This window comes from Gossypium hirsutum, chromosome D10, assembly GCF_007990345.1.
Source record: "Gossypium hirsutum isolate 1008001.06 chromosome D10, Gossypium_hirsutum_v2.1, whole genome shotgun sequence".
NCBI lineage: Eukaryota > Viridiplantae > Streptophyta > Magnoliopsida > Malvales > Malvaceae > Gossypium > Gossypium hirsutum.
Genome location: NC_053446.1, coordinates 57324269 through 57396357, shown reverse-complemented (window position 1 = coordinate 57396357; position 72089 = coordinate 57324269). Strand labels below are relative to the sequence as shown.

The 72089-nt window shown below is 34.9% G+C and overlaps 4 protein-coding genes and 1 pseudogene across 5 annotated transcripts; 2 read left to right on the top strand and 3 right to left on the bottom strand.

The window, feature by feature from the left end:
• Positions 1-13455: 13455 nt before the first annotated feature.
• On the top strand, positions 13456-23228 carry LOC107915171 (MDIS1-interacting receptor like kinase 2-like; annotated as a pseudogene).
• An 18284-nt stretch (positions 23229-41512) lies between these two features.
• LOC107915170 (MDIS1-interacting receptor like kinase 2) lies at positions 41513-44730 on the top strand. Of its 2 annotated transcripts, XM_016844330.2 has the most exons (3): positions 41513-43902; positions 44042-44417; positions 44525-44730. In XM_016844330.2, the coding sequence occupies exons 1-2, from the start codon at positions 41652-41654 to the stop codon at positions 44383-44385; spliced, it is 2595 nt and encodes an 864-aa protein (XP_016699819.1). In that variant the 5' UTR covers positions 41513-41651; the 3' UTR covers positions 44386-44417; positions 44525-44730. The 2 variants fall into 2 exon arrangements, with proteins under 2 accessions (XP_016699819.1, XP_016699818.1); XM_016844329.2 differs by having other exon boundaries at positions 44042-44709.
• A 10305-nt stretch (positions 44731-55035) lies between these two features.
• On the bottom strand, positions 55036-56052 carry LOC107915549 (protein IWS1 homolog 1). The gene has a single exon (XM_016844692.1). The coding sequence runs from the start codon at positions 56050-56052 to the stop codon at positions 55036-55038; it is 1017 nt and encodes a 338-aa protein (XP_016700181.1).
• A 10732-nt stretch (positions 56053-66784) lies between these two features.
• Positions 66785-69241, bottom strand: LOC107915169 (NADH dehydrogenase [ubiquinone] 1 alpha subcomplex subunit 6). Its single transcript, XM_016844328.2, has 2 exons — positions 68769-69241; positions 66785-67132 (listed from the first exon to the last, which is right to left on the bottom strand). Exons 1-2 carry the CDS (start codon positions 68979-68981, stop codon positions 66947-66949), a joined length of 399 nt encoding a protein of 132 aa, XP_016699817.1. The 5' UTR covers positions 68982-69241; the 3' UTR covers positions 66785-66946.
• A 560-nt stretch (positions 69242-69801) lies between these two features.
• LOC107915167 (peptidyl-prolyl cis-trans isomerase CYP22) lies at positions 69802-72035 on the bottom strand. The gene is made up of 7 exons (XM_016844327.2): positions 71635-72035; positions 71521-71544; positions 71348-71435; positions 70805-70897; positions 70447-70479; positions 70108-70164; positions 69802-69990 (listed from the first exon to the last, which is right to left on the bottom strand). Exons 1-7 carry the CDS (start codon positions 71802-71804, stop codon positions 69880-69882), a joined length of 576 nt encoding a protein of 191 aa, XP_016699816.1. The 5' UTR covers positions 71805-72035; the 3' UTR covers positions 69802-69879.
• Positions 72036-72089: the final 54 nt, after the last annotated feature.

The window sequence follows — 72089 nt, the reverse complement described above, 5'->3', positions numbered from 1 at the left end:
TTCTTCATGTGAGTTTAATTCTTACCCGTTTCTTGTAATTTTTATATTTTTTAGATTGTTACAATTAGGTCCAACAAAACCTTACCTTAGTTTTTTTTATTTTATTAAAAATTTTGAATGTTGCCATTGATGAATGTATATGATTTTAGTTGTAAAATTATGAATTTGAGATATTAATTGTTATTTAAAAGTATTTTGTTAAGTAATTTTGATGTATTTTTTGATTAGGGACTAATTTGTTAAAGTAATAAAAGTACAATGATTTAATGTGAAGTTATTGCATAAATGGGATTTTTTGAATATCATGAACATTTTTATAGCTTGGTTTTGTATTTAAATGGTTATTTGCATGTTTTTGGCTCAGGGACTAAATTGAATAAAAGTAAAACTTTAGGGGAAATTTTTGTAAAAATTTACAAAATTGCATTAAATGAATTTTTTTATTGTTTAAATTAATAAATATAATGAAATTATTAATTTAGATTAAGATCGAGTAGAAAATCGAGGAAAATTGAAAATTACCAAAATGCCCCTAAATCTTGGTATTTCTGCAATTTAGCCAAATAAGTTAGTATGAACTGTATCCTGTATAATTTTTATTAAAGTGAATGTTAATTTGTGATGGATATTATATATGTTCTATTGTGGAATTGAATTATTATTGGAAATATATTATCGAATTTAATACTCAGTTTGGATTAAACACGAGATTTGAGTACATTCGTAAATTACGGTATTGTGGTATTGGAGGGAGATATGCATATTACCCAAGTAAACTGGGGTTCAACATTTTTTGTGAACTCTCGTGTTTTACTTTTTATTTGGAGTGATTGGGTGGATTAGCTCTTACGAGCTTCTGTTAAGCTCTTACAAGCTTCAGTTGGCATGTTCTAGTGGACTAGCTCTATGACTTCTGTTGATGATGTAATCTTATTCGTAAGTCGTTCTTCGTGTGAAAAATCTCGATACGGTAAATTATTTAATGAATTTGAAAGATTTGTTAATTATTGAAATTGACCCGAACATAAATGAAAATGAGATATGTTGTGATTAAATGAGATACATGAGTTATGTACTCATGAACCGAGTTTTGAATGGCTAATGCCAATGTATAAACAATTGTGGTTTGATATGTGAATAGCTATTTATATAACAATTGTGTGAGTTGGGACATTGTTAATCAAATAAAAGATGTTAGCATGTGCAATTTGAGTATAGTACGAAATGAGGTTGAAATGATGTGCTAATATGTATGAATTAAAAAGGTTGGCATTTGATAGTTAGTTGAAATAGTTTGAATTGATATATAAATTATGAATGTGTTGATCATTTGAATTGAAAGGAATATATATATGTGTAAATGTGATAATGTGCAAATATGATAATAGGATATTGGTTGTATTTGGAAGTGAATTAAACCCTATTAATTGTATCGGGCTGAGTCGAATATAGATGGCATGCCATAGGATTGGAAGAGTTTAGGGATTTCTTCGACTTCGAGTCGATGAGGCACTGGGTGCTAATTTACTTCGGTTTAACCGATGAGACACTGGGTGTCAAATTTATATAGAGCTGGGCACAGTTATGACTTCGGATTTATCCAATGAAGCACTGGGTGCCAAACTAGTGTGTTGGTTGGATTCGTGTATCCGTCCAAGTCTGAGTCGTGTTAATAGGGGTAATTAAATAAAACGGTACTATGATTGATATTGGATGACATTGTATGAGAATTGAAAATAGGATAGTGATTTGAAACATGAAAATGAGTTATATACATAAATGCACTAACTCTTGTATTGATAATGGTGATTAGGTTTATGTCAAGCTTGAGATTATGATTGATGTATATGCTTATGTCTGATATTATACAAATGAAACGGTAAGTTCATAATTGAAATGTGATATGATTAAAAAGGGATTGATGAGTTGAATAATGTACTTATTTATGAGAAATTACGTATATTATGGTTAAACTTACCTATGTTATGAATAAATATATTAATTAGTTAATTGATGTTATTATTTAAGTTTATGTTTAGTAAATAGATTGGAAAATAAGTAAAGGAAGTTATTCGTAGTTTTTTGAAAATGTTATTGATGGTGTAAAACATTTTATAAAATCTTATTATGTTAGGAATGAATAGATATATGATGTTGATAGACTTACTCATTTATGAGTTAGTGGTTATGTTGTTGATAAATCTTGAGGCATTGGTATAGCTTTGTATCTATCATATAAAGTTTATTATTGAATTGAAATATTATGTTTAAAGTTTGTACGAGCTTACTAAGCATGCATTGCTTACGTAGTTGTTTATCCCTTACTTTACAGATTATCGAAAGCTCAAACGGGTTGGAAGCTCGTCGGAGATCTATCACACTATCCAACGATTATATCGATAGATTTTAATATCTTGGTTAAGGTTATAATGGCATATGATAATTTTATACATTCTTAAATAATTGCATATAAAAAGTGGCGTGCAATGAATTATGTGACATCACATGTATAAATTTATAAATTACTATTCATTAGATATAAAAGTTAATAATCACTATCTTTCTACTGATTTTTTTTGTGACATCTTATTTTGGTTTTTCTCTTTTTGTTGGTTTTTTAAACTTAGTTCTGTAATTATTTTTTTGCAAATAAGTTCTACTAGGTGTTATTGGCAATGTTAAGTATGAGTCCTATTTCAGTCAATTTTGAGAAGTAATCTTCTAGTTAAACTCTGTTTATTTTTTTCAATCAAATACTAATTAGTTTAGATTATTTTATTATTATTTGACCTATGAATTTAGTCTATAAATAGGCTCTTTTACAACCTTAGAAAATACACCCATTAGAGATTAGAACTTATAACACATTTAGAGAATTTTGTGTTTACTTTGAGGGTTCTTTATTTTCAAGTTTTCGGGGTTTAATTTTTATCTCCATCTTTTGCACTCTTCGTTCTTTTGCCATTATAGTAAAGTTATCTTTGCCCGTGGTTTTTTATCCTCTTTGGGGGGTTTTTCCACATTAAATTTGCATGTTAAATTTCTCAATTTATTCTGCTATTTTTTAGTTGTTGCTTAATGGGGTTGATCCCAACAAGTGGTATCAGAGCTAGTTCAATGTTCATAGATCAGCCCATTCAGATATGGCAGCAACAAGTTCTTAAATTGAGAAGTTCGATGGTGAGACAAATTTCAATTTGTGGCAAGTTCGGATGATGGCAATTTTAGTTCAAACCGACTTGAAAAAGGTTGTTGCCGGGAAAAAACCTAATAATCTTAATCAAACAGAATGGGAAGAGCTTGATGAAAAGGCCTTGTCTGCAATCCAGTTGTGCCTCGTGAATACAACATTGTAGGAGTTATTGATGAAGAAAACGTCATCCGCCTTGTGGAAAAGGTTAGAAACTCTTTATGCGACTAAGTCTCTAGCTAACCGTTTAGTGTTGAAACAACGTCTATTTACGTTTCGCATGAACAAATGTGAGCTTCTTAGAGATTACATCAGTCAATTTGTTACTCTTTTAAATGATTTAAAGAATGTTAAGGTTCATATTGACAATGAAGATTAGGCTATGCTATTATGGTGCTCTTTACCTCCTTCATACATGTCTTTCAAGGAGACCCTGATTTATGGCAGAGACAAACTCTCATTCGAAGATGTGAATGGTCATTTTTTGAGTAGAGACAAACTCAACAATGACTTTGGTTTGGATAGCAAGGCAGATAAGCAAGTTTCTATTTTGGTAGCATCAAAGAAATGAGACAAAATGTGTTGCTATTGTAAAAAGTTAGGTCACGTCAAAGAAGATTGTTATAAGCTGCGAAATAAAAGAGCTATTGAGAGTAACGAGAAAGATGTAGCTGGTTCTAATTTGACTGATGAAATCAATGATGATTTCTTGTTAGTGTAACAAGCGATAACTCCAAGCTCACGTCTGAATGGATCCTAGATTCGGGATGTTCTTTCCACATGTGTCCCAATAGAGAATGGTTCTCCACATACAGTTCAGTTGAAGGTAGAGTTGTGCGTATGGAAAACAATTCATTTAGTAAGGTAATTGGTATTGGTACTGTAAAAATTGAGATACACGATGAGACGATTAGGACACTCTCAAATGTCAGGTATGTACTTGATTTACGAAAAATCTCATCTCTTTAAGTATTTTTGACTTGAAAGGATGCAAAATCAACATTGAGTCGAGTGACATTAAAGTATCTCGTGGAGCTCTCGTTTTGTTAAAAGGTAAAAGAACTGGTAGTCTTTATATTCTAGAAGGTTCTACATTAACCTATGAAATCAGACGTCCCTCGTCCGTTACGGAGTTGAAGTCAACTCGTTTGGAGCAGAGGCAACTTGGTCATAAGAGGGAAAAATGTATGACCATTTCATTGAAGAGATATTCTCTTTTGGATGCAGGTTTTAAAAAGTTAGGGCATTGTGTTCGTGAAAATTAGACTTGAGTTAATTTTAATTTGGCAGTGTACAAGTTGAAGGCTAAAAGTCTTCCAGTTTCTAAGAATAGATTCGACTTAATTAATTCTCTGCATATTTCAAGATAGGCCCGTGGCAGGCTTTGGCAAAGATGACATTGTGGAAATATGAGTCAAAGTGAAAATTTGTTAAGTATGACTCCTATTTCAGTCAAATTTGATAAATAATCTTCTAGTTAAACTCTGCTTATTTGTTTGAATCAAACACTGATTAGTTTAGATTATTTTATTATTATTTGACCTATGAATTTAGTCTATAAATAGGCTTTTTTATAACCTTAGAAAATACACCCATTAGAGATTAGAACTTATAACACATTTAGAGAATTTTGTATTTACGTTTTGAGGGTTCTTTGTTTTAAGGGTTTAGTTTTTATTTCCTTCTTTTTTACTCTTCGTTCTTTTGCCACTATAGTAAAATTATCTTTACCCATGGTTTTTTATCATCTTTGGAGGGGTTTTTTCACGTTAAATTTGTGTGTTCAATTTCTCAATTTATTTCGTTATTTTTTTGCTTGTTTCTTAATCAGGTAGATCCTAATAGGCGAAAATATGTCTATAAATAAATTCTATTTGGAGTTCTCCAATAGTGGTGGCAGTGACAATAGTTCACTCTATTTTACCTGAAAGGATCGGTAGTATTAGTAATTTTAGTTTTGAGTGTTTTTTTGGTTGTTTCTTTTGGTGGTTGATTACTATGGTGCATCTTTAATGATTTTTTGGTACTACTAATTTAGTGGTCTTGATATATCTCTCCTCCACTAGATTTTTATTATGAAAATAGAATTACTATTTCTTAAAAAAACAAATAGAACTTAATAATTAATTCATATAGTCAATTGGAAAATGATGGTAAAAGTATCATAAAGGCCCCTATACTAAGAGTTAGATTACATTTTACTTCTTTTACTCGAACAATAGGCAAATTAGTCCCTATAAATTAGATCAAAGAGCAAACTAGTGTTTTTGTTGAAGATTTCGTCCATTTTTCTATTAAAAATTGGTCCATGTACGCCAACATGATATACATATGGCACGTCACACGCCATTATCTGGTTATTTTGTCAATCACGTCAACTTTTAATAGTACAAGTGGATGGAATTTGGAATAGAAAGGACCAATTTGCTTTTTAATCTAATATACTAGATTTAATTTACTCAGTTTTTGAGTAGAAAAAATAAAATACAATTTGCCTCCTAACAAGGGACCTCCATAGTATTTTTACCAAAAACTTAAGTAATAAAAATTGGTAGTACAATGAAAGGCGTGATTGTTGGGGAAAGGAGACATAAGGTATTGGACCATGTTAGGAATGGGAAAGTTGTTAAATAAGGAAGTTAGTTGTTAGGCAGTTAATATTCAGTTAATAACTGACTCTCATGTACTACTTATTAAATACCCTATGTATGTTTCTTCATGATGAATGGAAATGAGTCTTTACTCAACATGGTATCAAGAGCCATAACATTTCTGGTATAATTTTTTTTCCTCTTAGTAAGCTGTGTGCATGGCTACGGATGGTATTCCTGCAGATGATACACCTCGTCACTCCAGCAACTCTGGTGCAGCAATTCATTCACCAGATTCTGGAGGTTCCAGTTTGACAACTGTTCAATACTTTGCCAGGCATGACACCATTAAACTCAGCAATCATAACTTCTTGCTCTGGAAACATCAGTTGTTATTGATTCTCGAAGGGTATGGCCTGGAAGAGTTTGTGCTAGGTACCACACTTTCCCCACCTGCACTGATTTCAGATTCTGATGGTCAGCTTGTGGCAAATCCAGCATTTCTCATTCATCACAAACAAGATAAGTTCTTGGCATCATGGCTTTTATCCACAGTTTCTGATGATATTTTGATACATTTAACTGCAGCTAAAACCAGTTTGATATTTGCACTACCATTGAAAGACGCTTTGGTGCTAAGTCTAACATCAAGCTATCGAGTATGAGGCATGCTCTATATTCGATCAAGAAAGCTGGTCTTTCAGTTAAAGACTATCTTTCCAAGGTCAAAACTCTAAGTGATAATCTGACTACTGATGGGAGTCCAGTTTCTCAACAAGAACAGATCAGTGTTATACTGCCCGGTCTTCCTGTTGAATTTGAATATATTCGAGTTCTTGCTGCAGCTACATCCTTGAGTCTTGATCTTATCATTGAAATGCTCCTCGACTGCGAAGAACGTCAGTTAAGTCAGTTATCTAATGCACCTTTGCAAGCCAATCAGGTATCTAGTACACAACAAGGTACTTCTGAAAACTTGAAATCAAACTCAGATTCTAGTCGTGACTTCACTCGTGGACAAAGGGGTTCAGGCCATGGATGGTCTTGTGGTCGTGCTCGTGACTCGGGTCAAGGGTGGTCTCGGTCTAGACCACAATGCCAATTGTGTGGTAAAATTGGACATTTGGTGCAAGCATGTTATCATCGTTTTGATAAAAAATTTTCTGGTCCTGATTCAAGTTCATCAGTGGCTGTTAACTATCATCAACTCCATGATGCTCCTACAAACTGCTGTCTCTCCCAAAGTGGTTGTCATGCATGTCCATCTTCTTCATCGAATTTACATTCTGCGGTGCCTAGTCAAATGTGGTACCCCGATTCTGGTGCAACCAATCATATCACCCCGAATGTAACTGGTCTACAGAATACCTCCACTTACACAGGTACCAACAAGGTCTCCATGGGTAATGGTGAGTTAGTATCCATTGCTAATATTGGTTCTTCAAGCTTTGTAACTGGTTCTTAGTTGTTGCATCTAAAGAATGTACTGCATGTTCCCTCAGTCTATAAAAATTTAATTTCTGTAGGATAATTTGCAAGAGATAATGCAGTCTATTTTGAATTTCATCCTTTTCTATGCTTTGTGAAGGACATACAGATAGGGATGATATTACTGGAGGGCCACATGCATAATGGATTATACATGTTTGATGTTTCTTCTTCTCATTCACAAAGGCTCCCCTCTGTCAAAAGATTCGAGTCTCCTAGCGTGAGCAACGTTCCGACGACCTCTTCTATTGAAGTTTGGCATGACAGGCTTGGACATCCATGTCCCAATGTTCTTACACGAGTCTTGAAGTCCTGCGAAGTTTCATTCAAACATAAAAACTTACACTCTGTATGTACACCTTGTCAAATAGGCAAGGCTCACAAACTACCGTTTAGTGCCTCTTGAACAGTATATTCTGACCCATTTGAGTTAGTTGTTTTTTATGTTTGGGGACCTTCTCATGTGACTTCTAATAGCTTTACTTACTACATGTCATTTGTAGATATGTACAGTCGGTTTACTTGGTTATATTTTCTAAAATCGAAGAATGAAGTGTTTCAATGTTTTCTTCTTTTTCACAAGATGGTTCAAGTACAGTTTGGCAAATCCATCAGAATATTACAGACAGATGGAGGGGGTGAATATAGGTCCTTGTCTAACACTCTTGCTAGTCTGGGAATTCAACATCGAGTAACATGCCTGCACACGTCAAAGAAAAACGGGGTCGCTGAACGCAGGCATCGTCATATAGTTGATATGGGATTAGCATTACTAGCTCGTGCTTTAATGCCACTGGAATACTGGATGTCTGCTTTCTCTCAAGAAGTTCATCTTCTCAACAGGTTACCAACTTCTGTTTTGGAGCACAAAACCCCCTATGAAAAGTTATTTAAAGCTAGACCAGATTACTCTCAGCTGAAGGTGTTTGGAAGCGCTTGTTTTCCATACCTACGCCCTTTCCAGCAACATAAGCTTTAATTTCGGTCTCAACAATGTGTTTTTCTTGGATTGAGTTCTAACCAGAATGGGTACAGGTGTCTGGCTCCAGATGGCTGAGTTTTTGTCCCAAGACATGTTGTGTTCAACGAGACACTGTTTCCTTTTCAAAATGGGTTCCCCTCATCAAAGACCGACACTAGTGCCAGATTTTGTCACCAACAGTCTGCTGTTCCAGTTGTTGGCCCGAATGGTCAGTTGGTTTCACAACCATCGTGTACTCCTGCAACTCCTCCAGACTCCATGAACATACACTCTTCAAGGTCTCATCAATCCTCTAGTTCCAGTTCGGTACCAAGAAGTTTGGACAATGAGGTCAGTTCGCCTACACACCGTAGTCCAGACCAGTCCTCATGAGTGTCTCTACCTATTACACAGGTAGCTCCTACTATTAATAGACACCCCATGTGCACTTGATCAAAGAGTGGAATGTTTAAGCCAAGAGTGTTTTCTATTGTTCTAGAGGAGAAGGAACCAGTCACTATTGGTGAAGCTTTCAAAAGCACTGCCTGGACTGCAGCTGCACAAGCTGAGTATCAAGCCTTGCTAGCAAACAAAACATGAGATCTCGTAATATTACCTGAAGGGCGTCGAGCAGTGGGATGCAAATGGATTTTTAGGATTAAACGACATGCTGATGGGACAGTCGCTCGTTATAAGGGCCGATTGGTTGTCAAAGGTTACTTACAGGAAGCGGGTGTTGATTTTTTTGAAACCTTCAGTCCAGTGATCAAGCCAACAACGATTAGGGTGATCTTGTCTCTTGCAGTGTCTCGCGAGTGGCCTCTTAGACAAGTAGATGTTAACAATGCGTTTTTGAATGAGGACCTGAGTGAAGAGATTTACATGGCTCAACCGCTAGGTTTTGAGTAATACTCAGCTGATGGTTGACCACTCGTTTGCAAACTGCGAAAGGCCCTCTATAGTTTGAAACGAGCCCCTCGTGAGTGGTTTCATAAGCTCCGAGAGTTTTTGGTGGCTGTTAATTTTGTTACATCTAAGGCCGACAGTTCACTCTTCATTGAACGAGAAGGGTCTCAAGTTCTATATGTCCTCATCTATGTTGATGATATAATAATCACTGGAACCAACTCTCATGCTATTGATGAGTTTGTAAAAAGTCTTGATGATCAGTTTTCCTTGAAAGATTTAGGTCACTTGAACTACTTTCTTGGGATCGAAGTAACATACACTTCGAATGGTTTTCTTCTCAGCCAAAAGAACTACATTCTAGAGCTACTTCGACGGACATCCATGGAAATGTCCAAAACCTCCCCTACCCCTGTGGTGACTACATGTCAGCTATCTATTTATGAAAGAACTCCAATAGAATATGAAAGTCTGTTCAGGAGTATTGTGGGAGCTCTATAATATGTGGTCATAACAAGACCAGACATTGCTTTCGCAGTCAACAAGGTATGTCAGTACATGCACAAACCTCTAGATACACACTTCAAAGCTGTAAAAAGGATTCTGTGATACCTACAAGGAACACTAGAGTTTGGATTACAGTTCACTCACAACTCTAAACTTCTTCTCAAAGGCTATTCTGATGCTAGTTGGGGATCTGACATTGATGACGGACGATCAACATCTGGTTTTTGTGTTTTCTTTGGTGGGAATCCAGTTTCTTGGAGCTCAAAAAAGCAACAGGTCGTATCGAGATCTATAGCAGAAGCCGAATATCACAGTCTAGCTCATGTCACTACAGAAATAAAGTGGATTCGATCGTTGCTGACAAAACTTGGTGTTAAAGTTCACAGTAAGATGTTGGTTTGGTGTGATAGTTCTGCAGCTATTGTTGTAGCCAACAATCCAGTCATGCATTCTAAATTCAAACACGTAGAGTTAAACCTATTTTTGTAAGGGAAAATATGGTGAATGGCTCACTGCAAGTAGGTCACGTCTCTGGACAAGCGCAAGTAGCTGATATTTTGACCAAACCGTTATCAGCAGGGTTGTTTGACAAATTCAGAAGAAAACTTAGGGTGATTTCCATGGAAAGAGATGTTGTACAAAAGTAAGACAAAGTCTCATACAGGAACGAAGAGAGTCAAGATGCATGGGCCATGTTAGGAATAAGAAAGTTGTTAAATAAGGAAGTTAGTTGTTAGGCAGTTAATATTCAGTTAATAACTGACTCTCATGTACTGCTTAATAAATACCCTATGTATGTTTCTTCATGATGAATGGAAATGAGTCTTTACTCAACAAACCACACTACCCTTTACTCTCTAACAACCATTATGCCATGAAGAATGGTGGATTCATAATGGCATGGAGCCAAAATGCAATTTACGTCTTTATAAAGGGTATCTATAATACTTTTACCAAAACATATAAGTAATAAAAATTGGTAGTAGAATGGAAGGCGTGTTTGTTAGGGAAAGGAGACATAAGTTGTTGGGCCAGACTACCCTTTACTCTCTAATAACCCTTATGCCGTGAAGAATGATGGATTAGTAATGGCACGAATTGCATTTTATTCCACATGACATGGAAGCTTCAGAATAACTTAATTCATAAAAAAGTTTTTTGAACATATAAATTTTAATTAAATTTATCAATATTCCTATAAGTTATTAATCTAGATTTACATAAGTCCAAAGAGGGGTGATGGGGTTTTGTTGTATGTTTAAGGAGCTTGTTGTGTTTGCAGTTATAGTAACACTTATAACGAATTTCTATAACTTATCAATTGTTTGATAGCTAGATTAACTTAAACGTGTTTGAAAAGAAAAAGAATCACTTAAGACTATATGAAATGCGAGGCTGAAATTCTAATCCGTGATATTAAGCTTTACTCTCTTACAAGTCTAATGTTGAGCAATCATTTGTAATATTTAAACATTGATGCATTTAGCATCTATTAAAGGAAGACAGCAGTCATATTCTCTTTAAGATATGAATGTTTATTATTTTTAAGGTAAGTTATTTGGTCATTTTAAAAAAAAAATTTAACTAAATTAATCACTTTATTGTTAAACTAAATGGAATGCGCTCATTTCCTTTTATATTTCTTATTTCTTTGCTTTTTCTTTTTTTTTCTTTTCTTCCTTATTTTTTTCATCTTCTCATTTCTAACTTACTAACCTTAGCTCTCGCTTCCTCTATCAAACCACCACTATTGAGCATTGTCATGTCAATGAACAACATTGAAGGACACTTATTTTATTTCCCTTTTTTTCTTTTTTTCTTCTCCTTACCCACAATCAGCGCTTCTCACTGTTGTCATTCGATGTCTTCTCTGGCTTTAAATTGTCGATTCAAAACCACCAAAGTGAAGCCCAAAGCCTCCTCTTTAGATCTATAGGTTTAGATTTCTAAAAGAAAGCTCAAAAGTTGTGAGATCACTTTCAAAATTTTAGAATTTTCATGCTTGGCAGGAGCAACAATGACATCATTAAGGGAGGCAACGGTTAGGATTTTTAGGTTAGAAAAGGGAAAAGATGAAGAAAAGGAGAGGAGATAGCAAAAATAAGGAAAAAGATAAAAGAATAAGGATAGTGTGGAGTGTATTTCGCATCTTGGACGAAACAAAGTCGATGCCATGATGAGGAAGAGCCGAAGTCCCGATGATGTGACATGTGAAGTCTCAACGAGCTGATAAATGACGTCATGACGTAACAACATATTCCTTACTAAATTGGGTTTCTTCTCCTAATTAAACTCTTCTATCTTTTCCAAGTTAAACTTTAATAACTCTAGCAATATTGTTGCGCGGAAGCATGTAAAAGAGTAAAATTATTGTACTAAAAAATCACACTAAGTTCAATTCCCAAGAAAGAGAGGTGGATCACGAGGATCACTTAAGTACCAAGTCTTTCCTAGCCAGAATATCCCTCTATCGTAATTTAATAGCACAATAAATCACTACAATCACACTCGCAAAATATGCAAATAAACAATAAAGAACACTAGAATTTTAATGAGGTTCAGCAAATTTTGCCTACGTCCTCGGGCACTACCAAATATATTTCACTCTAAAATACATGTGAAAGTTTACAAATAAGGAGAGAGAACAATGCCTTAAGTAGAGAATGACATATGTGGGATATAGAAAATGAGAAATAGTTAGGCCTATTTATAGTTGAAGTTTAAGGATCAACTTGCAAAGTCCCTATACAATTAAGGACCAAAATTGCAATTATCCCATGCCAAATTTCAACCCAATTTTCGGTGCCTTAAATGCTCAGATTTTTGCCAATTTTCTAACACCAATATCTTTGACTTTTCAAAGATGGATAGTTGCCAATAAATATTTTAATCATATTAGCCCATGAATTTCAACCTATAAATAGAGCTTTTAGCAACTCTGAACAGATTGATTCAACAACTCAACAAAAGAAAGTAAGAAGAATTTTGTTTTTTAGCCCATGAGCTTTGTATTTTTTAGGATTTAAGTGCTTGTTTTGTTTTTCCTCCATCTTTTACTCTTCTTCAGTTATTTGCCATTTTAGTAAAGTTTTCTTTACTTGTGGTTTTTTATCCTCTCTAGATGAGTTTTTCCACGTAAATATTTACATCCAATTTTCTCCATTCATTCTTATTTGTTGCTTAATTCGAGTTTAAGCCCAATAGAAAGAAAGGAAAAAAATAAAGATGGGCTTAATGTTTGAGTGATCAGTTTGATTGATTTCTTTAACAGTGACCAAATTAACAAAAAAAAATTTTGGATGATCAAAATAGGAATGACCTAATTTTAAAGTGGCTATAAGGATAATTTACTCCATTTTTAATAGATAATAAAAAATTTAAAAATAAAATTTATTTTTTGATTAAACAAATAAATGTAAGCTTAAAATCAATAAAAAAACATTTTCCCTTTAAAAAACATATTAAATTAAAATTTAAAATATAATTAAATTGAAAATAAACATAAAAAAATCAATTTTATTTTTATTAGGTAATCAAGTAATTGTATTATTGGAACTCCAGTAAATTGACTTTATTGCGTATCCCCATCGTTAAAATTTGTAAGGGACAGGCTTGACTTAAGTCTCTATCCAAACAGCGGGTCTTGAACGATATAATTAATACAGATTGTGAAAGATCCCTTCATGTCATATCTACAACTTGCAATTTTTTTCCACTTGATGTCGAAGATTCATAGTGATTGAAACAGCACCAATCTTCTGTTATAAATAACCAATGCCTTTTATTACAATTAACAACACAAAATCCTTAATTTCAACTATCAATACCATGGCTTCTTTCTTAGTACCATTCAAACTCATCTTCTTTCTCATCTTTGTATTTTTCCATGCTTGCTCTTCGTCATCCTCCATAACTTCCATGGAAGCTGAAACTCTTTTAAAATGGAAAGCTAGCCTCGATAACACCACACAAACTTTGCTCTCTTCTTTGTGGGTCGGAAGTAGCCATTGCAATTGGGTTGGAATCACTTGCAACAATGCCGGAAGCGTCACCAATCTAAGCCTTGCAGAGTGTGATTTGAGATTGAGAGGTACACTTCACCATCTCAACTTCCTTTCCTTGCCTAACTTGATTAGGCTTCACCTTCGAAACAACTCATTGTATGGGCCCATTCCTTCGCACATTGGAAATCTTTCCAAACTCATTTTCCTTGACTTGTCATACAATTACTTCTCAGGACATATCCCTTCTGAAATTTGCTTGTTGAGAAGTCTTCAATTGATCTCCTTAATAGTAAATAAGATTAGTGGTCCCATTCCACAAGAAATAGGAAATCTGAGTACAGTTTCTAATATCTATTTCTATGGTAACTATCTAAGTGGTCCAATCTCTGCCTCTATAGGAAGATTGCATAATTTATACAGGCTTGACCTTAATAGCAACCGACTCAATGGTTTTATACCTAAACAAGTTGGAACGTTGAGGTCACTTTATATGTTGGACTTGTCAGGAAACAGCTTAACTGGTCCTATACCGGCATCTATAGGAAACTTAAGTAACTTGGTGTATCTTTTCTTGTATAATAATCATCTTTCTGGTTCTATTCCCAATGAAATTGGAGGGCTCAAATCACTTTTCACGATCCAGTTCTCGAAAAATAATCTCAGTGGCGTCATCCCTAAGTCCATAGGAAACTTGACTAAGTTATTTAGTGTCATGCTTGATACAAATGCCATTTCTGGTTCAATACCTCGAGAGATAGAAATGCTTAAATCTCTCAACTTTTTGCTTTTGGCTGCTAACTCAATCTCTGGTCCAATCCCTACTTCCATGGGAAACTTGACCAACTTAACTACTCTGAGCCTTTCTCACAATATGTTTTTTGGATTGATACCTAAAGAGGTAGGGATGCTTAAATCTCTCAGTGAATTGGATCTGTCTAGTAACACATTCTCTGGACAAATCCCTACTTCCATAGGAAACTTGAGCAGCTTATCAGGACTTTTCCTAGGTGAAAATAGTTTGTCAGGCCCCATTCCTCCAATATACAATAATTTTACTGATCTCCAATTATCAGACAACCATCTCACTGGTCCATTACCAGAAAATTTATGCCTCGGTGGAGTACTCACTCGACTTGCAGTGATCAACAACAATTTGTCAGGTCCTATCCCATCAAGTTTGAGAAACTGCAAAAGCTTAATCAGAGTTAGGGTGGATGGAAACCATTTGACAGGAAATATATCAGAAGTTTTTGGTATATATCCACATTTGAATTATGCTTCATTAAGCAACAACAATTTTTATGGCGAACTTTCTCCAAATTGGGGGCAATGTCATAATCTAACAAGCCTACGGGTCTCCAACAATAACATTTCTGGAAAGATTCCATTCGAATTGGGACATGCAACCCAGTTACAAGAACTTGATCTTTCTTCGAATCATCTAGTCGATGAGATTCCCATGGAACTGGGAGCATTGAAAATGATGACCCGCCTTTTGCTAAGTGGTAACGAAATTTCAGGCAGAATTCCTTCAGAGATTGGACTTCTTTCAAATCTAGAACAACTTAACGTGGCTTCAAACAATTTAAGAGGGCCTATTCCTGATGATCTTGGAAATTGCTCGAAGTTATTCATTATTTGAGAAAGAACAATCTCGGAGAGAGCATTCCATCTTCAATAAGCTACATCGATGCTCTTCAAAGTCTAGATTTGAGTCAGAATTCATTTTGTGGAAATATCCCACAACAGTTCGGAAAGTTACAGTCCTTGGAAATGTTGAACCTTTCTCACAATATGCTCAATGGTTCCATCCCAAAAGCTTTCAATGATTTACATGGGTTAAGATTTGTGAATATATCTCACAATCAATTAGAAGGCCCTATTCCAGACCTTAAGGCATTTCACGAGGCATCATTCAATGCCTTAAGGAACAATAAAGGCCTATGTGGTAACGCCACTGGACTAATGCCTTGCGTTCTTCCCTCTCGAGACAACCTGTTGGGAAGAAACCGAACAACTGAAACAAAGCGAAAGCACAACCGGTGTTCTTTCTCTCCTTATAACTCCTGTAAAAATTATGGCAAGCACAATAGCACAAGATATGTTCTCTAGCAACCTTAATCAACCACAAATCAACTAATGCAACCACAACAAAAATAAATAGAGACACCAATATTTTTACGTGGAAAACCCCTCTAAATTAAGGGTAAAAACCACGGGACTTTAGAGTCCGATAAAGAGCTCCACTATCATCAAATGTTCAACTACAAGATCACAATATCAAGCCTACAACAAGCATTCAACTCCGACAAGGCTAACAACATGTAATCTTTAGCAAAAGAGAGAAAAATGAGAGAACATCACCAAAAACGTAGCTGCTGAAAAATGGGTATTTCCGACGCTACAAGACTCGGATGAAAAATCCGACCGTACAAAGTCAAGAACACCTTATCACCTAGCTGCTGTCCAAAAATCAGCTCAATCGAACCACGGATGGACCTTCGATCGAAGAGTTGATCACTGCTGCACCAAGCTTGAAAATCTGATTTTTCTTCTATTCTCTTTCTCTCTATTTTTTCTTTAGCTCTCTGCAGAAAAATTTCTGCCCACTCCCGTTAATAAGCCAAAAAATTGGCTTTTGACAAAACCAAAAGAAAAGGAAGGCAAAACATTTGTGCCAGAAAATATGGGTTTCCCACATAGTGGGACCCATACCCAACAAATCTCCCCCTCCAACTATGTGGGTAATGCCTCCATGCCGGAGGTCAAACAACATGCTTCAAACTTTCCTCTTGGTAAGGCCTTCGTCAACATATCAGCACCATTATCATTAGTGTGTATCTTCTCAAGCTCTAACAGCTTAGCTTCAAGAACATCTCGTATCCAATGGTACCTCACATCAATATGCTTAGATCTAGCATGAAAAGTTGAGTTCTTACCAAGATGAATAGCACTCTGGCTATCACAGTACAGGACATACTTCTCCTGAGTAAAACCAAGCTCATGCACAAACTTCTTCATCCAAAGCATCTCCTTACACGCTTCGGTTGCTGCAATGAACTCTGATTCGGTGGTGGACAATGCAACACACTTTTGCAGTCTCGATTGCCATGCCACAGCTCCCCCTGCATAAGTGATTAAGTAACCTGAAGTAGATCTCCTCGAGTCAATGTCTCCGGCCATGTCTGAATCTGTATACCCAACAAGAACAGGTTTCTCATTGCCGAAACAAAGTTTCATGTTGGAAGTGCCACGAAGATATCTCATAATCCACTTCACTGCATTCCAATGCTCTCTGCCTGGATTAGAAAGAAACCGACTAACTGTACCAACGGCATAAGCCAAGTCTGGTCTCGTGCAAACCATTGCGTATATCAAACTACCCACGGCTGAAGAGTAAGGAATTTTCTGCATCTCTTCCTTCTCCTTTTCTGTGGAAGGACTATGCTTAACACTCAATCTAAAGTGCATAGCAAAGGGAGTATTCACCGCTTTAGCTTTGTCCATACTAAACCTTTGAAGTACTTTCTCAATGTACCTCTCTTGTGATAACCATAATTTCTTGGCCTTTCTATCACGTGTCAGTCTTATGCCAAGAATTTGCTTTGCTGGCCCCAAATCCTTCATTGCAAAGGATTTACTCAACTCTTGTTTCAACTTCTCAATTCTAGAAGCATTCTGACCAACAATAAGCATATCATCAACATAGAGCAGAAGAATAATAAAATCATCACCAGAGAATCTCTTAACAAACACACAATGATCAGAAGTAGTCTTCTTGTAGCCTTGCTCCCCCATAACAGACTCAAACTTCTTGTACCATTGCCTTGGAGCTTGCTTCAAACCATACAAGCTCTTCTTCAATCTGCACACATAGTCCTCTTTCCCTTGTGCAACAAAACCCTCTGGCTGCTCCATGTAAAGCTCTTCTTCCAAGTCACCATGAAGAAAAGCAGTTTTCACATCCATTTGTTCAACCTCTAGGTCATAACAAGCTGCCAAACTCAGTATAGTTCTGATAGAGGACATCTTCACAACCGGAGAAAATATTTCTTCAAAATCAACCCCCTTTTTCTGAGTATAACCCTTGACGACCAATCTAGCTTTGTATCGTGGAGATGAAGACTTCTCTTCTTGCTTCAACCTGTAAACCCACCGATTCTTCAAAGCTCTTTTGCCCTTAGGCAGTTTCACCAATTCAAAAGTATGGTTCTCATGCAAGGATTGAAGTTCGTCTTTCATCGCTTCAACCCACTGATCTTTGCATTCACTCTCCATAGCCTCTTCATAACATTCAGGTTCTCCCCCGTCAGTCAAAAGAACATATTCATCAGGAGAATACCAGACAGAAGATCGTCGATCTCTGGAAGACCTTCGAAGTGGAACTGCTGGTGGAGCTATAGGTGCTTGTTGTTGATCATTCACAACATCATCCATGGGAGTATCAAAGTCACCTATAGTCTGATGGTCACCACTAACATCACCATGCACAACATCCTGGATAGGATCTGGTGAAGAGTCTAGGGGAACCGGATTCACATCGATCAAGTCACCACTACCTTGTGAATCCACTTTCTCCGTCTTATCAATGTCATCAATGGTCTGATCCTCAATGAAGACAACATCTCTGCTTCTCACGAGTTTCTTCTGAACTGGATCATAGAGTCTATAACCAAACTCACCATCTAGACCATAACCAATAAAAATGCATTGTCGAGCCTTGGCATCCAACTTGGATCTTTCATCCTTTGGAACATGAACAAATGCTTTACAACCGAACACACGTAGGTGATCATATGACACGTCTTTACCAAACCAAACTCTATCTGGCACATCACCTTTCAAAGGAACACTAAGAGACAGATTTATCACATGTGTCACTGTATTCAAAGCTTCAGCCCAAAACGATCTTGGTAACTTTGCATCTGACAACAAACATCTGACTCTCTCAATCAATGTTCGGTTCATTCTTTCAGCTAACCCATTTAACTGTGGAGTCTTTGGTGGTGTTCTCTGATGTCTGATTCCCTGTCGCAGACAATACTCATGAAACGACCCTGTGTACTCGCCACCATTATCAGTACGAATGCACTTCAACTTCTTCCCAGTTTCCCTTTCAACTGATGCTTGAAACTGTTTAAACACCTCAAAGACTTGATTTTTAGACTTCAAAGTGTAAACCCATAGCTTTCTTGAACAATCATCAATGAAAGTCACAAAGTAAAGTGCACCACCATGTGATCTTACTTTTATCGGACCACAAACATCTGAATGGACCAACTCTAGCAACTCTGATTTCCTATGAGGAGGATGGCTTCTAAATGAAACTCTTTTCTGCTTTCCTGCTAGACAATGAGCACAATTCTTCAGTGTAGCATTCTTTAAACCTGAAAGTTGATTCTTCTTCGCTAAACAGTTAAGCCCCTTCTCACTCATGTGACTGAGTCGTTTATGCCACAACTCAGTTGAGTTGTCATTCAGTGTCACATTCACCGTCTCTCAAGAAGTCAAAGCTTGCATCAAGTACAAATTTGAGCTCTTCTTTCCTCGAGCCACAACCAAGGAGCCTTTAGTCAGCTTCCACTGCCCTTCACTGAAGGTGTTACAAAATCCCTCATCATCAAGCTTTCCTGCAGAAATCAAATTCAAACGGACATCCGGTGCATGTCTGACATCCTTGAGAGTTAACTTTGTTCCATTGTTACTTACCAAGCTAACATCTCCCATACCAATAACCGAAACCAAACCATCATTACCCATCTTCAATACCCCAAAATCACCAGGAGTATAAGATGTGAAGAATTCCTTCCTCGACGTGACATGAAGTGATGCACCAGTATCAATCACCCAACTAGTCTCGTCGCATGCTAGGTTGACCAAATTCTGATCACAAATAACTAACAAATCTTCACGAGTAACAGTAGCAACACGCTCGGATTTTTCATCGTCATTCCGGTCGTGTTTATCACCACCACTTTTGTTCTCTTTCTTCCACTTGAAGCAATATTTCTTGATATGACCTTTCTTACCACAATGATGACACTCAAGATTCTTGTATCTCGATCTTGACTTGCTTCGGCTTTTATCTCTACCCTTTCCATCTTTGTCTCTGTTTCTCCCCCTGTTCTCGATAACTAACACCTCGGACTGTGATGTAGAACCCTGAGATCTTCTTCTAACCTCTTCATTCAACACACCACTCTTAGCCAAATCCAAAGTAATAATACCCTGTGGGGCAGAATTAATGAGTGAGACTCGAAAGGTCTCCCAAGGGTCTGGTAGAGTAGCAAGCAACCAAAGTCCTAAAATCTCGTCATCAAATTTGACACCCATACCAAGCAACTGATTCATCATACTCTGAAATTCACTAACATGGTCAGCTATAGACATTCCTTCTTTATATTTCAGCGCCATCATTTTCTTCAGCAAAAATAACTTGTTATTGCCCGACCTCGAAGCATACAAGCTTTCAAGCTTCTCCCACAATGTTCGAGCATGTGTCTCCTGATCAATGTGATTGTAAACATTTTCTTCAACAAATTGCCGAATAAAGCCACACACTTGTTGATGCTCAAATTCCCATTCTTCATCACTTTTAGAATCGGGTTTTTGAGTAGTAAAGACCGGAAGATGCAAAGCCTTCACAAACAACAAGTCCTTCATTTTATTCCGCCAAAGTTGATAATTTGTGCCATTCAACATAATCATCTTGCTCGTATTAATTTCCATAATTATCTGACACAATAACCAAGCTCTGATACCAGTTTGTTGGGAAGAAATCGAACAACCGAAACAAAGCGAAAGCACAACCGGTGTTCTTTCTCTCCTTATAACTCCTGTAAAAATTATGGCAAGCACAATAGCACAAGATATGTTCTCTAGCAACCTTAATCAACCACAAATCAACTAATGCAACCACAACAAAAATAAATAGAGACACCAATATTTTTACGTGGAAAACCCCTCTAAATTAAGGGTAAAAACCACGGGACTTTAGAGTCCGATAAAGAGCTCCACTATCATCAAATGTTCAACTACAAGATCACAATATCAAGCCTACAACAAGCATTCAACTCCGACAAGGCTAACAACATGTAATCTTTAGCAAAAGAGAGAAAAATGAGAGAACATCACCAAAAACGTAGCTGCTGAAAAATGGGTATTTCCGACGCTACAAGACTCGGATGAAAAATCCGACCGTACAAAGTCAAGAACACCTTATCACCTAGCTGCTGTCCAAAAATCAGCTCAATCGAACCACGGATGGACCTTCGATCGAAGAGTTGATCACTGCTGCACCAAGCTTGAAAATCTGATTTTTCTTCTATTCTCTTTCTCTCTATTTTTTCTTTAGCTCTCTGCAGAAAAATTTCTGCCCACTCCCGTTAATAAGCCAAAAAATTGGCTTTTGACAAAACCAAAAGAAAAGAAAGGCAAAACATTTGTGCCAGAAAATATGGGTTTCCCACATAGTGGGACCCATACCCAACACAACCATGGTCACAAAAAAAGCACCAAACTGATCATTTTATTTGTGCTTCCACTGTTTGGTGGTCTATTGTTTTTGTTGTTTATATTGGTTACAAGTTTCCTTACTTTTTGCAAGAAAACACCAACAAAAAAATCCGAGCCAATGGAGGAACAAGATGGTGATATTTTCACTATATTGGGATTTAATGGAAGAATACTCCATGACAGCATCATTGAAGCCACTGAAGATTTCAGCTCTGACTATTGCATTGGTTCAGGAGGATACGGAAGTGTTTATAAAGCTGCATTACCAACTGGCCAAGTGGTTGCTGTGAAGAAACTTCACCAGTCTGAAGACAGCATACTCATTAACAACTTGAAAGCCTTTGAAAGCGAGATTATTGCTTTATTAGAATTAAGGCATCGTAACATTGTACAGATGTATGGTTTTTGTTCACACCCAAAGCATTCTTTTCTGATTTAAGGGGAAGCTTGAGAATGGTCTTAAGCAACAATGAACAAGCAAAGGAATTGGATTGGAAGAAGAGGCTAAATGTTGTTAAAGGATTGGCTAATGCTTTGTCTTATATGCACCATGAGCATTCACAACCTATAGTTCATCGAGACATTTCCAGCAACAATGTTCTCTTGGATTTGGACTATGAAGCTCGTGTCTCTGATTTCGGCACTGCTAGGATTTTAAAGCCTGACTCCTCCAATTGGACTTCACTTGCGGGCACCTACGGGTATATAGCTCCAGGTATAAATTAAAATCTTTTTTTTTTTTTGCTAGAAAAGCCTTTCATCATGTTATAGATACAGTTCTGATTAGTCTTTCATTTAATGTAGAGTTGGCTTATACAATGCGAGTAGATGAGAAATGTGATGTCTACAGTTTTGGGGTGCTAACGATAGAAGTTCTCATGGGGACGCATCCCGGCGATCTTCTTTCATATTTGTCATCATCTGCATCGGCATCGGCATTGCCATTTATGTCAAATGACCAACATGTTTTACTTAAAGATGTGATAGATCAACGTCTCTCACCACCAGAAATTGAAGCTGCAGAGGGCGTAGTCTCTACTATAAAGATAGCATTTGCATGCTTGAATGGCAATCCCCAATATCGGCCAACCATGAAACAAGTTGCTCAAGCCCTTTCTCGTCAATCCCTTCCATTGTCAAGTCCTTTCTCGACCGTAAAATTGGGAGAACTGTTGGGTCATGTAACTTGCAATGGCTGAGTAAGGTGCTACAATTTGGGTCATATTCCCAAGTAAGGTATGTATATATTCTTTATATCTACTCTTTTCTTCTTCTTCTTTCAGTTATCTTTTATTTCTCAGCTTCGATTTGAAAATCTTTGGCCTTCCAATAATATAAAGCCTTTGTTGTGAATGAGATGCTTAATCAGACAATCAAGATTTCCTCTGACTCGGGTCTGTAGCAGGATAGCAAGTATTTTCCTAGTTTCACTACTTGGAATAGAAGAAAGCATTGAAGTTGTTGAGTACTTTTCATGTATGTTAAGTTACTGCTAGAACTCAATTCCCGTTTTAGGTATAATACTTACTGTTTTGTTAAATTCTGTATCATATTTTATCGTGTTTGTTAAGTTACTGTTTGTATTCCATTTCAATTTCCTGTATAATATTTAATGTTTTAATCCTTTATTCAATAGAATTTCCTTTATTCCATTTGACCAGTGCTTTTGAGGCTGGCATGGCTGAGGCTATAGAATTGTTCGGGAGGCTTTATCCTGGCTTTATTCGGTTTAGTGATTGCTGATTGTCGGCAATTGCAAACTGATTTTCAGCACCTTTCGTTCTCTTGGATTCAAGGAGCACCAATTGGCACGAATAGCCCATATCTTTTTTCTTAGCTTGTTTACATATGTTACTGCTCCATCTTGTTTATGTTCTTTTCTTTTCCGCTGATGCTTATGGTGTAACCTCTGATGAAGGGCTTTAGGTAATGGGTGTATGGGGTTTAGCCTATTGGCTAGGGGTTAGTTAAGTCCTTTCTCATTGATGGTTTTTTGTTTTGTTGATGTTTGAATATGTGAGTTCAATTTCAAAAATGGTAATGAAAAATAAAATAAAATTGCTTTAGCCTTTCAAAATAAGTAATAATAATGCTTTTGCTTATTTAAAAAGAAAATTAAAGCTTTTCTTAACTTTTTTGGATAAATATATATAGAATTATATGAACTTGATAATTTGTATTTATTTACTATTTGAACTTTTTTTTTGGACATACCTAGTATCTAAACTCGGAAATCATAAGTCAAGTTTATATTTTGATGCCTAACCAACACTATTTAATTTTTGGTTGACAACCAATAGAATGTTGACATGTGTCCTAAAATTAAGAAAAAAATATTTATTTCAAAATTTTTTTAAAAATAAGAAATTTACGTTTTTTATTTTTATTTTAATGCATAATAAACCTGGACAAATGATTGTCTCGAATCATTTAAACTTGGACAACCATTTGTCTAAATTCATTTTAAGATTTTTAGTAATTTATTTTTTATAATTTAAAAAATAAAATATATATTTAAAAATAAAATATTTTTTATAAAATTTTATTTTTTATTTTATAACTTCTCTTGAATTTTAGGATTTTTTTTAATTTCAAAGTGCACAATGAATCCAGAATTATATTTTAAATATGCAACTTATTTTTAAAAAAAATAAATTACTATTCTTTCCAATTAGAAAAATATATAAAATTATGAGAGAAACATACATTTGGAATGAACCTGGACCAATTGTATAAAGACAATCATTTATCTAAATTTATTGTTCACTTAAAATAAAAAAAATCCCGATATTCAGGAAAAATTCTAAAAATATAAAAAAATAAAAATAAAATTTTATAAAATACATTATAAAAAATTATATTATTATTTTTGAAATTATAAAAAATATAAAATTACTAAAAAATAAGAAAAAAACTGTAAAAATTATTATACAAATTCAACTTAATCTGAACGACCATTTACTCGGTTATAATGAAGAAAGGGTCCATGTAACCTCCAACACCTTCCAAACCATGCCAACAAGACAAGGCCCAAGTAAATCCCATTTGTGTCTGAAAATATTGAGCATTTAATCCATCTATTCCCAAAGCTTTCAAGGGTGTCATATCAAACAAGGCTCGCCCCACTTCATCAAAAGCAGCATCAATGGATAGCAAATCAAGATCGAACTGGTCAATGGAAGGAAATTTTCCATGAATACGAAAATTACTTGGGACTATAGCCTTCGTATAATAGAACATTTTGAAGAAGGAAATCATCAGTCCTTTAGTTATTCCTCCTCATAATACCACTCATTATTAATCCTCAAAGCTTGAATCCGATTCTGACTACGATGAGCCCACGTATGACTATGGAAGTATTTGGTATTTCTGTCCCCATTTAAAAGCCACGTTAGCTCCTCCTGATCCAAGACTTCCTCTAGTTCAGTCATCAATCTCCCTTCTAGGGCAGTAAGGTGCCATGATTCTTCGCTTCCTAGCTGTTATACTCCCAAATGTCTCCCTATTCCAATCTTCCATCAGATTTGTAAAGTGATTAATTGTATCCGAAAATGATTCTGATGACAACCATTCACTTTTGACAAGGCCCTTAAAGGAGTTATGACTTAGCAAAACAGAGAAAAACCTGAGCAGCCTTTCTCCCCTCTGTTGAAAATGATTACCCAGATCAATCAAGAGCAGCCTATGATCAAGAGCAGCCTATGACAAAACACAGGAACAACCAGTGCATTACATGAGATAAAAAACTAGTGTGTATATATATAATAAGAAAGAAAAGAAGAGAAAAAAAAGTTAAAATATTAAGCTAAATTCGACATCAATGGAAGTCGAGGCTTATTTAAATAAATAAATCGAAACTCATTGACATCAATAGGAGTCAAGGTCCAATTAAATAAATAAAACAGAAATCTACACACATGGGTAGAGTTCCATTTAAATAAGCAAAGTAGAACTCTATATTAATGAGTGTCGAGTTTCATTTAAATAAATAAAGCAAGATTCTACACTCATAGGTGTTGAGTTCCTAGATCAGACTTGCTGTATTACTTTCTTTTTCTTTGTCCTTTTTGCAATTAAGAGAAAATTAAATAATTATAAATTTATACTAAACTCAACACCTGTGTGTTGAAGTACTTCTCCAAAAAATAAAAAAAAAATGTATTATGCAAAATAACTTCCCCTAAACCTATTGTCAAAACCCTTTTTTGGAGCTTGACCTTTTATTTTAAAAACGAAGACGGAGTTGTCACCAATATTTTTTAATTAGGTGTGATCAGATCACCTTAAAACTTAATTATTTTAAAAAAAAGGTTAAATTTATTAAAACTATAATTTTCGGTCTACAAAATTCAAGAAGTGGGTTTGGGAGTCGGTTACGTATGAGGAAGGATTAACACACTCATAACGCCCAAAATTGGCACCTAGTTGATTACTTGATGTCTTAGCATCGAAAATTAAGAATTCGAAGAGAATTTAAAATACGATCCCCTCTTTTCATGATTTTATTTGATTAAAATATCGCTTACTAAATTAAGTTTTATGGAAAATGCCTTCTTATTTCAAGTTAATCGAGAAGAAAAGATCATGCCCCGTAAGTTATGGCATGATGTCTCAAATCCTCGAAAACAAGAATAATCGCCATTTGATTATTACCTAAGTCCTATGTGTCTTGAATTTTAAAAGGATGTTTGATTATCTTGGTTCAAGGAAAAACTCGTACCTCGTAAGTTAGGACACGATTTCTCAAATCCCCTAATTAAAGAACATCGTTTCTATTCTAATTATTTCTTATGCATCGAGTAAAAACGAATATAACTGTACAAGCCCATTTTTGCCCGGCCCAAAACCTAATTTTTTACAGCCCAAATTCACTAGCCTAACCCAAACAACATAATCCAAGCCCAACCAGGCCCAATACCAAAATCAAACCCAAATTTTAAACTAGGGTTTCAATTTTCTGAAACCCTAGCCTAGTCTAGCGCCGTAACTTGCTGGTCTCGCCGTTTGTCACGCCTGCGCCTCCTCGCCACGCCACCAACTCCCTCACCTGCCCTCTGACTCCCTGCAAGATGAAAGAACACGCAAAGTAGAGACCAAGCAGTAGAAAGTAGATTTTATTGTATCATTTTCGGGGGATAAAAAGGCAGAACATCTCAAAAAGGGGGGCTTCATCACTGTAATCATGGGGGGGATTTTTCTTTTATTTTTTCTTTTCGGCAAAAGCCGAGTTTGCTGTAAAAGAAGAAGAGTTTTCTCTTCTTTCGGTTTGCTATGAACATTAAGATAAATAAGAAAACCAAAACAGATTTTTGAAGGTGACTTTTTCTCTTTTTTTTGTTTGTTCTATTTTATTTTTTTATTTTATCTTTTACATAAGAAATACGAAATAAAAAGGAGGCAAAGAAAGCTTACCTGCGCCGCGCCGGAGAAAGGGGGAAAGCGAACGGTTTTCTCATTTTCCTTCTGATTTTGGCCCATTTTTAACGAACCCAACCTCGAATCCGGGTTCCCAGGAATGATCGGCTTCAAATAGGGCTAAAAAGGTCCATTCTTGCACCTCCGGCCGCCGCTTGCGGCGGAGCCACGGCGAAGGTGAACTGGACCGGTGGCCGGATTCTGGGAAGAAGATGAGAGGAGAGTTTTGAAAAAAAAATTTTAAAGAATGGGGGCTGAATGAAAGTTTTTCAGAAAATTTAGGCTTAAATACTGATATAAAACGGCACCGTTTTGATAGGGTCAGGACAGCCCCAAAACGACGTCGTTTTGGGCTCCTAACCCAAGACCCGACCCGTCTGCCTTAGGGGATCCGCGTGTTTTAACGGAAGGGCTAATTGCGCATTTAGCCCTTCCGCTTTTTAATACTTTTAAAATTAGGTTCTTTTAATCTTTTGAATTTTACCCGAAATTTTATTGCGTTTTCAATTAGTCCCTTCTGAAACTACGTCGTTTTAAAGGCGAAGGACAAATTTCCTCTTTAGTCCCTCCATGTCTCGCGCGTGTTTAGAATTATCCCTCCCTTTTTATTTATTTGTGATTTGACCCCAAATTTTGTTAAATTTTTAACTTAGTCCTTTTGTTATTTTGTTTATTTTCTTAATATTATATTATTATTATTATTTCCTCATTTATATATATATACATACTTATATATATTTTATATTTTATAATTTTTATATATATTTTTATATACATATACGTGTATATACATACATAAACTTTTATATTTAATAATTTTGAAATACATATATACATATATTTTTCATATTTTTATAAATTTATGTGCATACACACTTTTTTTTATATAACATATATACTTATATTATATATATATACATATTATTTTATAATCTATATACCTATATATGTAAATGTTTATGCTTTTATTTTTTTTATAATCCATATACATATCTTTTATTTATTTTATTTATTTATTTATTTATTTGTATGTCTGTTATTATTATTTATTATGCTTTAGAATTTTTATTTGCTTATTACTCGTTATTGTCAATACGCGATTAATTTTATTTATATACATGTGGCTTCTTATTTATTTATCTTTTGTTTTTGCTTGTATTATTTTTTTACTTACATCATTATCATTGTTATTCCATTACACCCATTTTTTAATTAGATTTCAAGAAGAAATTTTAAAAATATAAGTAATACTCGGTATTTGGGATCTTCGAGAGAATCGAGCCCTAACGTATTGGGTTCCGACTTTCTTCGTTGAACTTAAATAATCGAGATTACTCTTTTAAAAATGATAAAAAGCTCGTTATCTGTAATTCAATATGTTTTGTCCTAACGCATTGGATGTGACGTGTTGTTTTCTCGAAATGAGGATTTTTCGAAATAAATGTAATATTCAATGTTTAATATTTTGATAAATTGTGCCCTAACGTATTGGGTTGCGATTTCTTCATTTGATTTAAACAATTGAATATTCTTTTAAACTTCATTACATGAATCTTTTCAAACTCAAGTTTTAAATGATATCGGGAATTAAAAAAGGATCGTGTCCTAACTTATTGGTCGTGATCCCTTTTTTATCCAAGATAAATATTTTTTGAACAAGCATTTTCATTCGCGTATCGAGAATTCGAGACATTGTGTCCTAACTTACTGGATATGATTCTCTTTCTCGAATAACGAGAATCTTGCCATTTTTCTCGAAAATTTTCAACGTTTTAATACAAGGATCGTATTTTTTAAAATCCTCCAAAGTTCTCAATTTTCGACATTAAGACATTAAGTAATCAACTAGGTACCAATTTTGGGCGTATCAAGGGTGCTAATCCTTCCTCGTGCGTAACCGACTCCCGAACCCATTTTTTTGAATTTCGTGCACCAAAATCGTTGTTTTAAATAAAATTAAATCGTTTATTAAAAACAACCACTTTTCAAGGTGATCCAATCACACTTTATAAAAAAGGATTGGTGGCGACTCCCGTTTTATTTTTCAAAACCCAAGTCGACCCCGTTTTTCATCCAAAAAATGGTGTCAACAGCTTGGCGACTCCACTGGGGACTTTAAATAAGAGAGTCAAGCCACGAGTTGATTATTTCTTGTCTTTTTGTCGAAAGTTGAAAATGTGATTTAAATATACGATCCTCTCATTGCATTTCATTTGTTTTGAGTTATAGTTTTCATCCTATTTTGTATTTTAAATTTTTTATGCCTTTTTGCATTGCGTTACATGACTGTTGGTCACACCTGCATTGCATTGCATGACTGTTGGTCACACCTTCTTAAGTGGGAGTGAGAAGCTAGTCCTTCGTAAGGTTTTCACCTCCGTGCAGGATGGTGGATCACTTTCGGGATACATCTGTACCTATGTCTTCGTGAGATTTTCATCTCCGTGCAGCCATAGGGAAATGTATTCCCCTGAACCGAACTCGGTCCGTATGAGCCTATAATGGGTGAGGATCGAGGAATTTGTTGGTTCGGGTATCCTTCCTTTAGAACCAAACCTCATGTAGTGAACCTTAGGAGCCCACCCTAGATAGAACCACTTCGAGCCCCTAGTATTCACCCGAATAGGTATTCTATTTATTCCTGCTTGCTTCTGTTTTGTACTAACCTGTTTTCTTTTGTTATGGTTGCATTGCATTTTCATCATAAAGAGGTGTTGATTCAGGTTCGGTTGTTAAAATAGAGAGCTTGTCATAAGGAAATGGGTCTTTTGATAAAGTGGAAAATAATACGGTTGCCCGAATATGTTTCGAGAACACACAACAAGAGAAAGATGATAGAGGACAACACAACTATTGCTCCGTTGCCCGAGGATTCAAGATGACAAAGATTATAGGAGAGCAGCTGAACTTTCTTAAAGAGAAGTTAATGAGCATCACGAGGATAAGCGAGCAGCAAGTCGAGGCCCGAATCAAGTAAAAAGGAGATAAAAGAGACATTCCTTTTGAAGAGTTTGTGAGATTCATCTTAACGCTCGAATGAAGAAGAGGATCAAATGTCTTCGCCTATGAGGGCAAAGCCGTATATATATCTACTTTATGTAAAGAGATTTGTTTTCTAGTCAAGTTGTTCTAATAGAATTGAACCAAGAATCAACGTCTCTTTTTACATCCATTTCATGCATTTGCATTGCATTACATCATATGCATTAGATTTTCACAAAAAGACCCTAATTGAGTAAAATTTTTTCAGTTAACTTGGGAACCAAAAAAGTCTATCGACTTAGCATCATTACGGTACCCAAAAAAAAAGCATGGACCAAAGATTAAAAATAATTGAACGACTCCAAAGGGGGCAAGACAAACTACAACTGCAAATACAAGAACGGTTAGCTAAGGTCCAACAAGATAGAGTTCTGTGAAGGGGTCAAAAAATGTTCATAACAATGAAGACAACTGAAAAAGGACCTTGTTAGATATCCGCCCATATAAACTTGGGAGTGTTCTAAATAATCAGAATGTAGAAGAGACCCTTATAGTATTCAGAACTTACTCAGAGTAATATTCAAAACACACTTGTTGCTTTCAGTCTAGAGGCAACAAGAAGTCTTTTGTGAAATAGGCTCGTGTCTGAACGTCATTATTTCAATGGAATGCATCTTTGCAATCTTTTGAACCAATATTCTTTCATTTCTTGAATGATTATTCTTTTATTCTTTCATCCAAATCATTCATTCATTCATTTATAATCATACTGTGCAGACACTTATTCTTAAATTCATACATTATTTGTATATTCTCTTGTACCTACAATAGGTCCCTCAGATATTAATGACATGAGTGACACTGCTACAGACTTAAATTTTCCTCTTGAGCGAGGCATGTGTTTGGACAGATCTCACGACTTTGAAAATGACATGGATCGTAGCTTATCTCCGAACTTGTTGAGGGTGGTAGAATAAGTGGATAGACAGATCCTACCTCACAAGGAATCATTAGAAATTGTGAGCATGATGAAGAAAAGAATTGACCTGACCGCAAAGACGAAGCGAGACCTCAAGAATTCAATGATCATACCAGGATATGCCTGGGTTAACCGTTAATAATGAAACCTGCACAACAGCGCGATGTCAGAAATTTGCAGTAAGAATGATGCAATTCTTTGCCGAGGCAATGCCTTTCTCGTTGACTCATCATAGCTTTGCCCATTGGAAGTCGAGCTTCCATCTCTTTAAGTTTTTCGTTGGATTTTATCCTAATTGAAGAGGAAAATCCAAAGTTTTTTGTCGTAGTTTCGCCCCAGAAGGCTCTATGAAAGAAATCTAATACCAAAGAAGGTTTTTCGCATACAAGATGAAAGTGGAAGATCTTATGTGGAAGATTTTAGAATAACATTGATTTTGATCGAAAAGCATGACCAGGATTTGCCTGATCCCGTGAGTTCCGATTCAAAAAAAAACAAAAACAAAAAAAATCGAAAAACTCAAAGTCAAAAATAGGAGAAAGAGAAATAAGAAAAAAGAAAAAGAAAAATGAGAGGTCAAGGCGAAAACCCGCAAAGGGCACTTTGACCAAAGGTGGATCTGAGTTAAAAACCCGAAAAGGGCGACTCAAATTTTGAGCAAAATGGGGCATGGTAAGCATCATCATCGAAAGCTTCTAATGGGCATTGCTCCACTGTTGAGATCATTAAATGAATAGAGGCTACTTCATGCGTCAATGTCATCACATGCCGATAGTATTGGAAAATATATTGAACTTGAACAATAGCACAATAGATGAGGTCTGAAATCAATCCAGGAGCAGACACCACATTTCGTCACCGAATTTCCTAGAGGTGAACAAGGACTGGCATGAGAAATTATCATTTGCCCTCATTACTTGTCGAACATCTGTACTGGGGCAACGCCTCTCTTTTTGGTTTACAGGATTGAGGTAGTTTTACCTATTGAAATCCCCTCATTGCTTGTTAGAGGGATCCAATCGCGATGTGATCAGTTGACCCTAGGAAAAGGGTTAAAAGCTATTCATCAAGGGTCGGATGTACCAAAAATAAATGATATAAGCCCGTAATAAATAAGCTCGTCTCAGAGAATTTCACGAGAGGGCTGGATGTTGAAAAAGATTCTTCCTTAACAAAAGGATTCTAAAGGGAAATGAATGCCAAGCCGAGGATGTCCCTGTGTTGTAAAGAAGACCTTTTTCAGAGGAGCACTGATCCTGAGTGAGATTTCTAATCCTATAAACTCGGATCCAGTCAAGAAACACTTCGTTTAAAGAAGAAGAAATGACCAAGGTGAAAATCCGCAAAGGGCATTTTGAGGCAAAAAAAAAACTTTGCTAGGGCAATGCCGTTCTCTTGAGCCTATCGCGAATTTGCCTATTAAAGACGAGATTCTTTCTGAGTTTTTGGAACCAATCCCGATCGAGGAGGAATGTTCAAAGTTATCCATCATGGTCAAATGTGCCAAAAGCAAATGATGCGAGCTCAAAAAAAAAAAGGAGAAGAAGAAGTTCGCCCTAGAGAATTTCATGAGAGGACCTGGTATCGAAGAAGATCCTTCCCACACAAAAAGAACTTCATGCCAAGATGGAAAGAACCTTATGTGGAAGGCCTTATCTGGAAAAGCGTCAATCTTGATCAGAAAGGATAATGAGGACATGCCTAATCCAAAGAGTTTAGATCAAAAAACAAAAAAAGAAAAAAGAGAGGCCAGGGTGAAAACCCGCAAAGGGCACCTTGAGACCAAAGGGGATTTGAGTTGAAAACCCGAAAAGGGCAGCTCAAATTTTTGATCATAATGGGACATTAGGTGATCAGGGCGACTCAAATTTTGATCAGATCGGTGCATATGTTGATCTTGCTATACCTGAATCAATAGGAAAGGGTAGGCGGCATCTTGGGGCATCGACAAAGTTTTGTTGATCTCCTAAACACATATCTCCAGAAAGTTTGTACAGAGAAATTCAAGCTGCGATATCTGAGGCACTCAACCTTCATATTATTTATATTAAATTTGTTATTCTCGGAATACTTCATTCTTTTCCAAGATACAATTCCCAATCAATTGCATTATTATGTTTTTATGTTGATAATTTATTCCTTTCGAGCTATGCTCAGAACCAACTTTATTCTTATAACCCTTTTTGCAAGCGTGTTGCATTGGAATAATGGACTAATAAAACTTTCACAAAGGAAGTTTTGCATATTACTCTAGAAGTTTCTAAATAATATAGGAACCTGAAACAGAACTATTGTTTAAAAAACACCAAGTTTAAAGGGTGAAATATCTAAGAAGGAAGAGTCTAAGTTAAAGACTATCCTTTCAGATTTTTTTGTCCAAACATTGATTGAACAAAATGACAAGATGTCGTGTTGTTGACAAAGCTTCAATGAACAAACAAGCAATGATCACCGAGTGATAAGAAAAGGTTTTCTCGGAGAAGAAAATTTTGCATGAGCATTTGGTATGAAACCCTGGGAATGGTGTAGAAGACCAAAGAGATTCAGATCCGGTATCCTTGAATTGCGATAGGAGAAGATTGAGAAAAGCCATATCTTTCTACCCTTGTGTTACAGTGGGAGATTGATGGTACAAATTTTATGTCCCAGTGGTTTGAACTTTAACATTCACAGTAGGGGGCAATCAGATTAAGTGTTTCTTTGGATATACTAGCTGAGCAAGAAAGCGATGTAGCATGTCAGTGATAAAGCCTTAATAAGCTTTTGCGTGATGATAACCTAAGCATTAAGGAATCATTTTCATGACATTTTGCATTCATTCAAATGTCACTCATACACATATAGTTAGGAGCATTTGATTCGTTATGATCATGTCATCCTAATCACCAGGCACAATTAGGTTCATAAAATAGAATATACAGGTCATGTTCCCCAGAGAACAGATCAACGAAGTTAAAGATCTTGCCTTCCTGCATTGACAGCGAAGTAGGTCGAAGACACAAACCTTGCCTCTCTCGGTTGTGATGGAACTGGTTGAAGACAAAAGATCTTGCCTTCCTGCATTGACAGCGAAGTAGGTCGAAGACACAAACCTTGCCTCTCTCGGTTGTGATGGAGCTGGTTGAAGACAACAGATCTTGCCTTCCTGCATTAACAATGAAGCAGGTCGAAGACACAAACCTTGCCTCTCTCGGTTGTGATGGAGCTGGTTGAAGACAAAAGATCTTGCCTTCCTGTATTAACAGCGAAGTAGATCGAAGACACAAACCTTGCCTCTCTCAGTTGTGATGGAGCTGGTTGAAGACAAAAGATCTTGCCTTCCTGCATTGACAGCGAAGCAGGTCAAAGACACAAACCTTGCCTCTCTCGTTTGTGATAGAGCTGGTTGAAGACAAAAGATCTTGCCTTCCTGCATTGACAGCGAAGCAGGTCGAAGACACAAACCTTGCCTCTCTCGATTGTGATGGAGCTGGTTGAAGACAAAAGATCTTGCCTTCCTGCATTGACAGCGAAGCAGATCGAAGACACAAACCTTGCCTCTCTCGGTTGTAGTGGAGCTGGTTGAAGACAACAGATCTAGCCTTCCTGCCTTGACAGCAAAGCAGATCGAAGACACCAGCCTTGCCTTTTTGTACTGACAGCGGAGCAGAATGAAGATAGCAGATCTTGCCTTCTTGTACTAACAGCGAAGCAGATCGAAGAAACCATAGTTTGCAATTAAAATGATTGAAGCTACAACAGCGGATCTTACTTTCCTAGCATTGTAGTGGAATAGATTGAAGCTACAACAGCAGATCTTACTTCCCTAACATTGCAATTAAGAATATTGAAGCTACAACAGCGGATCTTACTTTTCTAGCGTTGCAGTGGAACAGATTGAAGCTACAACAACAGATCTTACTTCCCTGACATTGCAAATAAGAAGATTGAAGCTACAACAGCGGATCTTACTTTCCTAGCATTGCAGTGGAATAGATTGAAGCTACAATAGCGGATCTTACTTCCCCGACATTGCAATTAAAATATTGAAGCTACAACAGCGGATCTTACTTTCCTAGGTTGCAGTGGAACAGATTGAAGCTACAACAACAGATCTTACTTCCCTGACATTGCAAATAAGAAGATTGAAGCTACAACAGCGGATCTTACTTTCCTAGCATTGCAGTGGAACAGATTGAAGCTACAATAGCGGATCTTACTTCCCTGACATTGCAATTAAAAGATTGAAGCTACAACAGTGAATCTTACTTTCCTAGCGTTGCAATGGAACAGATTGAAGCTACAACAGCGGATCTCACTTACCTGACATTGTAATTAAAAATATTGAAGCTACAACAGCGGATCTCACTTCCCTGACATTGTAATTAAAAAGATTGAAGCTACAACAGCGGATCTTACTTTCCTAGCATTGCAGTGGAACAGATTGAAGCTACAATAGCGGATCTTACTTTCCTAACATTGTAATTAAAAGATTGAAGCTACAACAGCGGATCTTACTTTCCTAGCGTTGCAGTGGAACAGATTGAAGCTACAACAGCGGATCTCACTTCACTGACGTTGCAATTAAAAAGATTGAAGCTACAACAGCGGATCTTACTTTCCTAGCGTTGCAGTGGAACAGATTGAAGCTACAACAGCGGATCTTACTTCCCTGACATTGCAATTAAAAAGATTGAAGCTACAACAGCGGATCTTACTTTCCTAGCGTTGCAGTGGAGCAGATTGAAGCTACAACAGTGGATCTTACTTCCTTTACATTTCAATTAAAAAGATTGAAGCTACAACAGCGGATCTTACTTCCCAGGCGATGCAGCGGAACAGATTGAAGCTATGACGATGAATCTTGCTTCCCCGACATCGCAACTCAAAAGATTGAATCCACAATGGCGAAACTTACTTCCCAGGCGATGCAGCGGAACAGATTGAAGCTATGACGGTGAACCTCGCTTCCCCGACATCGCAACTCAAAAGGTTGAAGCCACAATGGCGAAACTTACTTCCCAGGCAATGCAGCGGAACAGATTGAAGATACGACAGTGAATCTCATTTCCCCGACATTGCAAGTAAATAGATTGAAGCCACGACGGTGAATCTTACTTCCTGAAATTGCAGTTAAACAGACAGAAGAAGCCAATTCTATTTCCCTGAAGTTGCAGTGGAGCTGATTAAAACCACAGAACTTATCACTCTACAGCAATAGTAGAGAAGATCGCATCAAGTCTTATCTCTCTAAGCAGTAGCGGAGCAGACAAAAGAAACCAATCCTATCTCCTTGAGCAGCAGTGGAGTAGATTGAAGATTGTAGATCTTATCTCTAAGCAATAGTAGAGCAGATCGTATCCAGTCTTATCTCCCTAAAGTTGCAGTAGAGCAGATGAAAGAAATCAATCCTATCTCTCTGAAGTTGTTGCGAAGAAGATTGAAGCTACAAGTCAGATCTTTCTGAGGTGCAGTGGAGTGGATTAAAGCAACAAGACACAGTGGATTGGAATAAAGCTACTTGAAAAGAGAAGCACCAAAATGAGTCAAGAATCAGCAAGACTGGGCAAAAATGGGTTTTTCTTAGTCTTTGCTCTGTTCTCGTTACACGACAACGAGCAAAGAGGGGCAGCTGTACAAGCCCATTTTTGCCCGGCCCAAAACCTATTTTTTTACAGCCCAATTCGCTAGCCTAACCCAAACAACATAATCCAAGCCCAACCAGGCCCAATACCCAAATCAGACCCAAATTTTAAACTAGGGTTTCAGTTTTCTGAAACCCTAGCCTAGTCTAGCGCCGTAACTTGCTGGTCTCGCTGTTTGTCACGTCTGCGCCTCCTCTGCCATGCCACCAACTCCCTCACCTGCCCTCTGACTCCCTGCAAGATGAAATAACACGCAAAGTAGAGACCAAGCAGTAGAAAATAGATTTTATTGTATCATTTTTGGGGGATAAAAAGACAGAAGATCATCTCAAAAAGGGGGTTTCATCACTGTAATCATGGGGGGGATTTTTCTTTTATTTTTTCTTTTCGGCAAAAGCCGAGTTTGCTGTAAAAGAAGAAGAGTTTTCTCTTCTTTCGGTTTGCTATGAACATTAAGATAAATAAGAAAACCAAAACAGATTTTTAAAGGTGACTTTTTCTCTTTTTTTTGTTTGTTTTATTTTATTTTTTTTATTTTATCTTTTACATAAGAAATACGAAATAAAAAGGAGGCAAAGAAAGCTTCCCTACGCCGCGCCGGAGAAAGGGGGAAAGCGAACGGTTTTCTCATTTTCCTTCTGGTTTTGGCCCATTTTTGACGAACCCAACCTCGAATCCGGGTTCCCAGGAATGATCGGCTTCAAATAGGGCTAAAAAGGTCCATTCTTGCACCTCCGGCCGCTGCTTGCGGCGGAGCCACGGCGGAGGTGAACTGGACCGGTGGCCGGATTCTGGGAAGAAGATGAGAGGAGAGTTTTGAAAATTTTTTTTTAAAGAATGGGGCTGAATGAAAGTTTTTCAGAAAATTTGGGCTTAAATACTAATATAAAACGGCACCGTTTTGATAGGGTCAGGACAGCCCCAAAACGACGTCGTTTTGGGCTCCTGACCCGAGACCCGACCCGTCTGCCTTAGGGGATCCGCGTGTTTTAACGGAAGGGCTAATTGCGCGTTTAGCCCTTCCGCTTTTTAATGTTTTTAAAATTAGGTTATTTTAATCTTTTGAATTTTACCCGAAATTTTATTGCGTTTTCAATTAGTCCCTTCTGAAACTATGTCGTTTTAAAGGAGAAGGACAAATTTCCTCTTTAGTCCCTCCATGTCTCGCGCGTGTTTAGAATTATCCCTCCCTTTTTATTTATTTGTGATTTGACCCCGAATTTTGTTAAATTTTTAACTTAGTCCTTTTGTTATTTTGTTTATTTTCTTAATATTATATTATTATTATTATTTCCTCATTTATATATAAATACATACTTATATATATTTTATATTTTATAATTTTTATATATATTTTATATACATATACGTGTATATACATACTTACATAAACTTTTATATTTAATAATTTTGAAATACATATATACATATATTTTTCATATTTTTATAAATTTATGTGCATACACACTTTTTTTTATATAACATATATACTTATATTATATATATACATATTATTTTATAATCTATATACCTATATATGTAAATGTTTATGCTTTTATTTTTTTATAATCCATATACATATCTTTTATTTATTTTCTTTATTTATTTATTTATTTGTATGTCTATTATTATTATTTATTATGCTTTAGAATTTTTATTTTCTTATTACTCGTTATTGTACATACGCGATTAATTTTATTTATATACATGTGGCTTCTTATTTATTTATCTTTTGTTTTTGCTTGTATTATTTTTTTACTTACATCATTATCATTGTTATTCCATTACACCCATTTTTAATTAGATTTCAAGAAGAAATTTTAAAAATATAAGTAATACTCGGTATTTGGGATCTTCGAGAGAATCGAGCCCTAACGTATTGGGTTCCGACTTTCTTCGTTGAACTTAAATAATCGAGATTACTCTTTTAAAAATGATAAAAAGCTCGTTATCGATAATTCAATATGTTGTGTCCTAACGCATTGATGTGACATGTTGTTTTCTCGAAACGAGGATTTTTCGAAATAAATGTAATATTCAATGTTTAATATTTTGATAAATTGTGCCCTAACGTATTGGGTTGCGATTTCTTCATTTGATTTAAACAATTGAATATTCTTTTAAACTTCATTACATGAATCTTTTCAAACTCAAGTTTTAAACGATATCGGGAATTAAAACAGGATCGTGTCCTAACTTATTGGTCGTGATCCCTTTTTTATCCAAGATAGTTAAATATTTTTTGAACAAGCATTTTCATTCGCGTATCGAGAATTCGAGACATTGTGTCCTAACTTACTGGATATGATTCTCTTTCTCGAATAACGTGAATCATGCCCTTTTTCTCGAAAATTTTCAACGTTTTAATACAAGGATCGTATTTTTTAAAATCCTCCAAAGTTCTCAATTTTCGACATTAAGACATTAAGTAATCAACTAGGTACCAATTTTGGGCGTATCGAGGGTGCTAATCCTTCCTCGTGCGTAACCGACTCCCGAACCCATTTTTTGAATTTCGTGGACCAAAATCGTTGTTTTAAATAAAATTAAATCGTTTATTAAAAACAACCACTTTTCAAGGTGATCCAATCACACATTATAAAAAAGGATTGGTGGCGACTCCCGTTTCATTTTTCAAAACCCAAGCTGACCCCGTTTTTCATCCAAAAAATGGTGTCAACAATAACATTTAATGTGATGTGCAATTAATTTATTTGGGTATAGTACAAAGATGAACAAATATTTAAGCATGTTACGTACTATAGCAATGGCAAAAATAGAACAAAATAACTACATAGGTAAAAAACAGAACTATAATATACCAAAATAATAGTGAGAATAAAATAATAGTAGTCATGCTAATAAATAATAATAATACATCTATAATAGTAATAATAATATTAATCAGTGATGGTAACAATAAATAATTATGATATGATTAATATCGTATTTAATGAAAAAAATAAAATAAAAATGAAAGTATAAAAATAAGATAAATATGTAACTTAAAGGGGAAAATTATAAATGACATAAATTAGAAATGTTAAAAAATAAAAATAAGAAAAAGGAAGGGCTGAATTAAATAAATGGACTAAATTAAGATTTAAACAAAATTTAAAGCATGGATAGCAAAAAAACGTAAAGAAAGGAGAAATAAAGGACTAAATTGAAAATATAACCAAATTTAAATCCTAAATTATAAGAAAACAAAACATAAAGGACTAAATTAAAATGGGAAGAAACGTATAGGGACTCATTGGGAAATTATCCCAACCCGATGTCATTCCCTTATGCCAATAGTGGGTCAAGGGACTGACTTGTAAAGAAGGAATAGGACAAAATCAAAACGGGGCAAAAAAGCATAAGGACAAAAGTGGCAATTAGACCCTCCCCTTGAAAACACGCGAATCCTGGATGGATCCGGGTCGGGTCAGGCTTGAAACAACATTGTTTTGGGCGTCTGAAGCCAAACCCAAAATGACGTCGTTTTGAGGGGCTATATAAGTTTTAAAAAATGATAAAAAAAATTCATTTTTGCATCAGTTAAAAAAAAACTTTCCCTTTTCTTTTTTTTTCTCTCAAACCCCTCATCATCCGGCCATAGGGTTGTCGTAGTTCCGCCGCGGCCACCGGTCATCGACGACGGCGACCGCCGCCTTCGGTGGTTGGAGTTCACAAAAAGACCCCCTTTTTTACCCTTTCGACTCCCTTAACCCAGATCCGATGCTAAATACCCCTGAAACCCCACCGGAATTCCTAAAAATCCTAAGGAACCCTTCGGTTTCTCTTCTCCGACAAAGTCGTCGATGAACCCCAATGGGTTCGGAGACCTTTCGAGTTGGCGAGAAGTCTCCCACGACAGCAGTGAAAGAGGCAACTACAACAAGTAAGATTTTTAAACTTTCTTTTTTAATTTTTTATATTTTTTGTATATCCTCTTAACAACAATACTTATTAACAATAATTCTTATATCCTCTTATATTAACAACAATACTTATATCAGTCAAATTAATACTTAATCAATTATTCTTAGCATCCAAACAATTCCCACTATAACTCCCACTTGGGAATCAAATATTCTTTTCTTTAGAAAAATCCATGCATACCATGTGTTTTCATTAAAAGCATAGTTTCTAGGAATGATCATAACATCCAACGTATCTAAAATTAAATATACTTTTGCGATAATATACTCGTGGGATCCTGCCATATTAAATTCGAATAATATTGATTTGGATGTAGACTTTTACCTTTACGTGTTTAGGTTGCTTTATCATTATTATTTTTTAATATCGTATATCCATGTTATGTCAAAAATTATCAAGCTTATCATATATAAATAGCTCTTAATTTTGTACGAATATCATACCATGATTGAAGTTATTATTAACTTAAGGGATCGGATATAATTTTAGTTTTTATTAAATCACAATTTTATAAAATTTAAAGGATTAAAGTGGCATTTCACATTTTTAGGAGGGACGGCCCCTGAATCTGAATAAAAATTATAATTTTACTATACTTTTTCATATTATTATCAAAAGAATAAAATTATATATAGCTTTTCTGCTTTTTAATACAATCTTTTAATACTTATTTATATAACTTTTAATAAAAAAATATTAAAAAAAAACTGTTTTCTCACTGATAATTAAATTATAATAAATTTAGAGGATAGATATCCAATCCCAATAAAATATTCACACAGGTAAAGAAATTCTAAATAATTTATATACAAACATTCAAATTAAAATATCCTAATCTAAATATTATTTAAATCTGAATATGAAAAAAATAAATTAAAATATTTGTAAATATCCGAATCTATAATATCTACTGCGATTTTTAGTAAAAGAATATTTTAAATATCACCAAAAATATTTATTTTTTTCCACTAAAAACAATAAAAGCATTTAGTGTCTTAATTTTATTAAAGAAATTATATGATTTTTTCCCTTTAATTTCAAAAACTTAGATTTTGCTTCATTTATATTTTCTTATAATTAAAAGTTGATAAAAAGAATAATGTGACATGTTGCCCACTTAGGTGAAAAAGGGAAAAGGGAATAGAAAAAGGGGACAAGGGTTTCTTATCCTATCTAAAGAACATGATTATTCTACCAAAGAATAAAAAACATAATCATTAGCTCCATAAAGATGTAAGAAATTGATTGATTGACCATAGATAACAATATGTACACGGAAACAAAAAGAAAAGATATTGAATCCTTTATTTATTATTTATTAGTGTTGGTAGGTTTATTTACTATTAGTATAAAAATAGTGATAAAAATAAAATTAAATATTATAACAAAACCTAAACACACTAAAGTAAACACTCATAAAAAAGGCTATCGAAAAATGCAAATCCTGGTAGTAAAGTATAGAATGTGAAAGACCCATTCACAACTTGGCACCTTCTCAAACTTTAGGTTGAAGCTTCCTAGTGATTGAAACTGCTGTAATATTGTTGTATAAATAGCTCTCCATGATGCCCAATGTTGTTCATTCCAGTTTACGGCAAAAGACTCAAAATCCCATGGCTTCTGTTGCAATACCATTCAAAATCATCTTCTTCCTCCTCGTTGTCCGGCTTCGGTCTTCCCCTGTTTTCTCTTCATCCTCCATTAACCTTACAGAAGCTGAAGCCCTTCTAATATGGAAAGCTAGCCTTGACAACAACACCCAAACTATGCTCTCAACCCTGTGGGTCGGAAGCAGCCATTGCAACTGGGTTGGAATCACTTGTGATAAGGTTGGAAGCATCACCAATCTTAGCCTCGCAGGGTATGGTTTGAGATTGAAAGGTACACTTCACAATCTCAACTTCCTTTCCTTTCCTAGCTTGATTAGCCTTAACCTTCAAAACAACTCACTATATGGGTCCATTCCGTCCCACATTGGGAACCTTTCTAAACTTGTCTTCCTTGACTTGTCCTACAATAATTTCTACGGAAATATCCCATCTCAAATAGGAATGCTTAAATCTCTCATTGAACTTAAGCTGTCTAAGAATAGTTTCTATGGGCCAATTCCTCCAACGTTCAACAATCTTACTTATTTGCAGCATTTACAGTTAGGACATAACCATCTCACTGGTCCATTGCCCAAGAACATATGCATAGGGAGATCACTCGCATATTTTGGAGCTATGAATAATAATTTGATAGGTCAGATCCCATCAAGTTTGAGAGATTGCAAAAGCTTATATGGAGTTAGGCTCGAAGGAAACCACTTAACTGGAAATATATCAAAAACTTTTGGTATATATCCAAATTTGAGTTTCATTGCATTAAGTGATAACAGATTTTACGGCGAACTTTCTCCGAAATGGAGCCAATGCCATAATCTACAAAGCCTACAGATTGCCAATAATAACATTACTGGAAAGATACCACTTGAGTTGGGACATGCAACTCAGTTGCAAGAACTCAATCTCTCTTCAAATCATCTAATCGGCGAGATTCCCAAGGAACTAGGAGCATTGACAAAGTTGTCCCGTCTTTCGCTAAGTGGTAACCAACTGTCGGGTAAAATTCCATTTGGTATTGGACTTCTTTCAAATCTACGACAACTTAACTTGGCATCAAACAAGTTAAGTGGATCTATTCCTGACCAACTTGGAAATTGCTCCAGATTACGGAACTTGAATTTGAGCAGGAATAACCTTAGAGAGAGAATTCCATTTTCTATAAGCTACATAAATGGCCTTCAAAGTCTAGATTTAAGTCATAATTCACTTACCGGAGGTATCCCACGTCAGCTTGGAGAATTACATTCCTTGAAAATATTGGACCTTTCTCACAATTTACTCAATGGTTCCATCCCAAAAGCTTTCAGGGATTTGCATGGTTTGACAATTGTGAACGTATCTTTCAATCGATTAGAAGACCTTCAGGCATTTCACGAGGTTTCATTCGATGCTATAAAGAACAATAAAGGCCTATCGAGTAATGCCACTGAACTAAGGCCTCATTTTGTCCCTTCTCGAGCAAATTATGGTCTTAAAAAGGCCACCAAAGACTTCATTTTAGTTGTGTTTCCAAACATTGGTGGTCTACTTTTGCTACTTATAATGGTTGCAACTTTTCGTAGGTTTTGTATGAAGACTCCAACCAAAAATTCCGAGTCAACGGAGGAAGAAAATGGAGATATTTTAACTGTATTGGGATTTGATGGAAGAATACTCCATGATGACATCATTGAAGCCACTGAAAATTTTAGCTCCAACTATTGCATTGGCTCAGGAGGATATGGAACTGTTTACAAAGCTACATTACGAACTGGTCAAGTGGTTGCTGTGAAGAAATTTCACCAATATGTAAATAACATTCTCAACAACTCGAAAGCCTTTGAAAGCGAAATTGCTGCTTTACTAGAAATAAAGCATCGTAACATTGTGCAGATGTATGGCTTTTGTAAACATCGAAAGCATTCTTTTCTGGTTTTTGAGTTTGTAGAAAAGGGGAGTTTGAAAATGGTCTTAAGCAACAATGAACAAGCAGAGGAGTTGGATTGGAAGAAGAGGCTAAATGTAGTTAAGGGATTGGCTAATGCTTTGTCTTATATGCATCATGACTGTTCACAACCTATAATTCATCGAGACATTTCCAGCAACAATGTTCTTTTGGATTCGGACTATGAAGCTCATGTCTCAGACTTTGGCACAGCTAAACTTTTAAAGCCTGACTCCTCCAATTGGACTTCACTTGCAGGCACCTACGGGTATATAGCTCCAGGTATTGACTCATCTTTTTTCCCTAAAAATTCTTTCAACATGTAATTTATTTTATTAGAATTCTTAATTTCTCGTACATTTTTAATTCAGTAGACATAGTTCAAATAGCATCAACGTCACTAGTATATATTTTTATGTAGAGTTGGCCTATACAATGAGAGCAGATGAGAAATGTGATGTCTATAGTTTTGGTGTGCTAACACTAGAAGTTTTATTGGGGAGGCATCCTGGCGATCTTCTTTCATTGACATCGGCATCTATGTCAAATGACAAACAAGTTTTGCTTCAGGATGAGATAGACCCACGTCTCCCACCACCAAAAAACCAAGTTGCAAAGGACATAGCCCCTACTATAATGATAGCAGTTTCTTGCTTGAATAGTAATCCCCAACTTCGACCGACCATGAAACAAGTTGCTGAAGCCCTTAGTTGTAAGTCTCATCCATTGCCAAGCCCTTTCTCGACCGTAGCCTGCCATGGCTAACTATAGTGCTACAGTACAAGTTATATATCTAGGTAAGGTATTTATATTTTCCTCTTATCTACTCTTTTGATCTCTCTTTCTTTCAATCATCTTTTATTTAATTTGGATGTTCAAAAGTTCCTACTTTTGAATAAATTAGGTCAGCAGCATAACAGGATTGCAAGTACTTTCCTAGTGTCACTTCTTGGAATAGAGGAAAGCGTTGGAGTTGTCGATCGTATTTTATCATATTTGTTAAGTTAGAGTTTGTAGTTCTCAATTTCTTTTATGAGAGTGTTTTATATGTTATATATCAATAAAAGTTTTATTATAGTGAGAATTGAATCCAACATATTACTACACATGATAAACATTTATTTTTATCATTTTAACTAAAATATTAATTAACTTTTTATATGGATTTTAAATAAAGTAATATACGTTTGTTAGGTTACCATTTGTAGTCTATTTCAGTATCATAAATAATGTTTACTATTTTATTTCTTTTTTTTTCACTAAGCAAAAATTTATTTATTTTTTCAAATCAATTTGGCTTTTTGAATTAAATTTGAGTTAAATTTATTAAGGTTTGTTAAAAAAATATATCCTAAGCTTAAAATTTGTAATGTGTTTTTTGAAAATTAAGAATTTTGTTTCTATCTTTTATTTTATAGAATTTAATCTTTTTACCGTTCAGATTTCAAAATTTAGATCAAACTATTAATATTTTAATTAAATTTATTGCTATGACATTTTTTTTAAAAATTTGTCATTTGATAGTCACGTAATTAAAAAATTAATTTTATAATTAACTTAGTGTTAATTCAATGAACTTAAATTTTAAAATAAAAAATAAATTCAATAAAATAAAAAAAATACCAACTAAATTTTATTTTTCCAAAAGTAAAAACACTTAAATCATATATTTGAACATCTAAAAATGTGAAGATAACAAAATGCAGTCACCTTTGTAGATCGACGTATCCTTGGGAGGAATTAAAAAGAATAAACTATCATCTCCATGAAAACGTTAGAAATTGATTGATTGGTAGGCGTTGACCCGCTGACCATTGAAAAGTATGACTCTTTTGAAATATTGTGAAGGAAGTGAATAAATATTGGAAGAGTTTTTTTTTTTTTGGCATAATGATTTTTCCTCCCCAATTTTTTTAAAATATTTAATTTTTATTTAATTTTTCACTTTTAACCATATTTTAAATAATTTTAATGATTTTTAAATTTTTTTAAAAATTTTAAATTTTTAAATATTAAAAATCAATTAAATGATGACATGTCATTCGTTTGGCAGTCCACATGTATGCCACGTTAGAAATAACAAATTTTGACTTTTCCATCCATTTTATAACGCCCTAAAAATTTGAATGTTTAATTGTGAAATTCGATAGTAATTGAATATCTGTCTTTGTGGTTGTATGCTCTGTTTATGTGTTTAAGTTTGGGGATTTGAGTCGTGTCTATAGAAAGTTTTGCTATTTTGTTCTAAATTAACCTCTATCCTTGAATTGTTGACTTAAGTTTAATTATGTGTAATTTGTATTAAGAATGAATCTGTTGGTTCAATGGTTAAGCTTCTGTACTTTACCTAATCTTATGTTCAAGTGTCAGTCAATACATTACGGAATATATTTTTATTTTTACTAAATGTTAGAATTCTGACCAGTAGTTAAACTAGAATTAAATGTTCTTCTCTTTCCTCTCCCTCTACATTTTTCTTCTTCTTTTCGTTCTTTTCCTTTTTGTTTCCCTTCTCTTTTTCGCTTTATTATTGCTTAGATTCATACTTCTTATCTGCTACTGTTGTTGGGTAAGTTCGTTTCCGTTAGTTTCGTGAGTTCGGTTGTTCAATTTCTGAAATCATTGGTTGTTGTCACTTTTTCCAAATTGGTTTCTTGCTTAAACTATTTGAATCCTTGTTTATATGTTTTTTTATTGTCTTTAGGAAAAGGTCTCAAGGATAACTGTCCCTTTAATGTTCTAGAATTGTGAATTTCAGTTTGGTGTGAAGGTAATTGTGGTTTGATTTGAGATTTTTATGTCGAAATGTTTCGACAAACTTGGTTGTAAGTTAATCTTAGCGTTTGTTGTGAACTACCGCTTAATTGGTTATTGAATAGTTGTTTTAGGTCTCGGGAGTCCTCTACATGGTTCCTACTTCGAAGCTACTTTAGGTGCGTATCGAAAACCTGAGTTTTTACGAATTTTAGACGCTAAAAAACATGGCTGTCGATGCCACACAGCCATGTTCTAGGCCTTGTGAGCCACACGGTCGTGTCAAGTCGTGTGGTAAGTCGTATAACTCAGTGTTCACGAATTAAATACACATGGGATACGAGCGTGTGTCCTGACCATGTATAGGAATGTTTAGTGCAGGGTTCACACGGGTTAAAGACACAACTGTGTGTCTAGGCCGTGTAGCTCACTGTTTGCTAATTAGGACCATACAAGCAAGTGATATGAGCTTGTGTTAGGCCGTGTGGAGCCAAACGGGAAAGCTATCAAGGCCGTGTGAGACCATACAAGCGTGTAGACCAAAATTTAGAAATTTACCTTGGGCCACAAGTGTCGTTTGAAATGAATGTAGGCCTTCTGTGGGTCCGTATGAACTGAATTAAACTGTATAAACTATTATTTTGTGATTTGAGACTGATTACTAAAAAATCTAAGTGTACGTATTGTGAATGATAAATGTTAATGATATAGAATTATTTTGTACTAGTATGAACAATATCTGAATTGTTGTGTAAGCCTCTATATTAATTATTACTTGAAATCTACATCTGCATTGGGTGGGATTGAGAAAATGAGGAAGTATTCTGTTTTGAGACAGTGGCTAAACCACTAGTATTTGTATTCAGATCTGACAGCTAGTCTACAATTATAGGAGCGTGTCATACCGGCACTATTGGTGTGTAGGGTTGGATGGGTATTCAATAACCTATTTGGTGTTTTGGGTTGGCCGAAGATGGTGTGTAGCGAGTGTGGGATAGGAAAACTGCATCTATTCTGATCTGTTCTGTATCTGAGAATAATCCAGCTTACTATCTGTCTGAGTTGTTTTGATCTATTAAACTAAATGATTTACCTTTTAGATCTGACTTCAAACTCGAATTTGGGACTTTACTAGGTCTAACATAAATCTTTTTGAACTTATAATTATTTCTTTATAAGATCATAATTCATTTTTTCTATTGATTGCACTACAAGTAACCCACAGAGTTGATCGGGTCGGCAGATCAGGAGCTCAATCATACTATTTATCAGATTTATTATCATTAGTATCACTAGCCTATTTCTAGTAATTTCAAAATATGCGATGTTGTAGGATAATAATTGACGTATTATGTTTTACAGTTGTTAACTCTTTTCGGTTTTGCTTTAAAACTAAATTTCAAAATACTGTGCTTTAAAAAAATCGAGGTAGCTTTCTAAACTTGACTTTGTCGTCTAGGCTGGGCATAAGGTGTTACATTTATTGGTATCAAAGTCAAGTTTGTCAACACTCGGGTTGTGTTTTGGGCTCTCAATTTGTGTAATAAGGTGTTTAAATGAAAATAAGTTATCTGAGTGATTTTGAAAATTGATTTTGTAAAAGATCGAGTCTCCAACATTGAACCTGTGAGTATTTTTGTCCAATTCTCGTGATTAGTTGAAATACTGTAGTAATTTAATTGTTTTCTGGTTAAATATTCAGATATGAACCGACATGAGAACTATGATAAAGATTCTGAACTGATCTGTGCACTTCTGATATTATAGATAAACTGATATTATAAGTTCGCGTAGTAGTCATAAACGTGGTTCTTGTAGACGTTGCAGGCGTCAAGGAGAAGCTCAAGCAGAGTCATCCTCTATGAGTAGTATGCCTAATCTAGATACTAGCGAAATTGTTGGTACTCCAATTGCTGAGACGAGGTCTTAGACTCTGATAGTTGGGGACGACACATTGTCCCAGGCTATGATTCGAGCATTAGAAAAGGTCAGTGGGACCTATTTTGGATCTAGTGGTCGAGGGTCGATTACTGAGTGACTCCAGTCGAATAGTGCTGAGTTGTTCAGGGGTGTTATTAGAGTCACCCCAACCGTGGCCGAGTATTAGTTACAGGCCAGTGAGCATATTATGACTGATATTGACTATACTCCAGCTTAGAAATTGAGGGGTCTTGTTTCTCTACTCTAGGACGAAGCCTATCAGTGGCGGCTGACGATTGAGCAGTGTACTCAGCCTAAACAGGTTAATTGGGACTACTTTAAGAATGCCTTCCAAAGTAAGTATGTGGGAGCGAGTTACGTAGAGGCTTGCTGATGTGAATTTATGAGTCTGGTGCAGGGTTAGAGATCTGTGGCCGAATATGAAGAAAAGTTTCTGAGATTGAGTAGGTATGCTCAGGCCTTGGTAGCATCTGATTACGATAAGTGTGTGAGGTTTGAATAATGCTTACGTTATGATCTACGACTTCTGATAGCTCCTCAAAAGGAGCGGGTTTTTGTAGCCTTGGTTGACAAGGCTAAGATAGAGGAAGAAGTGAAGCGCAATGAGCATGAGAAGTGAGACCATGAGAGAGGTCAGTGTAAGGTTAAGAGGGATTCGGGTCCCTCTAGTTCTAAACAACACTCTAAGAAATAGGCGAGGTTTGACGGGTCTCTGAGGACCAAGACACCAGCTGCAATGATATAGATTTAGCTCTGTAGTGACTGTGAGAGGCGACATCCGGGTGAGTGCTAAAGGAAGTTAGGAGCTTGTCTCCGTTATGGGTTGATGGACCATTGTGTTCGAGATTACCATCATCGACCAGATTAGGTGCCCGCTGTGGCACAAACTTTAACTCCGAGGTGGTAATGGTTTTAGTAGAGGTTAGAGAGCACTGAGTAGAGGTGCGGGTCAGGCTGAGGCTTGACAGCCTACACTAGTTTATGCTACAAAACATCGTGAGGACAGAGACGACGCCGATGTTATAACAGGTACGTTTTTTATTCATTATTTTTTCGTATTTTACTCTAATTGATATCGGATTTACTCACACATACATAGCTAGTACTATTTCTGTAAATCTAAGTATATCTGTTAAGAACACTGCTAAGGAGTTTTCTGTGATTAGTCCTTTGGGTCAGTCGGTCCAAGTTGATAAGGTATAAAGACGAGTTCCAGTAGAGATTCAGGGTGTGCTATTTCTGGCTGGCTTAGTAGAGTTTCCTTTTGACGAGTTTGATCTAATTCTTGTAATGCATTGGTCCGTAGAACATCAAGTCAATCTAGATTGTGCCTCTAAGAGGGTACTCTGAGAATTGATGAAAATAGTGAGATTGTTATAATTGGTAAGCGTCGAGATTACCTCTCCAACGTAATCTTCACCCTTGTAGCTGAAATGCTAGTTAGGAAAGGTAGTGAGACATACCTTGCTTTTATGTCTGATTTTATACCTATAAAGCTTTCTGTAAAGGATATTCGTACTGTGATGAATTCCCATATATCTTTCCTGAGGAGTTGCCAAGATTACCTCCGGATAGGGAGGTTGAGTTTGGTATTGATCTATTACCGGGCACTGCCTCTGTTCTACTTCACCCTATCACATGGCATCGAAGGAACTTGCGGAGCTAAAATCTTAACTTCGGGAACTTCTCGATCGAGGATTCAAGAGGCCAAGCGTGTCTCCGTGGAGAGCACCGATTTTATTTGTTAAAAAGGACAGATCGATGAGAATGTGTATAGATTACCGTCAGCTGAACAAGTTGACAGTAAAGAATAAGCATCCGCTATCGAGGATCGACGATTTATTCGATCAATTCCGCGGAGCATCTATTTTCTCCAAAATTGACCTCCGTTTTGGTTACCATCAGCTCAAGGCTAAGGAGACTGATGTGTACAAGACTACGTTCAGCACTCATTATGGGCATTACAAGTTCCTAGTTATGCCCTTTGTGTAACAACCCGATTTTTAGTGGTTACGGAATAGTGGTTTGGAACCACAAATTTTTGTCATGTCGACTCATAAATATTATTTTTAAAATATTTATGGAGTTATTTGAATCGTAATATTAAAGTTTAGATAGCTAATTAAAGAAAAACGGACTAATTTGTAAAAGGCTCAAAACCTGATAATTATTGTATTTAGTTGATTAAATAGCTTGAAAGTTAAATGAGGAAGGACCTAAGTGGTAAATTAGCCCTACTTAATACAGATGGACGGTTAAACTAAGGGAAAATGATAAAATAATATATTTTAATAGTAAAGTTCTAATTTTAATAAAATCAAATCAAAATTAAGTAAAAGAAATAACTTTTCTTCTTTATTTTTACCTTCCATAGCCGAAAATTCACAGTTTTTTAAGCTAAGAGAATTGGCCAAGCTATTTGCCTTGCATGTGAGTGAATTCTTTCCCCGTTTCTTGTAATTTTTATGTTTTTTAGACTGTTGCAACTAGGTCCAGCTAGCTTGTACCTTCGTTTTTTATTCTATTATTTTTTTTAAGTTTCCATTGATGAATCTTGAATTTTTTTGATGAGTACGATGTATTTGGAGCGTTGATTGTGTTGTTTGACGATTTTGTAAAGTGATTTTTGTTAGATTTTTATTTTAGGATTAAATTGTGAAAATGTCAAAATTTTAGGGTTTGATAGTGAATTTAATGCTCATTGGGGACTGTTTAAAGGCCTAGTATATTTGGATGGAATATTTATAATATTGTATATTTATCATATTAGCCCATGAATTTAATTTTCCATAGCAATTAAACATCTTTAGTTAGTAGAATTAAATTTTTATATTTTTTTTACAATTTAGTCATTTTCGCTTAATTAACTATAGAAACGTTAAAATTTTTCAACAAGACTTTAATAAAACCTTAATAAAACTCCGTAAAAATATTTACAACTCGATTTATAGAAATGAGGTCCCGATACCTTATTTTTTAAAATCACTTGACTTTAGAGTCTTACCATATGAACTTAATTAATCATTCAAATAGCATAAATTACCATATCAAAAACCTTTTTAAAACCATATTCAACTCGTAAATATTAAATAATAATATTTACGAACTTACTCATCAGATTTGGTGGCCTCGAAACCACTATTTCTGACACCACTGAAAACTGGTCGTTATAGTTGTCGGGTAAATTGTTTTTGTTCGTTTCCGTTAGTTTTGTGAGTACAGTTGTTCAATTTCTGAAATCGTTAGTTGTTGTCACTTTTGCGAATTTGGTTTCTTGCTTAAACTATTCGAATACTTGTTTATATGTTTGGTTATTGTCTTTAGGAGAAGGTCTCGAGGATAATGGTCCCCCTAACGTTTTAGATTTGTGAATTTCAGTTTGGTGTAAAGGTAATTGTGGTTTGAATTGGTATAAACGTTTCGACGAACTTGGTTGTAAATTAATTTTAGCATTTTTTGTGAACTATCGCTTAATTGGTTATTGAATGGCTATTTTAGGTCTCAAGAGTCCTCTATGTGGTTCCTATTTCAAAGCTACTTCAGGTGCATTCTAAAAAGTCAAGTTTTTACGAATTTTAGACACCAAGAAGCATGGCTATCAACACCACACGGCCGTGTGCCAGGTCGTGTAACTCACTATTCACGAATTAGAGACACATGGGCTAGGGACATAGACATGTGTCCATACCGTGTGTGGGAATGTTTAGTGCAGGGTTAACACGGGTTAAAGACACGACCGTGTGCTTAGGCCGTGTAACTCACTGTTTGAGAATTAGTACCATAAGGGCAGGTGACACGAACGTGTGCCAAGTTGTGCGGGACACATGAGCCAGCTATCCAGGTCGTGTAAGACCACACGGACGTGTAGACCAAAATTTGAAATTTTCCCTCAAGCCACAAGAGTTATTTGAAACGAATGTGGGCCTTTTGTGGGGTCCATACAAACTGAATTAAATTGTATAAACTATTATTTTGTGATATGAGACTGAGTACTAAAAAAATGTGTCTGTGTATTGCGTATGATAACTGTTAATGATTGGAATTATTCTGTACTAGTATGAACCGTATCTGAATGGTCGTGTAGGCCTCTATAGTGACTGTTACTTGAAATCTACATCTGCATTGGGTGGGATTGAGTAAATGAGGAAGTATTTTGTTTTGAGACAGTAGCTAAACCACTGATATCCCTGTATTATGATCTGGCAGCTAGTCTACAATTATAGTAAGGTGTCATACACACACTGTTTGGTGTGTAGGGTTGGATAGGTATTCAATAACCTATTTGGTGTGTTGCGTTGGTCAGAGATGGTGTGTAGTGGGTGGAGGATAAGAAAACTGCATCTATTCTGTATATGATAATAATCTAACTTACTATCTGTCTGAGTTATTTCGATCTATTAAATTGAATGATTTACCTTCTGGATCTAACTTCTGATAAGCTATAAAAGTAACATATTTTAATCTCATTCTTAATGCGTTTTTGGATGATTAATTATGGAAATTAGTGAATTTGATGCTCCTAATCCTTTAAATTCATGTTTCTATACTTAGGAGAACATTTGGGAGTGAAAGGAGTGAAAAACGAGACAAAATCAGACAAATAGAGCTATTTTCAGGATCCACACGGCTTGGGCATTTCCATACGGGCTGGCCACACGACCATGTGCCAGCCCTTATCGATTTCGCACCCTACTTCCCAAATATGTGGAAAAACCTAATTTTTATGCTTTCTAAGCATTCTAAAGTCTATAAATACCAATTAGAAGAAGACATACGGAGAAATTAGAGAAGATTAAAGAAAACACTCGAAGAACGCCACCAGACTCAACTCGAAAGTAAATCTCCCTCAAGATCGAAGATCTCCGTTTAATTTCGTTTGAAGTTTTATTGAGTTTCTTTATGTCTTGTGGTTATCCTAACTTTGAGATATTTCTTTTCAGGATTATGAACTAAATTCCCTAGATACCTAGGGAAGATGAAACCTATGATGAATCTTATTATTTGATTTCTGATTTACGCGAAAAATACTTGATTCTTGTTCTCAATTATGTATGTTTTTTTCTTGTTTTAATATTTCTAGGGATATTAATTCATGTTTAATGTGTTTAATTCAGTGGAGCAAAAGACCCTGTTTAAGAGTAGATCTAGCATAATTGTGTGAAGTTGCATGCAATCCTAGAAATAAGACGACATAAATCTACCAGATTAGAGTCAAATCTAATAAGGAAATCCATAGATCAAGTTAATGCGACGATAGGGGTTTTAATTAGAAAAAGGATTTCAATTAATCAACCTAGAGTCAATTGTTCTTACTCTCGAAAGAGATATTAACATGATTTAGGGATTTCTACGGATCAAGACACAAGTGAATAAATCGTTTAATTCAGATTCATAATAATAGGTGAAGTTTAGGTGGATTCTTTCCTGGGTATTGTCTATCTCATTAGTTATCTTTGATTATTTTTCTATTTCATTATCTGTAGCATTCTTAGATAAATTAGTTTAGTAATTTTAGATTAAAGCACATCAACCCAATTTGTCGGCTAGATAATAAGAAGACGGTAATTACTAGTACTTTTAGTCCTCGTGGATACGATATTCCCCACTCACCATAGCTATACTATTATTCAATAGGTGCGCTTGCCTTTGTCGTATTTATAGTTAGCTTAATGATCATCAACTTCGAACTCGAATTTGGGACTTTACTAAGTCTAACCTAAATCTGTTTGAACTTATAATTATTTCTAAGATCATAATTCATTCTTTTTATTGATTGCACTACAGGTAACCCACAGACTTGATCGGGTCAGCGGACCGAGAGCTCGGTCATACTATTTATTAGCTTTATTATCATTAGTATCACTAGCCTATTTCCAATATGCGATGTTGTAGGATAATAATTGACGTATTATGTTTTACAATTGTTAACTCTTTTTGGTTTTGCTTTAAAACTAAATTTTTGAATACTGTGCTTTAAAAAAATAATCGAGGTAGCTTCCCGGACTTGACCTTGTCGTTTAGATCGGGTATAGAGTGTTACACATTTTAAGGTGATTTGACAAAAAAAACACAAGTTTAAGGGATAAAAATTAAATAGTAGATTAAAATGACATTTTTCTTTATGAAATTGAAGGGTCAAATAAGTCATTAGGCTTTTTTTTTTTACTTATAAAATTAACACCAATTAATTTCGAGATTAAATATTGTAAAGGGAAAATATGTGTCTTGAGAAAATTTATTTGTTTTACCCATTTGATACTAATTAACTTAAAATTTAATCAAGTTCAATATAACTATTAAATATAAAAGAGTACGTAACAAGAAAAAAAAACACAACAAAACAAAGTCCTAACAAAAATGCGACTAATATGACTCAAACCTATACTACATTTTGAGATGATAAACACATTGACCATTAAACCTACACATGAAGACATTAAAAATGGATTGATTGACCATGGAGTCAACTAATTAATTAATGCTGAGAGCTAGCTGTGAAAATCATTGATGAGCCCAAAAAGCAAAAAGGAAAATCTTATGATATGACATTTAACGACTTAATTGATAAGTCAATTCAACAAATTATTAGCTCATATTTAAATACAAACTATAATAATTAAATTAAAATTGAAATCAAATTTGATTTTGATTGGACGAACAACATAACTCAATGTTATAGTATTATCCGAAACATTGTTCATTGTGTATCCTGTTTAGAGTCTACAAAACAGCAGATTTTGGAGCTTGCAGAGTCTTCTTCTTATTCGATTTTTTCAATCCACTCATCTTCTTCTCTATCCTTTCAAAACACTCGCTTTCTCTCACTTCTCTAGATCTCCGATAACGTCTTGCAAACTCTGGTTTGAAATTTGTTAGAGGGTTCACCTCATAAACGCACGGTGCTGGTTCAGGCACTGACACAGACCCGCTTGCTGTTCCTGATGAACATGGCCTGCGAGGACCTTCCAAATCTAAATCTGCCTCCCTCAATTCTACCCTTGTTGATTGCTTCATTAATGGCTTCTTCATCCTTGGAATTACGCTGTTTCTGAGGTTACAGTAGCTTGTAGTCTTGTTGAATATGGTTCGACACCAGTTTTGGACCAAATGCTTGGCAAGTTTTCGATTGGCAGTGGTTTCCTCGTCTGATTTTGAAAGAAACATAATGACTTTACCAAGCCCACTCTTCTTCAACTGCTCCCTTCCATCTTCTAAGCTGATATCAACAGGCATCACCTGAGTTAAGATATTCAAAATGGAAGATCGAAGGGTGGCGTTTGGTAAGCTTCCATCGGGAAGAGGGTCGAGCCAACTCTTCAACAAAGTTAAAATCCCATGATCCAAAAACTCTTGTTGCATCTTTTTCTTGGAGAGGAAGTCAGTAAGAAGAGGCAGCATTTGGACCTTTCTAATAGCGGGTTTGTTTTGGATGTTAAGCTCAATGTCTTCTTCGGCAGCAACCTCCATTTGAGCCATTACTTTCTCAACAAGTAATCCAATTCCCCGCGAACTTGTTTCCTCCATCTTCTTCCTTCTCTTAACCTTATCGAAGATCGCCTCGATCTCTGCATCAGTATCAGATTTACGACAGATTTGTTCGTCTTTTTGGCCTTGATCATCTGAGTTAAGCCAACCCCACATCTCCTCCAGATCACTCGGTTTTTGAAGCTTTCTCTTGTTGGTTTTAGGGAAATCGTGTTGCACGATCTCACGAATGTTGTTGGTTTCTTCCTCCATGGATGATTTCTTCTTGACCAGCCTTTCTCTAGGTTTGGAAACCTCCAGCAATGCTAAAACTTTGAATCCTAGTAATGCTTTGGTGGTGAAGTTTTTCTTATTTTCTTCTTGGGTTTCAAATGAATGATGTTGAATGTTATATATATATATATAATAGTTAACCTGATAGGATGTAATGAAATTCAATTGTAGTTGGAATCCTAGTTGCAGTTGGATTTCATATTACAAATCCTAGTAGGAATTTGAGTTGAATTTAACTCAATTTTATTTTCAACGTACAAATTTCTGATGTTTTCACGGATCAAATAATACATCAGACGGGTTTGGATAAAGTATTTAATTAATAGTTATCTTGATATATATATTTTTTAAATTATCCTCCTGATCGCAAACTTGATTTCATTAGAAATTTAGAATCCCAGTTGAATTTGGGTTTTAAGATATAATTTATTTTTTATTAATAATTATCCTAATAGGAAATGAGTTTCATGATGTAAACCCTAATAGAAAATCTTGGGATATGTATTTTATCGAGGTTTTCAATAAAAATAAAGTTATATATATAAAACTCCCAAATTTAAACAAGTCATTTATTACTTTTGTCCATTAATGCTCTTAATTTTAGTTAAAAAAAACATCGTAAATCATTTCATAGAAATTATATATATTCTGACTTTAGTTTAATTGATTCAAATAGTAAAGTACTAAGAGGTGGTATTAATTAAATTTTGATAAAAATTATATATATTCTGAATTTAGCTTAATTGATTCAAATAATAAGTATTAAGAGGTAGTATTGATTAAATTTGGGATTCAAACCAAAACTATGATGTTTTTGGTACAAAAACATATATAACCTATTATATTTATAAACTGTTTATTTTTAAAAATAATAATGTGTTTATTTTAAATATTGATAAAGTAAAATTAGTAAACTTGTCCTACATATTTCTAAATGGTGTCATTTATTATTATAAATATTAAAAATACCTACGCGATATGTATTAAAAAAATAATGTTTTTTCATTGAATTATTTAATTGAAATTATTTTTTTAGTTTGTTTTTTTTTTAAGAAAATGACAGTATTAAGCGATTACATTATATAAAATCATAATAAAGAGGAAATAGATATGTTGCGATCTCTTGATAATACTCTAAAATGATATACTTTTTTGTGTTAATTACATATATTTTTTGAGTATGATCCTACTAATTTGGGTTGTTTATGTTTTTTTATCTTGTAGGGGCTAAATTGAAGGCAAAAAGAAATTTGGGGAAAAAAAGCGTGAATTTAAAGACATAATGGGTCAGCATGCGAAATAGGGAAGAAGTGGTGCCGAAAATACAAAGTGTGAAGGACTTGGGGCAAAACATCAAAGAAGAGATTTATGAACATAAGACTTTATTTAAATTTAAATTTTATTTTTAATATTATTGTTAGGATTATTATGATATTGTTTATATTTAATTTTAAATTATATCTTTTATTATCTTCTAACGTTTAAATAGAAACAAACTAGGTTTTTTATGTACGGAATGGAGTGACACGAATATGCACTCATTATTTCTGTAAAAAAAAACTCATTCCCCTTAAAGCTCTTAGCATTTTGTTTCTTTTCCTTTCCAATAAAAATCTGTTTCATTAAATTTGTGTTTTTTCCCAAAAAGCATGAGTAACTAAACTCATCTAGCCAAATGTTATCAAGACTCCTCTAAAAGAGTTCATGAGGCTCAGAATTCGCACTTAGCATTTTCAACGAGTATTCATCATTTCTCCGCATTATGGGACTGACGCTTCCATCCATTTCCTTTCAAAAGTAATCTTTTTATCTTGTGCAAGGAACAATCGCTTTTTTCCCAGGTCAGTTGTTTTTCTTGGGCACGACTACGCCTAGGATTTCAAGAAACAATAAGTTGTAACGATCCAGTCCCTGAGGATTTGGCCCTACTTCCCTTATACTATTCTTTTCATTATTTCTTAGGGATAGGTTGTTTTTGGTGCTTTCAACAACACATCAAATTTTGGTGCCGTTGCTGGGGACTGGTAACGTACTAATCTTGTTTCTTTTTCTTATGACCAAATCTGTTCCGTGAAATTTTGCTTAACGTAAACTCGAATCCAGCATAATAACCAATGGCTCAAACGATTCGGTAAATGGCCGAAGCTCCTGCAAAACAACAACCGCTATGCATTGCGTATCCTATTATGGATACTAATTTTGAACTTAAATTTTTTACAGCATCACGCGCAGCTGAATTAAGGAGGGAGATTGTTGGGATAAGGAAAAAAGATGTAAAGTCTCTTTACAACTATTAGGAACGATTTAAGAAGTTGTGCGCAAGTTGCCCACAACATGAGATAACAAAACAATCTCTTCTCCAATACTTCTATGAGGGATTGAAGCCCATGGAAATGAACATGATAGATGCCGCTAGTGGAGGGGCATTAGTCAACATGACCCCCAACAGGCAAGGGACTTGATATCCACGATGGCTGCAAATACTCAGCAATTCTGAACCAATCCTAAACCCACTAAAAGGGTTCACCAGCTAAGTATTTCAACTTTAGAAGATAAAGTCGAAAAACTTACTAATATCATGAATTCTCTTTTTGCAGTAAAAACAGGACCGCCCGACTGTGCAAAATTGGTGCAACACCCGAACATACGACTCATACATGCCCTATTTTGTGTGATGATACTATGACCCATTTGGATGTTGTGTGGAACTTTTCTAGACCACCCCAAAGGCGATATGACCCTTATGCAAGTACATATAACCTAGGATGGAAATACCATCCTAACTTGAGATATGGGCAAACCTACAATATAACTAGCCATACCAAAACCAATTTCCACAACAAACGTAAGATTCAGGTACCTCTTTAGAAACCATGGTCAATAAATTAGCAGCTAATGTACTTGATTTTCAACAGCAAATACACGATAAACTGTTTATTTTCAAATGAAAACAGAGGATTTTCAATAGAGAACAGAGACATCTATAAAAGAATTGGCCACATCAATTGAGAAAATCAACTCACAGGGAAAACTGCTGTCACAAACAAAACCTAACCCAAGACAACACGCAAATGCAGTGACGTTGCGAAGTGGAAAAGAACTGGAACCAAATCCTAGCAGGAATCTTGATCAAGATTTCACCCAGGAAAAGCATAAAAATGATGAATAAGTCCGAGCGAAACCTTTTTTGCCCAAAATTCAACCTCTACTTCCAGGACGATTGAACCAATATCGGAGAGGTAAGGATGAAAAATAGATCCTCGAAACATTCAGAAACGTTGAGATCAACATGCCATTGTTGGATGCCATCATACAAATTCCGCGATATGCCAAGTTCCTTAAGAAGCTTTGCACCAACAAGCGAAAATTGATTGTAAATGAAAGAGAAAGTATTGATGAAAATGTATTTGTAGTGTTACACCGGAGGATGCTAGTAAAATGTAAGGACAGGGACATGTTTGCAATACCATGCAAAATAGGTCACTTAAGAATTAAAAAAAACTATGTGTGATTTAGGGGCCTCCATAAATGTAATGCCTTTTTCTATTTATGAATCACTTAACGTGGGTTTTTTGATGAAACCAGATGTTATCATTCAATTAGAAGACATGTCTATTGTGCATCTCGAAAGAGTCTTTGAGGATGTATTAGTGAAAGTTAACGGGCTTGTCTTTCCTGCGGACTTTTATGTGGTAAAAATGGAAGAGGATAATGCTCTTGGGTCTTCGAACATCTTGTTGGGGAAACCTTTCCTTAGTACCGCAAGTACTAAGATTGATGTGCATAGCAAAACCCTTACGATGGAGTTTGACGAGGAGATCGTGAAGTTTAACGTTTATGATGCTAGTAGTCACCCGAGTGAAATTTTGAATGTAAACCGTAGCGACATAATTGACTCATTAGTAGAAGAAACTTTTAAGTAATCTTATGAAGATAAACTTGAAACATTGTTTGATGATAATTTCAATTCAATATCTATTTGTGAATCTGTTAATGAATTACCAGCTCCTTTGAACACTAAAGTTTCACCTTTTGTTGTGCAGACACCAGATCTGGAATTAAAACCACTTCCTAAGCATCTCAAGTGCGCATTTTTGGAGAATGATGAGACCATTGCTGACTTAAAAAGGATTATCCCATTGATATGCACACATAAGATTTTCTTAGAGGAAAATATGAAACCAAAGCAAAAGGCGCAAAGACAATTGAACTCAAATATGTTAGATGTGGTAAGAAAAGAGAATTTTCAAGCCCATACAATTGAAAAAATTAATCTGGAACTGCCCCAATACTAGTTGGGTCGTCAAGCTAACGACGTCAAACAAGCGCGTGTTGAGAGGCAACCCAATTTCATTTTTCTTATATATTTTTTATTTTATTTTCTTTATTTTCTTGCATGTTAATAAATTTTATATTTCTTCTTATATCCAAGAGAATCGAGGGAACAAAAAATTAAATTTGGAAATGGGTGGCAAAAACAGTAATAAAAACAACATGGAGAGTGTTCTAAACCCTTTCTTTTTCATCATATTTGTTAAGATTATTTTTTACATTGAGGGCAATGTGATTTAAGTAGGAGGAGATATTCCTCATTATTTCTGCTATTTTATATGTTGTTACTTCTGTTGTGTTACTGTTGTTGCTGCCTTGTGTTTGTTTTTGCCCACAATTTTTTTTTAGTATATCTTGCCCCTTTTCATGCCCAAGATTTTGACTAAGAATTACCCACTGTTTGACCTGCAAGTATGATTTTTGTCTACTGAGTTAGTTATGATTTTGCTATATTGATTTCATCTCCACTGTTTTATTTCTATTAGGCTAAAATAATTATGATTAATGAAATTAATCTTATACTGCTTATATTAAAATCGATTAAGTTTAAATGCAAAGAGGACATTTAATACAAATGTATGCTAAATTTATTTTCATGACTGATAGGTAATTGCCAAAACTTATTTTTGACACTTGATTGTTTTTCCTAGTCTTCTAAAATTAAAGTTTTGTTTCATTAAAGAATAAAATAAAATGAAATCTGATGATTCCGTGGTTATGAGAACAGTTTAAAATGTGACTGATTGAGTAACCGGGGTAAGCGGGGTAAGGTACTTGGTTGTCATCTTACTTCGCGTAAAAAGGTTGAGTGATGTGTTACGTAAAACTCCACTAACCGGAATTAAACAAAAAAAAAATTAAGAGTGTGTTGGGCTGAGTAACCGGGGTGGGGTGCTTAGGTTGTCTTCCCACTTCGCGTCAAAAGGGCCAAAACATTCTTAACCAATATATATATATAAAATAGGAGTGTGTTGGGCTAAGTAACCGGGGTGAGGTGTTTGGTTTGTCATCCCTCTTCGCGTCAAAAGGGCCAATACATTCTTAAGAAAAAAACAAAGAAAAGAAAAAGAATTGCATTTGGGAATCAAGGATAGAAGAAGTAAGGTGTCCTGGAAAGTTTAGTAGATTATCTAATTTTCATGAAATAATCCAAGTCGATTTAATTTTTGTGTGTTTAAGTTGGAGTACTTTTTCGGTTTTACTTAAAGCAAGCTAAATGTTTTCTTTATTTTAATATGCATTATGCCTAATTTTTATAAAACTTTGGAGTGATACTTCTTTCATGGTAAAATCTAAATTACATAGTGGGATAGGAACCATACATGAGGGCAAGCATGGGCTAAGTAGGGGGAATATGATAATACTCTAAAATGACATACTTTTGTGTTAATTACATATATATTTTGAGTATGATCCTACTAATTTAAGCTTTTTATGGGTTTTTATCTTGTAATGACTAAATTGAAGGTAAAAGAAAATTTCGGGCAAAACATGTGAATTTAAAGACAAAATGGGTCAACATGCGAAATAGGGAAGAAGTGGTGCCAAAAATACAAGTGTGAAAGACTTGGGGTAAAAATTCAAAGAAGATATTTATGAACATAAGACTTTATTTAAATTTGAATTTTATTTTTAGGATTATTGTTAGGATTATTATGATATTGTTTAGATTTAATTTCAAATTTTATCTTTTATTATCTTCTAGAGTTTAAATAGGAAAAAAAATTAGGTTTTTTATGTACTATAAATAGGGGATGGAGTGACATGAATATTCACTCATCATTTTTTGTAAAAACTCCTTCCCCTGAGGCTCTAGCCTTTTTGTTCCTTTTTATTTCATTTTCCAATAAAATTCCTTTCCATTAAACTTGTGTTCTTTTTCCTAAAAAACTTGAGACACTAAACACATCTAGTCAAAGGTTATCGAGATTCCTCAAAAAAAGGGGTTCATGAGACTTAAAATCTGCACTTAGTCTTCCCAACGAGTATTCATCATTTCTTCGCACTATAGAACTGACGCTTCCATCAATATCCTTCCAAAAGTAATCTTTTCATCTTGTGCAAGGAACGGTTGCTTTGTATGTTTTGGGAAGGTTGCACAGTCGGTTCATTAATTTACCGCGTCAGAGGTTGTCAAGCCCAATAGACGAAATGGCGTGGCATTCGCCATGAGGAATGATGATCTAGTGTAAGACGGTCCCACAAAAGTGACGGTTGGCTAGAGTCAGGTTCCTCTAAATCGTAAGGCTAATATTTAAGTGGAGTTGGTGGTCGTAGGCATCCTCTTCCACTATAACTAGCTTATTCAGTCATAAAAAGGATCACCTAAAAGCCTAAGATTGAACCCAAGGAGGATCGAGATAACTAGAGGCTGGAATCCCTTAAATCGAAGAAACCCTTTCCTTAACTCTGTTTCTTTTTACAATTGCAATTTTAATTTATATAAATTCAACTCGTCCATATTTTTAATTCTATTTTTCCCAGGTCAGACGTTTTTCTTGGGCACGACTATGTCTAGGATTTTGAGGAACAAGAAGTAGCAATCCAGTTCCTGAGGATTTGACCCTACTTCCCTTATACTGTTTTTTTCGTTATTTCATAGGGACAGGTTTTTTTGGTGCTTTCGATGACACACCAAATACCTATTGAATAATTATGTTTGTGGTTAAATATATGACTATTCGTTTGGATAATTGTGTCCCTATAAAGAAACATAAGACCTCCTATAAATAGAAGAGGAATTTCATTTGTTGGATACACTCGGAAACATAAAAAAGGTTTCTTTTTTTATCTCTCACCATATTTTATATTCTTAGATTGTTTTATAAAGAATTATTGCAGAAATTCTTTATAGAAATTGATATCCTTGTTATGCTCCACTCAACACTCAATGGATTGTTTTTGTGAGTGCAAAACGTAGATAGTCATTAGGCTTCATTGTATCATCGATGTTTATTTGTCGGTAACTCTTTTGCACACTATATATAGGTGGAGCGAATAGAATGACCTTAAAGAAAGTGACATTGCTACACGCCTTGATGCCTTCGTTAATTTATTAAAGTTTATTTTTATCCCCACGCACCAACAATCTAACTTTAGGGAGGTGTCTTCTTCTCCTTCTACCTTCACAATTCAACTAAAGGCATCCTAACATCTTTCTTACAGCTCTCTGCACACCACGATGTGAACCATCAGCCAAGCTCCTAACTTTTTTCTCCCCTCAACAATAATTATAAATAATTCAAAAAAGTTTTAAAAATAATAAAATCCCATAAAAATATAAAAATAAAAAAATTATAAAGATTTCAAAGAAGTACAAAATATTTTTAAAAAATTATATAAGAAATTTAAAAGACTACGATAAAAATCTTAAATTTAAAAAATATATTCTAAAACAAGTTCAAAATTTTTTTAAAAAATTAATTTAATTTTTTTAGAGCTTTGACCAAAATAGACAGTTGTTGACTAGAAAATTGGTATCGTTGATCAATGTTAATGATGATTAAAATTCTAAATACAAATATATATCAAGTAATAAAGTGAAAATATGAGATTATTTCCACGAAGACTAACTTCTAAGCTAAGTATTAACTATTCACTTTTAACTAATCCAAATCAATAAAAATGGTTATTATTAAAATTAAATTGAGCAAATAATAGAAGGTTAACTACTAAGTTCATGACAATGAAAACTTTGGAATTTACTCAATCGTATTAAGAACTTAGAATTCCTACTTCATCTAATCTAATTATTCAACTATTTCTCATTTAATTCTTAAATCTATGTAATTACCAACTCATGATTCACTAGTATTAACTAAATTCTTTCAATATCTTGATAAGTTATTTCATCTTCTCCACTAATTATATTCCTATGCTAGACACATGGGTTAATTCATTAAGCAAAAATCTATTGGACTGATTAAGGCATTAGGTATATTAGTATCATAGCCGCAAATTGACTCATTCATCTATGCTATTGGAATTAATTCAATTAATACAATTGTAAGTTTCTCTTCTATGACAAGTTAATACTATCCAGTTAATATAATTTGTTGGCCAAACACAAATGATTGAATAAATAATTAAACATAGATAAATTTAATTGAAGAGAAAAACAATCGACTAATTGAGATTATGATGTATCATCATTCCAAAAAAATAAAGTTTAATTCATCGTGAATTGAACATCAATAAAAAATAAATAAAAGAAAGAAGATAGAGAGAAAATAGATGAAAAATTTGCGCGAGACTCTCCAAATATTCCACAGGCTTAAAGTTTTTCTTGGTATGAAAGAATTTCCTTTGCGCCTCCAATTGAATTATGTTTCTTTCTTTTCTTCTAAAAGTTTTTAATCACAAAATCCTTGAATTTGGGGTTTTTATTGTTGCACTCCATCCAGCAATTAAGTTCAGTGGAGCAGATTATTTGCTGCCAAATTTTCTTCACCAACACTATTTTGGTCTGATGAAGCGGAAGACTTTTTTTTTTTTTACCATTTTCTTGATATCTATGTTATAATTTATTTTTCGGAAACAAGGGAATTACAATTAAGTCTAAATTAATTCTAAAAATGATGGAAAATAAACAAAATATGAATGAAACATAATTAATCCAAAAATTATAAAATCTACTAAAACCCAACCAAAAAGCTAGAATTACACTTAAAATGTTGTGAAAACTAGTCTAAAATAACTTTAAATGTGAGACTTATCAATTGCCTGACTATTAGTTGATAGTCAGTATGACCGGACATGGATTGACGTTGACTAGCAATGATCGAAAGTTGACCGATGTTGACTAACCATTTACCGACATTGAATTCCAGCAACCAGAACACAACTCAAAGTTGATTTACATTTTCTATTTTAATTTTTGAAGTTCTTGAATTTTTTTTTATAAATTACATGTTTTTTTTTTTCAGTTTTTGGTTGAATTCAAGTGGCATTGGATTTAGATGAAAGGAACCAACTTGAGAAGATGATAGGTATTTTAGCTATTATTACATTATTTGGGTTTAATTAGCTATATTCAAAAATCATAAAATTTTATAATTTTTTTATTTTTTGAAAATCTTATCATAACTTTTAAAAACCTGTTATATTTAAAAAAAATTGAAATTGTATGAACCACACAATGTTATTATGTTATGGGATGAACCATGCAGGAGAAGATGATGTGGAACGAGGCTACTTCATTAAGCTGCTCTTAAAACTGGTCCTTCTTGCTTTTTCTTTTTTTCTTTTTCTTGATCCCATGTCCATAATACTTCATACTAATTCTGGTGTTGCATTATTTCAGGTTACTTGGGCTAAAAGTCGACTTTACCTACTCAAATTCCAATCAGCCAAGTCAAATTTGTAATCGGTTTGAGCCTGGTCTTCTCCCAACAACTTGACTCGTTTACCAGGGCCTTTCATATCACATGACTCATCAAAATAGTCCCAAATTCAACCATTTTTGATAAATTTTATATAGTACAAGGTGGCATAATTTTAAAATGTCACGTCATTAAATTTTATTAAAATATAAGTGTAACAATAAAAACAAATCTAGTTGTCAAGTTTAGATACAAATTAAAATAGGCAAAATAAAAAATAAAAAGAGTAAAGGTACTGTTAAGAGGAGGTTAGAGCTCGCCTGAGAAAAGCCTTTGAATTGTCATCCGCTTTTGAGGCAATAGACCCCTTAACAAGAGTTATTGTCTTCATTTCTAAGGTTTTGTTCTTAGACTTGCACAAAAAACCACTGTATGATTCAATTGAGGGAAAAGAGGCAAGAGATGTTATAGTTGTGCACATTATTAATGATAGAGAATGCGCTTGCAGGGATTAACATTTACCTTGCAACTATGGAACCACTACAGAGGCCGAGGATAACCCCAACACCATCAACCATATTCATCAGCAACAGTTTTTGTTTCAGTTCCTGAATCAACACCATGCGTTTATGAGGTGAATCCTTTAACAAATTACAAGCCCGAGATTGCAAGATGTTATCAGGGATATAGAGAAGTGAGAGAAAGCAAGTGCTTGGAAAGGATAGAGAAGAAGATGAGCGATTGAAAAAATAGAAATAGAAGACTCTGCAAGCTGCAGAACCTGCTGTTCGCTTTAGTGCGTTATAAAGCTCATTTAATTTCCGATGAAAACAAAACTAATATTGTTAATAGTAATAATATCTCTGCAAATTACAATTGTTTTCTCCGTTTAATTTGATTGCTTATTCATGCAAATGGTATTAAACTGTTAAGAAGGGTTTAAAATAGTTATTCCAAAGTCTTCTGTTTCTAATTTAACTGATTGTGTTGCACTGGCAAATGACCGAGAAAAACGCCAAGTTTGATTTGGCAATATAATACACTATCCTGATCAGCAATTCACCAGAATTCACTTATGCATTTCACCAAATTACTGAAAACCAACACGAGAAAAATTCGATGGAATTACAGAACCAATAGGCACGGATAGGAACATTATTATGAAGGAAGTCAAAAGCTCGAAAGCAAATCTCTAGAAGCTGTCCATGAAAGCGGAATGTTTAAAAGTAGTTGCTTTTATAGAAATTCTTGAGGAACTCAGACGTGCCTTCATCCTTGGTGTCCAAATCCTGTGCAAGCCCTTGACGACCCAGCACATACTGCCCGATAATGTGGTGCCGTTGCTTTGCATGTTCAACAATGTTGTTCAGCTCTTCCATACCCTTAAACAGCAGCAAATCAATTACCTGCAGCCAAACATTTTGCAATGTAAAGAATCTTTCTCATAATTCCAATACCTATACAACTCATCCATAAACAGAAGATATAAAAACTATAGACCAATTTATCAAAATGCCATTGAATTATCATCAGGAACAAGGCAGCTCTGCCAAACAATTACAGGTTACCAACAAGGCAGTAAAAGAGAATGCATAAAGTATTGTAAAGTATTTCTGGGAAATAAATCAAATATCCACCAATGTGGCTCTTCTACATTCAACTATAATGTCACCACCTCCTATGAGTTAGATGCAGTTCCTAAAGTGTGATGAAAACTATTAACTCTATGTGTTAGGTAGCTAATGAGATAATAACAAATTCATTTTCAGGGTAAAACATCACTCAGAACTGCTGCCCACTAGATTATTGCAACTAAAACATTTATTGAAGACTTCTACTTGAGGAATACAAGAAGCAGAGAACTTTCCAATAGAACACATGGAATCCATCAATTCATTTTTCTTCAAGCATCCATGTCCGATACCATGTTCTAACACATATCCAAACAAGGGTATACGATATGACCTTCCAAGGATCCTTAAAATATATGGAGAGAAAAAACAAACATAATAAAAAGTAGAACTCTTATAGCATTAAATACGTCATCAGTTTCTCTAGAGAAAACCTGCAATACCATTTATACACTAGAAGCAGGTTTGATTGATCAATTTCCATAGAAACCACCCCAAAATAAGCTTTAAACCTCATTCTCAATGTGAAAAACAATAATTTTTATTTGCAGCACAAATTATATATGATTAATACAAATGGTTCATTTTGATATGCAAAATAATCCTCATTCACCATCAACAGCCACTGTATCATCTGGCTAGAGTACAAGAATTATTCAAGCTGAAAAAACAAGAGGGTTAAACCTTAGCTTTCTCCATGCCATTCAAAGGACTTCAAACTCAAAACAGCTTATCGAAAGATTACATCAATGTACATTCAAAACAATTCTAAACTGTTCCATTTACGACTTTGTAGCAACATACGGATCAAGCCAGAGTAATTGGTACATAAAGCACAAGAAAGTAAAAAAGACAATACTAGAACAATTGTTCACGAAGCTATTGAAATCCCAGTTTAATCCAAACATTTCATTTCAGAAAAACTCATCAGTATTCTCCAAATTAATCTTCGAAAATATACCATCAATAAAGCTCTTCTTAAATCTCATTTCCAGTCCCCCTCTTGATCAGAGGATAGAGCAAAATGAAGGCAACTCATGAAATAAATCTGATTCAAAAGCATAATTTAGCATTCCCGTTAAATATAAAGACATCGAAATCGAAACTACTTCCCCAAAACAATAAAAAAATAAAAATATCCAACCTTTTCCATCACAATCCTACATCAACTAAGCTTAGATTAAACTCAGATTTCAATAGGATAATGACCATTCCTTGAATAATCTTATTTTTCATTATTTCAATTTCTCTTAATTCAAATTAGCTATAAATTTTATTTATTTCCAGAAATTAAGTGCAAGCAATACAATATTTTCCTAACCCTAGGAAAGATACAATTTCCCAAAAGTTTAACAAATCAAAAAGTAAATTAAATAAAAAGGATCTAAAACGGAGAGATAGGGGAACAGACCTTAGGGTTAGTAACATGAGAGTTCTTACGGATCTCGGAGGAGATGGAAGAACGGAGCTCGGATTTGGTGACGACGTCGTCTAGGTTATAGATATCCATAATAGTGGGGATTGATCGACAAGCTTTTCTGAAGAAATCGAAGACCCGGCTCCTTGCTTCTTCCAAACTCGTTGAGTTGGGCGGTACTTTCACACTCCTCAATGTGAATGCCATTTTGGGTAATCTGAGTTCGAACTCGACTCGTTCAGTGACTCTTGAGTCAGAAGGTGAGAGGGATAATGTGGGAGGAAATGAACTTAGTACACCTATTATCAATGTGAAGACTCCAGAAGCCCAAACGCTGCCGTTTAATAGCAGTAGATTAGTCCATAGATAATAGATGGACTGAGGTTTTGAGCCGGGGTTTAGTTAAGATTTTCAGTCTTAACTCTAAACCCGGTTTAAACCCAACTTAAACTCATTCTTTTTATTACATAAATTACATAAATAAATCATTTATAAATACATCTAATTTAGTTTAAAAATATTTTTTAAAAATAAAATACCATTATAAAAGATTAATTAGCTCAATATATCATTCAATCCGTTCAATACATTTTTTTGGGAATAAATATTAATAATGTCAAAATTTATATCAAGATTTTTAAATTGAAAAAGGTGAAACAACTTAAATTTAAATTATTTTAGTATAAAAACTAAATGTCAAAGTATAGAATATTTTGAGATACAAACAATTATATAAAAATAGTATGCAATATTCATAATCAAAGCTCATATGATTTGAAGGTTTGATATCAATTTTAATGTTTAAATCTCATTAATTATAATTGAATTTTTTTGAGGGAAATGGATCTTAGAGTAAATAAGTTTTATTAAAACTTGATTGATATAGGCACTGTTGTTAATATAAGAGGATGCGAGTTCAAATGCACTGAAATGCATTTTTTTCCTATTTATGGATTGGGAAATGACTAAAGGTAGTTCTAGATATTGCCTCAAAAAAGAAAAAAAATAATTAAGACCTATAATGAGATTGTTTAAAAAAAAATTTTACGGCAATTTCATTTATGGGTAGTCTTCCTCAGCAAATGCGTTAAATGAATTACAAGTTTTACATTTCCCCACACTCAGCTATAATGCATGGTAGTTTCGGCCGGTTGTTTGGTCCTGTAGCCACATTCTCGATCTTCCGAACAACAAGAAGACTATCTCCAAGCACCCTCTGCATGATCATGGACGAAATAATTCCTCGTCATTTCTATGAATATTATTCGACTTTCAAAAATTGGGGAAATCCAAAATCCGGATGTACTCTGCACTAAAAGGTTAGAGAACATACCCCAAATACAACATGCTTATTATCAAGCCACTCACATTTCGCGCACGTGATAAAAAACTGCAGTCAATAAAGACCAAAATCAATATAAGCGATAGTTCATAACAGTAGACAACCATACTAGACGTGCTCGAAGAGTTTGTGACAACAATACTTCCATCAAATCCCAATTCACCTAACTGGAAACTTGCGGACAGAGAAATGTCTCTACGCATGGATATGGTAAAAATAGCATTACTCATACTGTGTGCATTAATGGAAATCGGCATTTCTTTTTACATGCATCAGATAGCAGATGTGTGTGTGTGTAGACAAGCAAGAAATAGAAATTGAGTAGGTTACCTGACAACCATTGGTATTTGGACCACTGTTTGCCTGCAACATAAAAGGTAAAACAATATATAGCTTTAGTAGAATTTCACTGAAGTTTTCCATATCCTAGTACCTGTACTGGTCAACGGTATATTTCTCTCTTTCTCCCTCCATTGTGAGACTTCGTCTCCCAGACTTGGGTGTCAATGTAAGATACAAGTATGTGTTCTGTTTTTTTATAAGTTTTTCAAAGTATTTGGATAGTCATGTCCAAATATGTGCCAGACACGGGTATTTCAAGAAAAAACAAAGAGTTAAAGCAACAAATGTGCGAATGTTTCACATATGTGCGTGTAGCTACTCAAACATTATATAGAAAACAGCATACCATTGATAGAAGCCCAGGACCAGTGTGCTTGGCAATGAAATTTTCATCTTCAAACTTATGGCCATATATGGAAGTACATCCACTACCATCACCCTGCAAGGCAAGATTTTAATGTAACGATTATATAACATTGGAGCAAATTGATCTCAATAGTTTTATGTTATCGACAACAATTTTTAAACTGCTGTTCATCGTTTTACACTTAAAAAATAAAAATACTGGTCGAAGCTATTGAAATATCAGTACTTTGGCAACCACTGCCCTCCATTTTAGGGGCAAAAGCTATCCTTCATAGGAATATTGGCTCAGACATTTAAGCTAAGGGCATTCAATGAAGAACATAAGAAAAGCAAGACGAAGACTTCAATCATCTACTCGAAATCGATATACCGAAACAAATGAAAAATTCATAGTCTATAAGAAACTCGAGAAGCTGATTCTGGGTACTCAATGACTAACATGACTGAGCAGATTAGCTAAGATTATAAATGCAAAATGAAAGCTCTAATATCTAATACTAATGCTAATAATAAAATTACCAACCTTAAGAAAATCTCCAGCTTGAATCATAAAATCTTTAATAACCCTATGAAATTGGCAACCCTTGTAACCAACAGGCAGCCCTGCTTTCCTGATATCAATCCAATTAATAAAAATGGGCAACTAGGAATGAATCACGCAGATACAGATAATTAAGTTTCGGTGGGGAAAAGAACCTATATTCGCCGGTGCATAGTTGTCTGCAAATGGGGAAAACTTCAAACTTCAAACAGAAAATTCTAAAAGTACAAAATAATCGTAGAAAATGGGGGGTGAAGAAATAGAAAGACCTGAAATTTTCGGCAGTTTTAGGAGCGATATCAGCGAAGAGTTCCATTTTGATACGACCGGCGGGGATGGAACCGATGGTTATATCGAAAAAGACGATTGGATTTTTGGGATTCGGAGGCCTAACGTGCCACTCCACACCTCCACCGCCGCTTCCTCCTCCAGACGCCATGACCGCCGTGCGCGGCTCTGTTTCTTCCTCTCACAACTTGGGTATTACTCTGGTAGCAGTTTCGTCACTCGAGGAATCTTGTTTTACTTTACCGGTTTTCAACAGCGATTATTTTTAAATTTCTCAAATAGAACCTTAATATTTTATTATTTTAGTTGTACATACCAAGCCAACCGTGCCCGAGGTCGCTTCGCTCGGTATCTCGCCGGTTATAATTCACTCAAAACTAGAAATACGGAATACTGGGTTCAGTTCGAAAAAATTAAAAAAAATTTAAAATTTGAG

Excerpts from the sequence above, each read along its gene's own strand:
- LOC107915170 (XM_016844330.2), top strand. The coding sequence starts at position 41,652 with ATGATGCCCAATGTTGTTCATTCCAGTTTACGGCAAAAGACTCAAAAT. Across the intron at positions 43,903-44,041 it reads CTACGGGTATATAGCTCCAG|AGTTGGCCTATACAATGAGA; the intron begins GTATTGACTCAT and ends ATTTTTATGTAG.
- LOC107915549 (XM_016844692.1), bottom strand. The coding sequence starts at position 56,052 with ATGGAGGAAGAAACCAACAACATTCGTGAGATCGTGCAACACGATTTC.
- LOC107915169 (XM_016844328.2), bottom strand. The coding sequence starts at position 68,981 with ATGGCATTCACATTGAGGAGTGTGAAAGTACCGCCCAACTCAACGAGT. Across the intron at positions 67,133-68,768 it reads CTCATGTTACTAACCCTAAG|GTAATTGATTTGCTGCTGTT; the intron begins GTCTGTTCCCCT and ends GTTTGGCTGCAG.
- LOC107915167 (XM_016844327.2), bottom strand. The coding sequence starts at position 71,804 with ATGGCGTCTGGAGGAGGAAGCGGCGGTGGAGGTGTGGAGTGGCACGTT. Across the intron at positions 71,436-71,520 it reads CTATGCACCGGCGAATATAG|GAAAGCAGGGCTGCCTGTTG; the intron begins GTTCTTTTCCCC and ends GATTGATATCAG. Across the intron at positions 70,165-70,446 it reads CAAATACCAATGGTTGTCAG|TTTTTTATCACGTGCGCGAA; the intron begins GTAACCTACTCA and ends TATTGACTGCAG.